We start from the raw sequence: 72,089 nt of genomic DNA, 5'->3' as shown, positions 1-72,089 counted from the left end.
TAAAACTCATGGACCCATGCAATGTAATGTCATAAGAAAAGAAGAAAATGGAAAATGAAACCTCTTCCCTGGGACGTTCCCGTGAACAAATTAAAGAGACCAAGTCTCTCTACAATTTTCTCTCACCATCCATGCAATGTAATGCATAAAATAAATTAAAAACAACCCCAAAAGAAAATGCACACAAGCTACAACTTTTATGGACTTTTCTCTTCCAATTCTCATGCAGAAAGTATAAAATTATACTATATCTCTTAAACCATTCTCTTTCCTCATTAAATGCAAGAAACAAGCAAGAAAAGGAGCTTAAATCCACACACTTCCAGCACCCAAAGTTCACGCACAATGAAGGTTTTTTTTTCACTTTTTCATACCAAAACTCATGCATAAAAATATAAAATAATACTACACATTTACTCCATTCTCTTTCTTCATTTAATGCATGATACACACAAGGAAAATAGCAACCAAATTCATTCATGGCTTCACATAGTGATTTACGTTAAAATCACAGACTCAAGATCTAGTGAATTTCAAATCCATCTTTCTTACCTCATTATGGGACCCACATGTGTTAAGATGGAAATACAAAAAGTTAGGAATCTTTTTAATCTAGGATTATGTATAAACACAACAACCACTGAACCAAGCTCCATTCATTAATATAATAACATAAATAATTATATTTAACTACTCTTTCTACTCTTTTCGTAAATTAACATTAAAACAATTATTAATTTTATTTTATTCACTTTTTTTTTCAACACCATTTCACAAAATAATTTATTATTTAACATTCTAAAATAAAATAATTAAATTAAAACATCATTTTATTTATACGGATCTTACAGGTGGACCCTCTCGGTCTTTGAGAAGTATGGTAGTCCTACTAACCCTAACAAACATCTTAAGATGTTCATGAACTAGATGACGCTCTACACCTCAAGTGATCCTGTTTGGTGTAGAGCATTCTTTATCTCTCTAAAAGGAGAAGCATTGGCCTGGTTCAATTCCCTGCCACTCAACTCTAGTGATAGCTTCGCAATCATTCACTCAAGGTTCGGGGCACAATTCGCCACCAGTCAATCACATCATTTTACATCTTTTGCTTTGGTGAACATTAGGCAAGAGAAGGAAGAGTCACTCTACCCATTCATGGAGCGGTTCAAGAGGACGACAAGGCAGATTAGGAACCTCAGTTACGAGGTGGCCTTGCATCACATGATCATGGCCTTATGGCCTGGACCTTTCGTTGACAACCTTTGTATGAGGCTGACAGAGAATATGGATGAACTAAGGAAACAAGTTGCAGAGTTTATGCGGGTTGAAGATATAGGAGATTTTGTATGACAAATGATCCAAGAGGCCTCAATGAGTGAAAAGAAAAGGGAAAAGGAACTAAATTGGAAAGGGGCGACTCTCGCCTCAACTAGTTGCCCAAGGGAACACAATTTCACTAATACACTCCTCTTAATGCACTTAGGCTTTGTTCTTTTGTAGGGATTTGGGGGAGATGATTTGAATGGATTTGAGTGGATTTTAGGATAATTTTGTTGTTGTTGTTTTTAGTAGATTTGTGGGTAATTGAGAGTGGATTTGGAAGTAAAGTTTGTGAAAATTAGTGTAAGATTTGATTGATGTGACAGATTTAAAAAATTAGTTTAATTGGTAGAAATTAAAGATTACCAAAATGCCCCTAGTTATTAAAGTAATATAAAATGTTATTTATTAATGTTATATTTAATTGTAAAAATGTTTATAAAGAGACAAAAATTATAAATAATTTTGAAAATTAATTTTTAAAAATTAGGTTTAATACCTATTTTGGTCCCTCTTTTCGTAGGGTCTGTTCAAAGTGGTCCTCCTTTTTTTCAAAAGTTCACTAAGATCCTACTTCTCGCAAAAACGATGCACGTTAGTCCTTTTTGGTTACGGCGTTAAAAAAACTAACGGCACAGCTGCCAGCTGGCACAAAAGTGATGAGTTGTACAGTTATGGTTGAGGTGGCACTGTGAATTGCTGATATGTGTTAAAATAAAATAATTTAAAATAATTTAAAATGATTTAAAATGATTTAAAATAATTTAAAATAATTTAAAATGATTTAAATTAATTTAAAAGATAGGGTTAAAAATAATTTTAGGATTAATTACATTTGGGGTAAAATCTCGTCACGATTTCGGGGCGATTTAGGGTTCAAGAATCACCTTTCCAAGAGTGGAGATTTTGATTTTTGGTGAAATCAAGTTGGAGGTTCGTCCAAGAACGTGATTCGTTCATCAGTGCTAGTGAGGTTAGTGATCGCATTACTGTTCTTTTGTTGTTGTTGTAGTCACTGATCGCATTACTGTTGTTACTTATGTTGTTGTCTTTAATGGGTGGATTTTGTATTTGTTTGTCTTTAATGGGTGGATTATATATTTCTTGTGTTTAAAATATGATTATATTTGTGGTCTGGTGGGGGGTTTATGGAAAAAGTACTGGCGTTGGGTGTTGAAATTGGTCCCATGGTGTGTTATTTTAAGTTAATAAGTGGTCCCCCTTTTCCATTTGCAGTGTAGTGATGTCTAACGATAGGTTTGAGGTAGTGGTCCACCACGGTGGGACCTTGATAAAGGAAGTGCCCTTTAATTATATAGGTGGGGAGATATGTTATTGGGACATTGACCCCGATACATGGAGCTATTTTGGAGTAGTGGGTTCACTCAAAGATTTGGGTTACATTGAAGTACATGAGTTATATTACGATATTGAACATGTTTTATATAAGCTATATGATGATAAAGGAGCTTTGAACATGATGAATGTGGGAAAATTGTTGGGGAAAGTCAACTTGTATGTTGTACATAAAGTGAGCGAAGCAGTGGTTGTAGAAAATGAGGATGAAATTCTTTACCTTTGCCAAGGACCTGCAGAGAGTGGTGAGGGTAGTGGTGTTGAGGTTGGTGTAGAAGGTCCTGTTGAAGTGCAACAGGAGGTTGAGGAAGATCCTCTTGATTGTGGTGGTGACTTGGAGAGAGACGATGGAGTGGAGGAAGAAGTAGAAGTGCATAGTGAGGAAGAAGTGGAAGTGCACAGTGAGGAAGAAGTAGAAGTGCACGGTGAGGAAGAAGTAGAGTGCACACTGAGGAAGAAGTAGAGTTGCACACTGAGGAAGAAGTGGAAGTGGACAGTGAGGAAGAAGTGGAAGTGGATACTGAGGATGAAGCACATATTACTGTTGAAGAGAATTTGGAGGAGGTAGGTGATTTGGGTATTGCTTTGGACAATAGTGATTCAGAGTACAGGATGGAAGACAGTGATATAGAAGCAGAAGGAAATGGTAGGGGGTTGTCAGATGATGAATGGGAGTCAGATGTGCTCATAACTCCAGATAATAGTGGAAGTGAGGAGGATGAAACTGAGGACAGACCAAGTAGAGGTCCCTTTCCTACATTTGGGAAAAAGAAGTCAATGTCAGATTACAAATGGGAACTTGGTACTATATTTAGCGACAAGGATGAGTTTAAGGAAGCCATTAGAAGCTATGCTATTCATGCTGGGAGGGCTCTTAAGTTTGTAAAAAATGATAACCGTAGGATAAGGGTGAGATGCATGGGTGGGCAAAAAAAGTGTCCATGGGTAGCTTACTGTGGGTATTTGCCATCACGCAAGATTTGGCAGTTAAGGAAGATTGTTGATGTTCATTCTTGCAGCAGGCAACTGAACATTAAAATGATGAATAATAAGTGGTTGAGTCATGAAATAGATAAGTCTTTACATGAGAATCCTAGTATAAGGGTCCAAGACATACGTACCAAAGCATTAAGGAAATGGAACACCAATGTATCAATTTCTAAAGCAAGAAGGGCGAAGTTAATGGCTTCAAGTCAACGTGAAGGGGATTTTAAAGAACAATTTCGAAGGATTTATGACTACGCACATGAGCTATTGAGAAGTAACCCAGGGTCAACGGTTAAGGTTAAAGTGAACAGTGATAATGGTCAGTCCATATTCGAGAGATGTTATGTTTGTCTTAAAGCATGTAAGGACAGTTGTATTAGTTGTAGGCCCATCATCTATTTAGATGGGTGTTTTGAAAGGTCTTTATAAGGGAGAGCTGCTTACTGCTGTTGGGAGGGATCCAAATGAGCAAATGCTACCCCTTGCATATGCAGTAGTTGAAGTCGAAAATAAAGATAGTTGGTCCTGGTTTTTGCAATTATTGGTTGAAGACCTTGGGGGCAATGAAGTTTGTGGGGCGTACACGTGGATGTCTTACCAGCAAAAGGTACATGCAGTACTTCAATGTTTTTTTATGCATACTTTATTAATCATGTGTGTTTGATTAAAAAATTGATGTTGGCAAGGGTTGGTGCCAGCTATCCAAGAGCTTTTGCCTACGGCAGAACAAAGATTCTGCATCAGGCACCTTTATGCTAACTTTAGGAAAAGATTTTCTGGTCAGATATTGAAGAATTTGATGTGGAGGGCTGCCACAAGCACATACCCCCAAGCTTGGGAGAGAGAGATGTTGAATATCAGAGCAGTGAATGAAGAAGCATATAAATACCTCATAGCCATTCCCCCAAGGTACATTCTTTCCATTACATGCACAAATATTCTGCATTTCTCATGTTTGGTAACCCATTTTCTTCATTCTTGTGCAATAGGTATTGGTCAAGAAGTAGGTTCAGAACTCAACCAATGTGTGATACTCTGGATAACAACATCAGTGAAGGATTCAACAGTGTTCTTGTTCAGTCCAGAGGAAAACCCATTATAACCATGCTGGAGGATATTAGAATGTATTTGATGAAAAGATGGGCCACGAACAGAACGAAGGTGGCATCTATGAATTTCAATGTCTGTCCAAAGATCAAAAAGAGACTTATGAAGGAATGTAATTTGTCAAGATATTGGATCCCAAGGTAATATTGTTGTTGTGCCTTATTTATGATCATATCAAGTTGTTCTTGTGCCTTATTTATGTTCATATCCAACTGTTCATGTGCCTTATTTATGTTCATTTATTCAGTTGGTCTGCGAGAAGGATTTTTGAGGTTAGGCATGTTTCAGTCATTGGGAACAAGTTCACAGTGGACCTGGACAATGAAAAATGTAGCTGCAGGAAGTGGATGATTAGTGGCATCCCATGTTGTCATGCAGTTGCATCAATGAACTATTCAAATGTAGATCCAGAAACTTTTATACCAATTTGGTTCAGGAAATCCACATATGAAGAGGCATATGCGTCCATCATCTATCTTGTGAATGGCCACCTCCTATGGGAAAAAACTAGTTATCCTGATGTACTGCCACCACTTAAGAGGAACATGCCTGGCAGACCAAAGAAAAAAGGAAGAATGGAGCCATGGGAGCTAACGAAAGATGGGACCCAAATGAGAGTTGGTGGGCAGCGAAAGAAATGTAGCATCTGCCGTGAACTGGGGCACAACAAAAAAGTGTGCCCTTTACGTGTCCAGCCATCATCGAACCAACAGAACCAGCACAGGCACAAAGTTCACAACCCCTTGCACCTTCACAGCCATCAAGTCCACAATCTCCTCACCCACCACAACCAAGTCAAGATTCCATCCGAGATTTAAGTCAGCCAATACGAAGACAAAAGTTAAATATTAGAAGAAAAGATCCATAGATTTAGATGAAAATTTGGATGTATTTGGAAGTATTTTGTACTCTTATTAAGTACTTTAAGTGTCTATTTTGTACTCTTATTAAGCACTTTAATTGTCTATGTTGAATTCTTATTAAGCACTTTAATTGTCTATGTTGAATTCTTATTAAGCACTTTAATTGTCTATGTTGAATTCTTATTAAGCACTTTAATTAAATATGTTATTATAGTTGTAGTGATATTTGGAAGTAGTGATATTATGTAATTATATCTGTTTTTTGCCAGGTATCCTTAATATGTATTACAGTCATATACGTAAGGGACCACCTTGAACAATTTTTAAAGGAAAGAGGGACCACCGTGAACAATTTTTAAAGCAAAGGGGGACCACATTTAACATTTTTAAAGCAAAGGGGGGACTAAAACGAACTTCATTGCACGAACTCAGATTGTTCACTCATATTACAATAACTGATATTACATCAACAAAACATGATGCTAAACACCTAAGCCATTACATGAACGAAACATAAATTGCACATTGCACACCTAAGATCAAGCTAAACACACCCACAATGTCATAATGTTCAACACAATAACAGCAAACACAACTCCAACTAAGAACTTTATCCTTCTCTGCAACTCTTTCACATTATTTTCCAGATCAAATATCCTTTTGCTTTGTCTCACAATTGTACCATCTCTATCATCAACGTTGTCCTCAGAACACCACTTGAAAAAATTACATGACATCCCAGTTGAAAATCCACCCTATTATTCACCAAGAACACAAAAATGTTAAAACACATAAAATCCAATACACTTAAAAGTCACTACGGTATTCAAAACACTTTGTAATGACGACATCCCCAAAATTTCCTCCCAGCATTCCTTGAAGTTCTGGCAACTTTCATTACAGCAATATCACCACAGTGGCAAATAGGGGTTATCCCAACTCCCCGAGAAACAGCACCGTGGGAGGATTGCGAAAATCCTTTGGACGTTGCCTTCGAACAGGAAGAACAACTTTGTGATGAACTCATCCCTAACCCTAAACCTTTGCTTTTAAATTTCAAAACAACAGTAGCACGAATCTCCAACAACCCTAACCTTTGCTTTTAGATTTCAGAACAAATGTAGCACGAATCACCAACAACCCTAACTTTGCTTTTTAATTTGGGAAAAACAACCATGAATCCCTTTGCTTCAGGATGAATCAGCAATTCACAGTGCCACCTCAACCATAACTGTACAACTCATCACTTTTGTGCCAGCTGGGCAGCTGTGCCGTTAGTTTTTTTAACGCCGTAACCAAAAAGGACTAACGTGCATCGTTTTTGCGAGAAGTAGGATCTTAGTGAACTTTTGAAAAAAAGGAGGACCACTTTGAACAGACCCTACGAAAAGAGGGACCAAAATAGGTATTAAACCTAAAAATTATAAAAATTATAATGTAGTAAAATGAATTTATTTTTAAATGTAGTATTTGTTTGTAATATAATTTACTACCAAGTGGTATAAATGTATTTATTACGGAAGTGAGATTGATTAATTTTAAACAAACAAATAATTAAACGAAGTTATAATATTACATGACCTAAAAAAAAGTGGCAACATAATAACATACAAATATATTTGTAATAGTTCATGATGACGTTGCTTCAGTAAGGTATCATTGCAATGTATTGAAACGATATTGTATTGGCATCCCTATTAGACGTCTTGTATGGGATGGATGCGAAGATAAAAAGTTGAAGCACTGTCTAAATAAATTATGATCTTCAATGTTCATAGTTCGTAATAAGTTTTCAATTTCTTCTGTAGTTGGATTGGATGATTGAATCCTAGCATTTACCAGGGATATTCGACGCTCCATGGCCTGTGTATGTCGGTCAAGAGCAACACATAGTCTTCTTGATTGAATAATTTGTTTTTGCAATTCATCAATGATTCGAGAATCCATCTAATTTGCATATCATTAAGTGACAATAAATAAAACTAGCAAAGCTGATGTGAAAGATAATAACTTAGAAAAATAGGTAATGTAATATTTCAAACACATAAGTCAATTTAAGAAAAAAAAAGTCATGTAAAACATTATCGGAATAATAATGAACTTAATCATCTAAATGGTGAAGAATCAAGTTAACATTCTAATTGAGGTGAGCAAACTAGCGGTTCATGTCGAGGGAAGGTTAGCCAAGTTATCTTCAATACGTTGAACCCGCACCTATATTTGTTCCATACCCTGCATTCTGTGTTGGAAGTCTTGTACCCCTTCCCACATTTGAGTCATCATATTAGGATTTGAAAGAGGTGGAGGAGGTTGCACAGGGTTGTCATGATGGTCTGGTTGATCTTCTTCTTCATCATCACCGACACCGTGTTGTCAAACACCGTTGACATTAACAATATTCAACCTCTTCAAAGAATTAATTGAAAAATGATGTCGGGTCCCAATTTGAGTGTTGACATCGGCATCAACATGAACTCCACAATATTGCATGATTTGTGTGATAAAGACACCATATGGTAGGGGTGTGTCACCGGCCTTGCATTTAAGCATATGTTGCATGATGTGATGAAGCCAATTGATAGCTATATTATTTTTAAGCACCCATAACATAAAGATATCCTTCTGCAATAACCTTGGAAAATTTCCAAGTCGTGGAGTCAACATGTGAACAATAACATAATGCAGAAGTCTATCATTAATATTCAAACATCCAACTTTTTTAAGACGTTGACCCTGCATTTCTGGTCTGACCATAGTAGCTAATGCCATCTCCCGATCATACAGAAACTCGTCTGGGATATTTGATAAAGGCAATTTTTGACCCTCATACTTCATATTAGCAACATTTAGCCAATCAGTAGATTTCAATCTAATTTTTCTTTTGTTGACCTTAGTGGCCAAATATCCATTTCCAGATATCTTTAGATTTGAATAAAAAACTTTGATTAAATCCGGATAGAAGGGTCCCTGCAATGTCAGAAATTCGATGACTCCTTAAAATAGAAGATGATGTTGGAAAAATAACCCCGAACCGACAAATGATTCGAAATTCATTATTTTTGGAACAATATTCCTTGTGTAGAAATCAGCTGCATAGTTTTCCATCTGATGGCTGTGATTGAAGAAACGACGCTGATCTAATTGTTCTGTAACAGATGGTCTAACAGAGGCTGCATCTTCTTGCTCAGTTACGGTTTCTTTTCCCTTACGAATTTTTCTAGGCCTTTTAGTTGATGATGAGGCCATTTCGCAATTTCTTAAACAAAGCCATAAATGAAAACATTAACTACATTAATTCAAACAAATTACAAAATATTAAGGTGATATACAACCAAAGACAAACCATTACATCATAAACATAACCATAACTTCAAAGTATAAGATGAGTGAAAAGTAGTAAGTCATTAATTCAAAACACGTACATCTAATAATATAATTAAAATCCAAGTAATCATATAAGACATCCTAACAGTCACCACCCGATATCATTTTACATAACTTATTACACCTCTTGTGTGGTGGAAGTCCCATCAACCTCTTTGTACATGTGGGGTTTCCACATAAGAAATCATAACATTGCTCTAGCAAATTTTCATCAGCAATGTTCATAGCACTCAACATTTCATAAATGTTCGCCTCTGTATACGTGTAATTTGGGGTGCGACGAAGGATCTTGGTTTGGGAACGTAGTATTTGAATTCTATCTTCCATTGCTAAGACTTGACGCACGGCTGCATCAGAAATTACACAAAAATGAACAGTTGATGAGCTAAGGACATTTGCGAAACCATCCAGGCTGGTCGTCAACTTATCAAATTGAGAATCAATGACATCGACCATAGGTGCTTCCTTTTGGAACCTCGTGAGGATGAAGTACCACCGGATGGGACGGAAGGCACAGATTGAGTCTGCCCTGGACTATATTCATCCATAGATGGAGGAGGTGATGGTGGAGTTGGGCCTCTATACCCCGTCCACTCATGTTGTTCTGCAATGTACTCAATATTTTGATTCAGATCAACACTCACACGAGGCCCAACCCACTATCGATGTGCTTGACGAGCGGTCTGAACACCACTCCCAGTAGCTCGATCAGTCGCCCATAATTCCACCATTAAATCGTAGTGTTTGATACTGTTAACTCTCCACTTTGCCGCACTTGGCCTCGACTGAAACAACAAACATTACAAAGACAGTGGTTCATATTATGTATTACAAGGATCCACAACATCTTAGTATTTATTTTAAAATGCTTGAATCAGGTCCATCCAAACTTCGTCCTCAGCTTGAAATGTCATACTAACCGGGTTCCAGGCAAATCCACTCAATCTAGAAAACAATACCTCACACCATTTATCTTTCAAGACTTTCTGACGATTTTTCACATTATTTTTTGTAATTGCGACATACCTAGAGCTATGAAGATGATCAACTATGTTACTATATGCTTGGGATGTCTAGCTTTCGTCAACCCTATTACCGATTCGTGACTCCTCAATCATAGAGTGTAGACGTGTGTTCATGTCCTCTATCCACTTCATGAACTCTCTAATAGGACCAGAGGACTCATTGGCTACTGTCTTACCTCTGCTCATTTTATACCTATTTCATAAACAAAATGGTAAGAAGTTAAGATTAAACATCCATAATATAATATTCTTGTCATACCCATAACATCATATACTCATACAACACAATAAAATACAATAACTACGAGTTTTTATCATCTCGCCAGATATGATCGGCTATAGAATCCCTGATACTACTACCAATCCTATGGTCCTCTTCTCTAACTTGAGATGATGAAACATTATGCTTTTCCCTTTCATTTAACTCATTATCAACTTCATCAAGCAATGAGTCATCGTTATCCACGTCACGAAGGAAGTTGTGTAAGATACAACAAGCTAATATAATGTTTGTCATTGTCTCCAATCCATAGTGTGGTTCAGTGCCACTTGCAATGATAGGGAATCGTTTTTTCAACACACCTAAAGTTCTTTCAATAACATTTCTCAACGATGAATTTCTATGATTAAACAACTCCCGTGGATTTTATGGTCCTCTACGTGTATATTCTTTAAGGTGATATCTTACGCCTCTATATGGAGTCAAAACTGTGTTTTTCAACATAAATTCAGCATCACCGAGGTAGTATTTCCCTACAATTTTGCACATATACATGTAATTAGTGACTACTAAATAAAATCTTCAACATCGCAATGTAGACACTGACCTTGGGGGATAACCAACGGATCATCTCTATCAAGAGCATTTTTTAAAATTCTTGAATCAGATGCAGTGCCTTCCCACCCAGCAAGAATGTATGTGAATTTCATGTCAAAATCACATGCTGCAAACACATTTTGAGTTGGCCAATCTTTTCTTCCCCGAAATCTCTGAGCATCACATCTTGTCACCTTTAAACGAACATGAGTATCGTCTATGGCCCCTAAACAATCCTAAACATTACAAATAACAAGTCTTCATAAAAGTAAAAATTTGTTAGCATCCTTTCATCATAGAACAACTACAAATATGATGAAATGAGTACCTTAAAGTACGGGTAAAATCGATTGTTGTTCAAGACATATGGATGAACCTCATTTCCTAAGGGTTGAATTAGAAATTCAGATTCCAAAGTTAAGATAGCATCCAAGACATTGTGAAAGTGTCTACTAACCGTCGAACCGGATCGATGAAAGAAAAATGCAACACTTTGATTCTTAAGATTATGGCCAATTATATGAAGAAATTGAGCAACTTGTTGCTCCACTGTCGACTGAATGGCGTCCTTAACTAACCCAGTTGATCTTAGTCTCTCACAAAGATTAATAAATGCCTTTGGACCCATCCTAATAATGTCGCGGCACCGATTAGTATCCACAAGATATGACATTAATTGCTCCCTATGACGGTCTCTATCTGGTAGGTAATTGCTCACACTACTCGAATCACTCGAGTGCATATTCAAGATACTCAAGGCGTGTGCAACAATGCATAACATTGTTAGTGCAGCCAATGAAGTGGTTATTTGTAAATGTTGACGTATCATTGCGATAATATTGAAGTCTACACCAATCACATCATCATTTATATCTTCACGGTCCAAAAATGATAAATCTATTTCTTCTTCCATCTATCTTTACTTAAACAAATATACATACTATAATTAAAATCATGCATTCATATATTCATTTAACTTAAACTTCATATATACATTATACATTCGACTAATCATTAGAATTAAACAAAAATAGATAACCTAACAGAATCACACCATTTCATACATATATTATGAACTACGTACATATATATATATAACAAATCAAATTGTTCATTATAATATTAATACCTAATATATTCAACATCATAAAGCTACATATAAGCACCACTCATTCCAGATTCATATATTTATTGTACCCAACTTATGATTAACACTTACCTCTTCAAGACGTTCAAGACCTATAAAGAGTTGAAGCTGGATTGACCAATGATGATTTCAGAAATGCCAGGCAGTAGGATTTGTTCTCCAATCAGATTACCAATTTGTGAGTTTGTAGATGGTAAGTTCAAATCTCAACTTACAAAGGTTTCACTCTAAAACAAACAAAACCTACAAACATAAATATATGAGTTTAGTATATAACAAAATGGTTGTTCAATGCACAGAAAGCTTGAAAACAAGTTTGAATGTTACATAAGAAGGAACCACTTCACTGCCCTCATGCACCACAATCCCCCACTTTCACCTCTTTCCTACCAATGCAACACACAACCACCTCTTTCGTACCAATGCAACACACAGCCACCTCTTTAGTACCAATGGAAGTGAATAGAAACTACTTAACATACGAAACAGTGGAACTCATAATAATTTCCTTTCATTATGAACAAACAAAACAAAAGACCAATTTACAGATATACAACACAACAATCACCTACTCGAATCTCAATAAACAAGGATATCTTTGCAAAGAGTCCACAATATTCACGAATGCATCAAACTCCTCTCAATCTCCAACTCCACTACATGTCATAACCTGGAACATTATAATCACTTGTTAGATCATTTTTCAAAAACAACAATTACGTTCATGGTGACCTCATCAATGTCCACCACCTTAACACCGTCGTCTTCTCTGAGAAAGCTCCACCAACGACCACCGTCGTCTTCAACAACTTCACCAACTATCCAAGCCTCCAGTTTTGCTTCGTACAACCTGCAACACAATGAAAACGTTAGGGGTGATGACATACACCGAACTCCTTCCACTGCCATGGCCGAATCAGTTCTCCGCCTCCTTCATTAACTACTTCATGGACCTGTAGATGTCCATCAAGGTTCTGACCAGAGGACTCAACACCAACCATGTTATATATCAGATCACCCAATGGACGAAGCATGGAAGAACGATCAAGCTTGGTGGAGCACAATAACGCAGCCCGTAACCGAATTCACCTCTGGACCACGCTCACCCAAAAACCTGTAACCGAATACAACCTTCAAGAACCAAATACACCACCCACCATTCGTATAACTTTGCAGCGTAACCGAATACGCAGTCCCCGTAACCGAATACACTCATTCCAATTTTTTTTTCTGATAAATGGAACCGGATACAACGTCTACAAACGGATCTTCAATCTTCGTCTTCAACCTTTGCTTCTCCATCTTCATCTGCTCTTCGTGCTTCAACCTTTCGTTGCCTATCTTCAATGCATCTTCACCTTCTTCTAATGGCAGCAACCAAGGTCCACGATCACCACACACCACTCTTCATTCGTGGTCTATATCAAAACGCTACATCCGTGCCTCCAACCTGCAAAAATTGAACAAACCTTACAACTACATTTACTAACCTAAACATCGTCCACCTCATTGATAAAAAGTCAAGGATTATGCCACATATCACATTCACGTATATCCTAACTAGGATTACCCGATGGTGATCATTACTAGATAGCCCACTATGGGTGAGCAAAGTCTTTATCGACCGAGGGAGTTCAGTCAACATCTTATACTGGAAGACATTCTTAAAAATGGACCATTTCGAGGACTTTATTGTCCCATACAATGAGCAAATCCTTAGGTTCTTTAGAGAACAAGTGGACACCCTGGGTTATCTAGATCTCTGGCGTCATAGTCTTCACACCTCATTTGGTGATGAAGTTCTCTTCTGATAAGGAACGATATGCACGATGCATGTAGATCAAAAATTTATATGAGAGTGTTATGCAACAAGACTCAAGGTGATGTCATACATTCTATTGCACAAGGCCCAACAATATGAAGTGGTCATGGCTGACCTGGACCCTCGTTCCAACACGAAGGAAAAAATAGAGTCACAAGGAGAAGTTAAGAAGTTGAATCTAGGGAAACAAGATGATCTAACAAGCAATATGGGTAGCAACCTAAGTTATGAGCAAGAGTAAGTCGTGGCAAGAGTGCTAAAGTCCAACAGTGACCTATTTGCATGGACAGGTGTTGATATGTCAGGCATTCACCTTAGCGTGATCTCCAATAAGTTGACTCTTTTCAGAAAATGTTTGATTAGTTGCACATAAGAAGCACCGCAAGGGTGAGGAGAGGAGAATGGTCGTTGAAGCTAAGGTCAAGTAGTTGGAAGAGGTTGACTTCATTCGAAAAGTTAGATACACAACATGGCTTGCATATGTGGTGATGGTAAAAAAAACCAAGTGGTTAGTGGATGATGTGCACTAACTTCATTAACCTAAAAAAAGTGTGCCTAAAGGACGTTTATCCTTTCTCAAGCATTGATGGATTGATTGATGGCACGTCGAGCTATGAAATCCTAAATTTTCTATATGCTTACTTCGAATATAATCAAATACCCATGTATCATCTAAACAAGGATTAAACAATTTTCATCACCGAGCGGGCAAACTATTGTTCGATGTTATGTTGTTCGGTCTAAAGAATGTCAATGCCACATACCAACGCCTCATGGACAAGATCTTCTATTGTCAAATAAGTTGTTATATGGAGGTCTATGTTGATGGTGAGATCTCAATCCATTGAGGAGCATGTCAAAGACTTGAAATAGGTATTTAACCAAGTTAGGCACTACAACATGTGGTGGAACCCCTTCAAATGTACTTTTCATGTTAGAGTGAGCAAGTTTAGGTTTCATGCTAATTGCACGAGGTATTAAGGAGAATTTGGACAAGTGCACCGTCATCATGGAGATGAGGAGCCTGCAAAAATTGAAAGAGGTGTAGAGGCTAGTGGGATACATGACTTCTCTCTTAAGGTTTATAGTTGGAAGAGAAAATAAATCTCATCTCGAAGGTGATGAAGAAAACCATAGTAGTCAGCTTGCCCGTCATGGCCCAACCAATCGCGGGAGACTAATTGTAGTTATACAAGGTCATCATTGTTGAAGCCATAAGTGTTGCTTTGGTACAAGAGGCCCTTGAGTAGAAACTGGCCTATTGTATCGATAGGGTATTGTAGGATGCTGAAATGGACTATTGGTAGATTGAAAAGGTAGTGTTAGCTCTATGCACGATAACTTAGTGGTTGAGATCGTACTTCTAGAGCCATTAGGTGGTCGTCTAAATCGAACACCCCATGACAAAGATTTTCACGAAGCACGATCTGGTCAGCAGAATGGTAAGCTAATCAGTCAAATTATCAGAGTTCGACCTCCAATATAAATCACACGACTTAGTTCATGGTCAACACTTGGTAGAGTTTGTTGTTAACCTCCAAAGTCAAGTTGACCGTCTATATCAAATATAGAAGCTTTATGTTGTTGGATCATCCGACAAAAAGAGTGGAGGAGATGACATTGTGCTCGAAGGGCCAAAAAGTATAATATATAATATAACACACTTTCGTGTTCAAATTTAAAATTTCTAACAACTAAGCCGAGTTTGAGGCCTTGATTTCATCTCCTATCTTGGTAAAAGACCTTGGGGCGTGCAAAGTAGATTGTCGAATGGACTCTCAGCTCATGGTCAGGCAGACAAATGGGATATTCTAAATTAAGAATGATTAGCTTCTTCAATGCTTTCACAAAGCTACTAAATTTATGAAGGGCCTTGAAGCTGTGGACATCAAGCACATACCTCTGGCAAAAAATGCGAGGGTGGACAACTATTGAAGATTTGTACATTAGAGGGAGTTCCACACCCCTATTGAAGTGCCTCTCTAAGGAGGAAGCCCAATATGTCCTGAATGAGCTGCAAAACGGTGTATGCAGCCTCCGCACCAAGTGGAGGACTCTTAAAGGACAAACCCTACGAGCAAGGTACTTTTTGCTGACCATTGAAGAAGACTGCAAAATCTTCGCACAAAAATGCATTCATCCATGTGTTGCATAACACATCCTCCCCATTGTCATTCGCTCAATGGGTGATAGACATTGTCGGACCTTTCCCGATTGGTCGAACTCAAAATAAATTCACGTTAGTCGCCATTGACTACTTCACCAAATGGGTGGAGGAAGAGCTTTGGTCTACCTTGCACAGTCATAAATGATAATGACGGGAAGTTCATTTGTAACACCTCGACAACTTACAGGGAATATTGACTGCCCCCACGCATCATCACGAGGCTTTCCAATGTGCTTTGTCCTTACTCGCACACTTTCTGGGAAAACTTACCCGAAGGTCACCCATCCCTAAATTACTCCAGGCTAAGCACGCTTAACCATGGAGTTCTTATGGGTTAGGCTACCGAAAAACAAATGCATTTTGGTGATATGAGTAGCCTTATCAATCTCTTTAAGTTATCCTTCAACTGTATACTCCCATACCTATACAGTCTCTAGATCGCTCTTATTCCGGTGTATGTTCGATTCATCCATGTGTCCCTTCAACTAGAAGCCTACCAGGAGCCGCTCTTTGTTTGTTTGTGCCTCTTGCACCGGCGATCACTCCCCGCCTCGTTAGTGCCCGGGTGTCACATACCCAACAGCTTTCGCATGGTTCGTCCTCGAACCACACCGTACTAGGAGAGGCTAGGCTCTGATACCACTTGTAACGCCCCCGCAACTTACAGGGAATATTGACTGCCCCCACACATCAACACGAGGTTTTCCAATGTGTTTTGTCCTCACTCGCACACTTTCCGGGAAAACTTCCCGAAAGATCATCCATCCCTAAATTACTCCATGGTTAAGCGTGCTTAGCCTCGAGTAATTTAGGGATGGGTGACCTTCTGGGAAGTTTTCCCGAAAAGTGTGCGAGTGAGGACAAAGCACATTGGAAAGCCTCGTGTTGATGTGTGGGGGCAATCAATATTCCCTGTAAGTTGTCGGGGCGTTACATCATTGACAAGATATTGATTGAGTTTTGTAAGAACTTAGGCATCAATCATGTTACCAACGTAGTCGAGCATCCTCAAATGAAGGGCCAAGTAGAAGAGGTCGGCAAAACAATAGTGGCCGAGTTAAACGATGTTTAGGATAAGCAAAAGGAGCTTAGGTGAACGAGTTTCCCGAAGTATTGTAGGTGTGTCGTTGCTCACCGCACGACACCACTAGGGAGGCACCCTTCAATCTAACATAAGGTATTGATGCCTTGTTGCTTGTAGAGGTCGGTGAACCTTCACTTGCTGAATTTGGTAAAGTAGGTAGGATTGAAATCTTATCTATGAAAGAAATAAGTTTGAATTCCTCTAAGGATGTTAATGTTGAGACAAAACTAGAATGTCCAACAACCAGAGTTTTGAAGTTTATCAAATAACAATCAATGACATATTACCCATAAAGAAAATCGTCTAAGGAAAGAAAATATTTTTCGAACTTATGTAATAGAACGTCTAAGAAGAATGTCTAAAATATTACTCATGATAGTGTCAAATGTTAGGAAACATCGTTCAAGAGTATCCTAACATCTATGAATGGTTAAAAGTGAAAAGTTGTTTAAAGTAGTAGAGTTTAATGAAGAAATATTTTATAACGTCTGAAGTCAAGATTATAAATAGCATTTTTTAGACAAAACTATTTAAATGAAACAAAAAATCATAGACAACGTATGAATGAATGTATCTCATTGAATTTATCTAACATATTATATGAGCAGAACAAACTAACGTCTTATAAAAATAAAAGTTTATCTCTTGTATAACACTAAGGTTAAACAAAGTCTTTATTCAATATAATGTTATATCAAGTAAAACTTTCTAAAAGAAAACATCGTTTGGTAAGTGACGGTAAACGCTATAGCCTTAGAAAAACCATCTTATGCTTATACTGTCTGATGATTATACATGTTGCATGTCTAACAAAATGATGCATTTATTAATAAAATGACAAATGATAAAATGTCTTGAACTGTCTAATGTTTATTAACGTTCAAAAGATTTAATGTATGTACGAAAAAGTACTTTGATGCTTGTATACTTTGTTTTTGGTATTTATGCAGATCAATAAAGTAGAAAGATATGATCATAATCATGATACTCAAGAAAAAGAGATTGTGAGAGAAAAAGAACATTCTAGGAATCTTTCCCTTGAATACCTCTGCTCAGTCACATTGTACAAGCTCAAGTTTCGCTTAAGACTATAAGAAAAGCTCTTAACTTTACAGCATAAACCTGAATTTGACCAAGCTACTAGAAAAGCCTATAAAGCCTATTGGAATTTCAACTTAGTATCTATCGGTCATTTCTCAAGAAAGCCTATATAAAGAAGATCAATTGAAGAAAAAAGAGGTTGTTAGAGTAGAAAAGAGAAGAGGTAAAAGATGAAGAGAAAGAATATCCAAGAAAGGTTTTAGAATAACATCTTTATCTCAATTCCATATCATCTAAATGCTCCTCAATCTAATAGAGGTTGTTGAAGAAGAAATGAAAAGAAGTAAGAGATGAGAAAGAAAGAAATAAAGTATGCTCAAGAGAGATCTTAAAATATCAATAATATTCTATCCTAAAACTCTTATACCGTTTGATGATCTTCAATCCAAAGGAAGATGATGAAAGCAAGCTCGAGCAAGGGAAAATATGAAGAAAAAGCTATCATTATTATATCTCACCTTCTACTACATTACCAAGCTTACAAATTTGAAGCTTTCAGAATGAAAGAAAGGGTAGAAGTAGAAGAGAAAAGTGAAAAGAAGAAAAAAGAGAAAGAACTTCATGAGCTCATATTGTATAATGGTCTTTAACCTAAGAGAAGAAATCTCTTGAGTTCACAGATTGATTTGTATCTTTGTAATCCTCTTTATGAGAGTTTATAGAATTTGTATTTGTAAGCAAACACTAAGTGTGTTTGTATTAAAAACAATCATTTTTGTACTAGTCAGGATAGACTAGGGAACCACAAGTGGTTGAAAATACTTGTAACTAGGAGTGGTCATAATACTCAACAACCAGAAGTGGGTTATACTTGAATGCCAGAAGTGGTGGATAATACTTATAACTAGGAGTGGGAAAACTCGGACTAGTCGTGTTGACTAAGGGAACTAAGAATGATTTATAGTACTCGAACTAGTCAGGATTAACTAGGGGATCAATAGTGGTAATAATACTTCTAAACCAAGAGTGGTGAGAATACTCACTTAGATCCTAAAGAGGCAAAACTTGTGTAATTTGGAAAAGATTAGTGAGATCCCTTAAGAGTTATTAAGAGAGAAGATGTACCTTAAGTTTGAGTGAACTGGTATAAAAATTATGTTTTATTGTTTTCCTTTCTTAAAAACTTTTATTAACATTTTTATAACATTGTTTGAAAAATAACTTTATTCAACAATCCTTTGAAATCTCTTCATATAATTTTTGTGAAAAGTTGTAGAAAATAGAATTCACTTCTTTTCAGTGTTTTTCTATGTATTTCAATTAAAAATTTTGTTGGTGTATACCAATTGATAATGACATTACGAGTGGAAATTAAGGGATTCAAGGGTTTTGAGAATTCAGAAAAGAAAAGAAAAAAAATCGGAAAAAATTAAAAAAAATATATAAAAAACTAATATATTAACATGTCTTCGTTTCAAATAACCAACTCGAGATTCTCTTTAACATCTTTGAAACAAAATAACTGATGAAATTAAATCCATTTTTTTACATCCCAAAAATATAGCTGTAAACTATATTTAAGAGTTCTTACATTTACAATAAAATAGAATAGTTGCAGGAAATAAAATTAACTTATAGTTATCCTAAAATAACCATAAATTTAAAAACTTTTAATAAATAGTTCCGATAGAAAACATATGAACAAATCGAACAGTTATACAACACCCTGTATAAACCGAACGGTTTACAAAAGATATACTAAGTCTGATGACCGAATGGTCCTAACTAGACTGTAGGGTTATCGCCTTTCAAAGCCTGCTCCAACAACCAAGCATCACCTTCTGTTCACATCCACAGGATGATCATTGCAAAAGAAAAGATGACTGAACGGAAAACACAAGACAAGATAGTAAAAGTAGGGTAAGCTAGTGTAATTTAATGAATCATAATAACATAAACAAATACACAATCATATATTCAATCGAACATTTATAAAATCATCAACATACATTTCAGACAAAGACCGAACATAATATACATGCAATGACCGACCACTTTACTTGATCATCCAGATTGTATGAATTAGCTTGGGGTCGTCCTTGCACCCAGGTGGTGTAGTAACTGGAAACCCCTCAACTCCCACCCGAGGTTAGTTTGTCATACCTCGCCCAGATCCCCTCTAGATTAGGACCTCCTGCCATTCTCACATTATGACTTACCCATCTCTACTTGAGAATTGGTAATCATTAGAATTTCAGGATGAACGCCGTGAATTTCATTCTCCATATTCATACTTTACCAATTCAATAACCATACACCGAGACATTCCTCTTTGGAATTCTCTTTCATACCATCTTGAAATATAATACCAACATACTTTTTCATCCATAATATATTGAAGTAAAATTACGCCGAACAGTAAAACAATCACCACCATTGAGTACAATCGAACAGAAAAGCGTAGCATAACCTCTGAACAAGACCAAAAGGGAAACTACTCCCTATATGTGAACATGATCGAATGGTCATGTAAAGAGTAAAACTCAAGCATGAGCATAACGTCTTTGAAACTAAACGCCAGAACAATTTCTTTATTTGATACATCTATCCTCCCTTTCGCATGTCATTTTCAGCGGCTGACACATTTAACATAATGAGAATTGAAAAAAAAATATTAAAATCAAAATGAATCAAATCCAAAATAAAGGATCAAAATAGTAATTAACTATATTATACATTAATTAATAAGATCTCTTATTCTATGTATAACACACCTTTTTTTTCTTTCTTTTCTTTTTTACTGGAGAGAATAATTTTTGCAAAATTCTTTACCAAGAAATTTTTTAGAGTAAAAACTTTTGATTTTGTTTTCTTAAAATTTCTTTTATATGGAGTGCTTTCCATAAATACACCTGTTATCAAATTTATCTAAATTGTAGTGGACAAACATGTTTGACCACAAGTATGATATGATTTTAGCATAATATGGAAACTAAAATTACATAACAAAAATTGAATTAACTTATAGACTTCGAAAAAAAATATAAAGATCAAAATTACTTAAAAAATTAAAAGAAAAAATTACATATTGAAAAAAGAATTGAATAAAAAATATAATCAAGCCTAATAATTTATTCTAACTTCAAATAATTACACTTTCATAAATGCTTATATATTTTTTAATTTATTGCATTTAAAACTGATCTGAAAACATCTCAGTTTGTAATAACTAAATATGGATTTTCACAGCACAATAACATTTCTTAAAATGAGCCTAGATTAATAATGCGACACGTTTTTAGCAAGAATCTGTGAGAGGGTTTCGGACATGATTAGTGCAAAGCCACAAAGCACCTCCCCCTTCTCGTCGAGCTTCCTTTTCTGGTTTCTACATGGGAACGAATCGAGGGCAAAAAGAAATGAAGATTTACGACGATGACGACGATTCAGGTTCGGCTGGTGCCTTTCGATGCACGCGCTCCCAAGCGGCTCCGGATTGGAGCGTCATCGAGTCTCTCATTCTGGTGAACGAAGTCGCTGCGGTGGAAGCCGACTGTTCCGTCGCGCTCTCCTCCTATCAGCAGTGGAACATCATCGCCCAGAACTGCATGGCCTTGGACGTGCAGCGCAACCTCGCGCAGTGCCGCCGCAAGTGGCATGCGTTGCTCTCTGACTACGACCGCTTCAAGGGAACCGCCACCGCTGGAGGCAAGTTACCGCCGAATTTCGATTACGAATTGTTTGAGGCCGTCGAACGCGTTGTTAGGGCGCGTGAGGAGCGGGGCATGGCTGATCCCGAGAGCGATACCGAAGCAGGGAACGAGGCGCGTGACGAGACCGTGGAAATTGGTACGTTCTAATTTTTCTGTGAACTTTGTCATTGTGTTATTAGAAGAATGACTCGCCTACTATTGTTAACCGGTTATTTTCTTTTCTGAAACTGTATATAATTTAAGAATTGTTAGAAGAGTGTTATGATTTTTCAGATGCTCATCCAATCACTAATTGATATGTATGAAAGGATCATTAATTTTTTAATAATTAGTTTAAAGAATTCGTGTGTACTGTGTGGGGGTGATGTTTAATTGGTTGACCAATAAAAATAGTTATACTTACATATTGTACTCAAGTTTTAGTGAAGTGTATGCACTACCATTAAAAGTTTTTACATGGCCATATAAAAATTATCCTTAAACTAAATTATAAAATTCAACTCATTTTTATATTTCATATACTTTATTATACACAATAATTTGTGATTGGATAACAATGTAAAAGATCTTTATGTATTGATTATTCATGTTCTTTGAACTTACCATATATGACAGTTTAAGTTTGGTGTGAATATGATTGCTACAAATAATTTGTGATTGGATAACAGTGTAAAAGATCTTTTATGTATTGATTATTCATGTTCTTTGAACTTACCATATATGACAGTTTAAGTTTGGTGTGAATATGATTGCTACAATCTTTGTTATGGTGATTGGTTGACTAAGTAGTTTGATTCATTGCATTTAAACATGGAGTGTTGAAATACGAAATTTATTCTTTGTATCATGGCTAATAGCAATTGACTGATGGTTCTCGTAGATATGCCTAATTGAGCATGTTCATGTATTTGTGGCCATATGGGTAAGTTGTTTGTGCTGGCATGGAAGGGGGATGTTAGAGGAGGCTTTCGACTAACCAGTCTTACAACTTAATTTGTCTTTATTAATGCATATTTGGTTGGTGGGCTATTTTAAATGCACTCCCGTGCTCTTAAGAAACCTATAATTTCCAGATGGTAGTGTTGTTGACTGGTAATTGTATAAAACTTAATGGAAGCCTATTGTCAATGTTAAATGTTTAGTTTGGTGAAAGTAGGCTTAGGGGCCTTGGTTGATTTAGAGAGCTCATTAATGACTGAAAACTCATTAAGAGATATTGAGGGGATATTTAAGGATAAACTTGTTTTGATCCTAATTTATTTTTTTCCCTTAGTAAAAGGTAATGAACAAACCATGGAATTTAATTAGTCAGTTAATACTTAGTGGTAGAACTGTAAGCTGGATGTTTTTTTATAGGAACTAGGGGTGGCTAAGTATCCACTCCCCACCTATTGATGAATGTGCACTTCAGATCTAGGGTTGGCCAAGCACCCATCCTCGCCTTTTGAAAAAAAACATGATTGGGTGGATTGGCACTATTCTGAAAATGGATTGAGAAGGCCGATTTTCACTCTGTCCCATCATGACAATAAGATGGGGGAAAAAGAATGATTGATGCAGGGTTCGCTGACAGGTTGCACCAACACCTTTAATGGGTCACTGGGTCTCTCAGCAGGAATATTATGATGGAAGATCTTTGCCCTTTCATGGAAGATGCCAGATTGGCCTCAACGGCATGGAGCTTGTTGCATTATTGAACACATTTACATGAAATACTATATCTAGGCTTGGATTGATAGTGGTGACTCAAATTGGGCCATCAATGGAGCTTGTGCATAGTGGTTGTTGAATTAGGCGTTCATCTTAATGAGAAGCTTGGATTTAGAGTTTTAATCCATCATTGGGTAGAGGTTGTCATGCAACCAAAAATTTGGGCCTGGGATGAAATTTGGAATCAACAGAAGGAAATCTGAAAGCATTATGGTCTTTTAGTGTATTGAGCTATCTCTAGGGTGCTGTGTTTGATAGTTGTAATATCGTCTCTTAGTAGGTGGTCAGTCTAATGACTCAATGTTACGTCATTTGGTAAACCATTGGTCTGTTGTATATGTTCAATTATGTCAGGCAGTTGTCTCTGTGTATCACCTTTTTGTTGTTCTATATAAGGGTAACTTGTACTTGTTGCGGTTATACAACAAAGTAACGATTTGTAAAGCTTATTTGGTTGCTAAACAAGATAATTCTTCATCTTTATGTTGTTATGCATGCTCTTTGTTCTGTGTCTCTAGTTGGTTAACCAGTATTGTTTCTTTCATTGTATTCTGGGCTCATTTTGGCACTTGATTCACAAGAGACTGGTATTAGAGCCAACTTTGATCTTGTTTAGTGTTTTTGATAAGTTTTTGTAAGAAGATAAGTATCACATCCAAGAACGAGATAATCAATGGGAAGAACAATTTCTACTGGCGTAGAATTAAGATGTGAATCTTGCTCAAGGAACAAGGGGTGTCTGTGCCACATTTTAAAGCATCTCGCATAGAGAGGCAAGTTCTGGAGTAGATGGAGAAAATTCTTATTCGATGACACTTTTGTCATTTTGAGATAGGTTCTTTATGTTGTTGCAAAAGAGAAGATCTTAACAATGTTGTGGCTAAAGTTGAAGAAGCTCTTTATGACATAGTCCATTTGTGACGAACTTTTGTTGAACAAGAAGTTGTTTGGGATCTGTATGACAGAGCATATGCCATTCAACGTCCATCTTGATGATCTCAATTCAATTTTGATGGAGCTCCAAGCCATTAACGTGAAAGTCGAAGACGAGGATGTAACAATGATTCTATTTACCTTTCTCACACTGTTGTACAAGAACTGGGTGGGTTCTGAGTGTAAGGAAGGACTGCATCACGCTTGTAGAGGTTAAGTTTACCCTCTCTTCTAGTGAGCTTCACCTCAAAGCATCTAAGAGTGTAAAAGATGATCATCCTCTACATTAGTGGTCTTCAAGATTGACAAGATGGTTAAAGGGTCGAAGAAGACAAACGTTGATCCTAAAGATGTTTGCAGATGTTGAAAGCAATCGAGACATTGGAGGAGAGATTATATAAGGTTGGGGAAACAAGATTGTGGTTGTATATTTTAGAAGGTGGAGTTGTATGATGATATCAAGTGTTGACTACTATCTCTAAACAAAAGTCTTCTAAGAGGGTGCTGAATTCTTGGTGCTCCTTTCACATGAGACCTCTAGGAGACTTGTTATCCACCTTTGATGTCCTTGAAGTTGCTTCTTTAGAGCACACAGCTCAGCCACCAAATCCTATTTCTCTTACTTGTATGATGTGCCCAATACCTTGGTGAGGTCTCTTGCAAACAACCTTCTTCCAATGATGAACGGTATCATGCTCCTCCTTGCCATCATTATCTCAGCTAAATCAAAACTTTCATTGGGCTCCATAATAGACACCAGATAGTCTTACTAAATGTGGAGAGTTGTAAGAGATGTTGTGGAACAAATCTCTTTCCCGAGTTGTGGCTACTAAGAAATGAGCTTTGGTGGTAAAATTTGAGCACCAAATGGAGGTTCACTTGTAGAAGACTCTCCGATGCTCAAATAAGGAGAAATACAAAATATTTATGAGTGAAGAGAACTAAATGATACTTCCTTTAGCATATGTTTATATTTATAGTCCTTTGGGCCTCCATATATGGGGCTAAGTAAACAGTAAACCTTTCAGTTTCTTAGTTGCTTTCCTTGCTTTACTCAATTGATCAAGTGGTTGATCTATTTTCATTTTGGTTTTGATTCCAACATCTGTGGTAATCAGAGTGTACTTCTGTTTGGGAGTAGGTTGGTACACATTTTATTGGTACAAAATATAGATATTACTTCGTGGATGGCTAATCACCTTAGAAGTACTTGGTTGCTCCTCTTTAGTAGAGTCTTTCCTATCAATCACATTTTTTACAACTCAGAAGGTGTATGATATATCCGGTTTAAGAAAATTGAGTTTAGTTTCACTTGGACCAAGTACTTGTTCAATAAGTTTGGAGACATAACATTGAATTTTTCGTTGAATGAAAATACAATAAAAGGAAGAATGGCACACATCTCATACGACACAAGAGTCTTTATATGATATTTGATTTGGTTTTTTTCCATTTTTAACACAAAGGCGGAGCAAGTTGAGAGAAGAAAATTGTGATTCCTACAAGTTGCAATTGAGCATAAATTTTTTTATTAATTACGATTGATACATATGGAGAGTTGAGAATATTTTAGCCTTTCATTGGTTGTCTTATGCAGTTTAAATATAAAATGATCATTCTTACTCTTATAGTTAAGTGGTAGTAATTGTCAATATTGGCACCAATTTTTCTTAATTTGTTCTTTTTTTGTGAAAATTAATGTATAGCACGAGGAACTGTTTTGATCAACACCGTAAAATTTCACATGTTTCTTCTTCCTTTTTCCCCACTTTTCTATTTATCCCTTTTGGAGCATTACCTTGTGAGTTTCCAAACTGATGAATTTTTGTGAATTCAATGAATAGGGTCCAAAAGAAAAGGGCAACGAAGTAAGTTCAGACACCGCATTCAAAAGCCCAAACTTGAACAAAGGCACGAGGACAGCCATGAAGAAGAGCATGAGGATGATAATTCAGAAGACGAATATTTGAAAGACTACCTAGAATCAAGACCTAAGTTGAAATGTACTACAGAAAGGCCTCCAAAGCATTCGGGAATATCACCAAAGAGTCTCAAAGTAGAGCTTCATGAAAACCATACTGAAAGGCCAAAGCCAGTCACTGTAGAAAAGATAGCAATTAGCAGGGAAGAAAATCAGGAAACATTGACTCTGAAATTGCAAGACTTGGCAGTGGAGATTGAAGCAATTGCTACTAAATCAGCAACAGACTATAAGGGAGGTGACTCTAAGAATGTAGAGGATTCCTGTACTGACTTTACAAGACGCCAAGGGGACAAACTCATAACAAGCCTTGGAGATTTCTCCAACACCCTCAAGCAACTATGTGATATTGTCCAAGAGTGTAAATGAGCATTACAATGTTCTCTACAACACTATTTTCTGCCCTTGTTAGCAAAAAATATTACTTAGGCATAGGAGAGAATGCTGCTGCCTTATGCTAATGTAGTTGTCTTAACTCATTGCTGTTGCGAAAGTAAAATACAGCTTAACAAGACATTTGTGTACTGTTTTAACCTATATGTAGCATGGATACTAATCCTGACTCCGATACAACATTGACACGGATAGTTTGATACATGGAATCTGTAAAATGTAAGACATGGAGACATGTTATTATGAATTATTTAAATTGACAATCAAGATTTATATATTTAAAATTATTTGTAAATAAGGTTAGTTAAATATAATAATTTAAACATTTTGTCATATAATACAAAAGTAAATTTAATTTATCTATAAAGAGAATATAATTTATTTAAGCTCTCAAATTTCCTTTTTTATTATTATTATCATTGGAAAAAACATTTTAGTTATTATATAAAGATACCGTAGAAAGATGAAATAAAAATGTTGTCAATAATATATATATATATATATATATATATATATATATAGGTTGAACAACATGTAGAAATTGTGGTATTGATGGATTCATTCTTATCTACTTAGGTATGTCTAACATATATAATAACAAACTACTATTGATTTTATCCTAATACTTCCTGGAATGATGAGCACATGTTACTTTGTTAGGACTTTTTTAACTTTATATTCTTTTGAGCTAATTCCATCTACGTTCAAGTGTGTTTTTTTTGATACTTTTGCCATTATTTTTTCTATTAAATGCTTTGTTATTGGTTGGGTTAAAGATAATTTTGCATTTCCCACTTCTGAGATGAAGAGGGTATTAAGTTTTTGCGATTTGAATTGTAAGGTGAGGTTATGCATTTTCAATCCTAAAGGTATTTGTATTTTATAACTATTCAAAACTTTATGCACTTATGTTTTCCTACTTAAGTTAAGGTGTTTGTTAAGTTTTACAAAGCTATTTTGTTAAGTTTTAAACTCTAATAAATGTTAAATTTTTATTTGTGTTGTACTAGTTGTCCAGAAATTACCAATAAATTTGACATGATCAAGGATATCGATAGGAAGATAGTTGAAACTAGTTGTTAGAATAAGAGATTTGTGGTTTGTTCAAAACTAAGATGTGAATTGTCATATGGAATTGGCTCTTTTGGATCATAAGGTAAATGAATTGTATTATTGTTTTGTTTGATGAAATGTGAAAATTTTATATATTTTAATTATTTTGGTTACTATTATTGTGTTAAGGTAATATGATACCAATAATTGTGAAGAAGGAAGATTTGAGTATCTTGGTGGACAAGTTGGTTGAGGGTGATACCTATATAATGCACACTTTCAAAATCTTAAAGATTAGGTTTTACAAAGTTATTTAAAAATGATTTAGATAACATAGATTAATCATCAATAAGCTTATAAACTAATGATTTACTTCCAACCATACCAAACACACTAGACCTTTTCACGTTGCAACTAACCCTAAATGAACCAAATCACTTATAACACCCAACTCGGACCACTCAACGTAATGTATATGCAGCTAAGCGCCATATTGCTTAACTGAACTCTTTGGCGGCTCAACGCCATCATCTAGAGACCTCTGCTTCCTTTTCAGAAGACAGTTGCTCAGCAAAAATTACCCAACGCACGCGTCATGCGTCTAACAACTTCTGGTGTAGCTTTTCCACATGTTTAAAGGGTGATAAACATGAATTGCCACATGTCAAAAGATCTGTGAATCATGGCTGGTGATCAGGATACTAGTTGCATGTAGATTTGAGGTTGAATCTCCTACAATGTTCCTCCCTTTGTACAAACACTTTTGAGATTATTAATGAAATGTTATTGAGATTACTACAACCCTTTCTCGGCTTAAAAGTTACTGGCCAGAAACTTGCTTGTCTCATCTGGCCTTCTTTCCTAGTTAGGTTATCCTATATAGTTCAATCCTATCCTAGCTAGGTTGGCCTTGCTCAACCTCTTATGGAAAATTATATAAAGGGAGCAAGGGACCATCGTTCAAGGAAAGTCCTTTAGTGTCAATAACATCAGCTCCAGATGGTACCATTCTTGTTCTGTGATAGAGGTGGGACAACCAAAGAGCCTTGAATATGGTTAGAATTTGTCTCTACTCAGAAGCATCAAGAAGTTCTTACAAGCTTCTAATTTGAAGAACCCGATGAAGGAAACCCAACCCAACCCCCACCCCACCCCAACTACACCAAACTCTTTCAACCACCTTTCTTTCTAAGCCTTCTCTTTCCCCTATCGATCACTCTTCGCCACCTATCTTTCTTCATTCGTGTCATAATGCCTTTTCTCCATACCATTTTCAATGTTTATCAAATAGGGAGAGAATAATGCTAAACATAGATATGATATTACATTCATGAGGAGAAATGTAATGATAGGTTATTGCATTTAGGTCTCATTTGTTGAAATATAAAAATATCCATGTTTAGTGTATGCTCTAATACATGTATGAATATTTTTTACTCTAATATATGTATGAACATTTATACTTATTTATGCTCTGATACACACAAGTTTTGTTCATGATCTGATACACATGTTTGCATAACACGTTCATGTTTTGCTTTGATAAACATGTTGTGCACAAATGATTTATGACTTATGGAAGTCATATATTATTGATCTTGAATAGTATGATAATCGTCTGATGCTTTGACACTACAAATAACATATGCTTTGATAATGTTAAACGTTATACTTAAAAAAGAAAAACTGATGTTATATTTGAAGACAAATCCTTCTTAATAAGGATGGAATTATGACTTAGGTCCAACCAAACCAAACAAACCAAACCTCTTTATGTTGCAACTGACCTTAAATGAACCAAATCACTTATAGCACCCAACTCGGACTGCTCAGCGTGATGTATATGCAGCTCAATGCCACATCGCTCAATTGAACTCTTAGGCCGCTCAGAGCCATCATCCCGAAAACTTCTGTTGCCTTTTCAGAAGACAATTGCTCAGCGAAAATTACCCAACACCCAGCACACACGTCACGCGTCTAACAACTTCTGGTACAACTTTTCTACATGTTTAAAGGGTGATAAACGTGAGTTGCCACTTGTCAAAAGATTTATGCATTAGGGCTGACGATCAGGATACTAGTTATACGTAGATTTGAGGCTGGATCTCCTATAAATTCAATGCTCTTCCTATTGTACAAGAACTTTTGAGATTATTAGTGAAATGTTGTTGAGACTACTCCAATCCTTTCTCTTTTTAAAAGTCACTAGTTAGAGATTTATTTTGACTCCTCTAGCTTTCTTCCCTAGCTATGTTATTTTATCTAGTTCAATCCATATCATACACACCATAAACAATCTAACCACCCTTCACTGTTATGTTTTTAGTCCCTCTTTGTCTCCATTGTCTAACTCGTGTAGATGTATAACTTTGAATTTTTCTCTTATAAAATGGACTTATAAAAGCTTAATTTTTGTAACAATTATGAAGTAATAACGTAAAAATATAGGTTTATATCATATCCTTTTAAAACCACAATTTCAAACAATAACTATAAATTCTTTCTAATAACTTCAAATTTTAAAAATAAACTTAATATCATAAACATACCTATATTACTATAATTGTAACACTACATTAGTTATAAATAATTTAAAGATATTATACTAAATATGTATTAAACATTAAATTTTAATACTATAAAGTGTCAATTCCAACAACTATAATATTTTTCTTCGCAATATATATCAATATAATGAAAAACAATTACACATATGAATAACTCTAAGCCAATTTCACTATTATACCAAATTTTAATTTACCTACACTTCCAATAAATATAAATCTTAATGTAATTTACATTAAAATTGATTCCCTTTATTAAATTACTATATTAACATTATTAACTATATTCAAATATTATATACAAAATTAATAAAAAGCCTATATAAGATTGTATTGAAAAAATTCTGGCTCATGCTATACATGGTGGTCATTATTATTAATTGCGGTCATTATTATTATTATTATTATTATTATTATTATTATTATTATTATTATTATTATTATTATTATTATTATTTATTATTATTATTATTATTATTCAAAATGTACATAAATATTATTTTACGTTAATATACCAAATCTTCCCGTAAACAGTCAAAATTTAACTCTACATGATCATAACTTCGTTTTTGTCTATTATTACACCAATAATAATTATTTACACCGATAACAATATATTAATTTTCTAATTCAAATTAAAAAAAAATAAAATAAAATAAAATCAACCACCCCGTCAAACTTGTTTCCCCAACTTTAACCACAAGGGAATAACTTGAATTAAGCATTAACCAATAAAAAAACAGTTGATAACGGAAAAAGCAAATTACATAAGAACGCGACTTCACTGGGGATCGAACCCAGAATCTCTGGTTCCGTAGACCAGCGCCTTATCCATTGGGCCATGAAGTCATCTTGTTGACAGTAAATTATTTAAAATATATATTAACCGCTGACACTTTACCTAACATTAACAAAATTTATTCTACGATAATTATGATATGTAGTTAAAACACTATTGAAGTGATTAATCCCCATTTTTAAAACTAATATTAAATACAATTTTAATCTTTTCATTTATTCCTTCAAATCTCACTTGATTATTTATGTTAGACAAAAAGGATTATTATTATTTTTATTTTTTTTATTGAAGTTTATATGTTAAAGTTAAGAAACATATTATTTATAGGTTTAATGTTTTAATAGGTTTCTATTTTCGTCCAGAATCTCAAATAGGTCCTTTGTTTTTTCGACGTCTTAATTGAATCCTTATTTTTATAAAATTGAATCAAATAGGGCTTTCCGTCAAATTGTGATGACGTTGTTAAGAAGGGTATGCTAACGGTGTAGTTTTTTATTACGTGGCATTAAAAACATGACTGAATTGTATTTTTTAATTTTTAAATTAAAAAATGAAATATACAGAGTGGAAAGACCTTTTTAAGTAAGGGCAAAGTTGGAAAATCAAATCAAATCAAATGTTGATCTTCTCTGCAACTACGAAATCCAAATCTAAATGAAACTAGGGGAAGTTGATGTTTAGGGTTCGTGGGAGAAAACAAATTTCATCTGGTGGTTGGTCGATGAAACATGATTTTAACTCTCTCCAGTGGTGGTTGGTCGATGAAACATGATTGAGTAGAGGATTTTAAATACATTTGCCGGATGATTTCTCTGATATCGATGACAAATGAAGTTAAGCTTACAATTCTTGTTTGTGGTATGGGTTGCAGGGATGAAAAAGATTTTTCTGTCGTAGCCCGATTTTGGGGTTTTTCTAGGTGGTGCGATTCTGGGTTTTTTGTTTGCAGGTTGTGCGAAGGAGCAAGCTTCCATGGTTGTGCGAGATTGATGATGGAGGTGCGGCGTCCATGGAGTTTGGATGAGAACGAAGGCAGCGACGCTTTGGTGAAGAGGCTTAAGGTGGAGGTTCAGCGGCGATTTGGGATTGTTCTGTGGAAGAAACGCGATTTGCGATGACGACATTAATCGCAGCGTGAGGCTTCGTGATGGTGCGAACTGCAGCTACATGAGGAAGATGGTGAGGACGAAGGAGAAGGTGGTGGTGCGATGGTGGTCTTTCGCGGTGGCACATGGGATTGATGGTTGTGGCGCGGCATAGCTGATGCTTGAGGGAGAAGATGCTTTGATAGTTGGTGGCCTTGCGGCAGCGTGTGCGTGGTGGCTTCGAATGGAAACACCGTTGTTGATGGCGTGATGAAGACGATCAAGATGCTTGCGCGTGGAAGATGGGTGTTGGCCTGATGCGATGGTGCGGCGACAATGTGATTGCTGGTGGTGCGGCGATGGCTGACGGCGCCCTAGGGTTTGGTTTGGGAATTAGGGTTTCAGATTGTTGGAGAAGATGATGATGATGACGTGTCAAGGTGGTGATGTGGCAGCATGTCATTGGCTGAAATGTTTTTTCTCCCTAAAATTTTTTTTCTTTTTTAATTTTATGTTCACGGATGTGTTGTTGTAGCACCTGACTGTTGAATTTCGCAATGTAAATGAGAATCAGGCTTTCAACACTTAATTTTAGGTTTAATTTCCAACTTTGCCCTTAGTTAAACATCAATTTTCACTCTGTATGCTTCATTTTTTAATTCAAAAATTAAAAAATATAATTCAGTCACGTTTTCAATGTCACGTAATAAAAAAACTACACTGTCAACATACCCTTCTTAACGGTATCATCTCAATTTGACGAAAAGGCCCTATTTGATTCAATTTTACAAAAATAAGAACTCAATCGAGACGTCGAAAAAAATGGGACCTATTTGAGATTCTGAACGAAAATAGGAACTTATTGAAGCATTAAACCTTATTTATACTATTAGTATGTGAAGCCATTAAAGTGTTGACTTGAACTTTCCTATTAAGACTTTCACATATTAAACCAACCTTTTTTTTATATTATATGCTCAAAATAATGGTGTTAGTACCAGGAAAAATATGTTTAGAACAAAAAGTACTATAAAGCATGACAACTTAAGCGTAACGGAGATTGTGTCCGTTAAATGCTATTAACTATTGTTAAATTTTGACATATAGTAAATGTGAAAACAAACCCAAATATATAAGAAAGAGAAGTTGAATTATTTCTTCTTTCCAGTGGTATAAACTTTACTGTATTTTACTTAACAAGTAACAAGAACTTTCACAACATGAAACTGGACACACAAGAGCAAGAAAAAGACTAATGAAGCAGAATGCTATAATCAGACCAAGACAATACTCATTTTGACTAAGAAACAACATCTCTTAACTCATTACAAGAAACACAAAGCAAGAGTAGCACGAGGAAATGGAAACGAGATAGCTTCTTAAGAATTATTACATGCAATTTTTAAATGAAGTTGTGTTGATATTACGGAAGGGAAAAAGTGCTAAGGTCAGTATTGAAGTTTCCTTTAGATACCTAGAATTGTTTCATGTTCTCTTAAGTAATACCTAAAACTAATAGCGAAGGGAAGTAGACAAATAGAAAAACAAGGAACCTTAGATATGCTCTTGTTAAGAGTATTGAAGTCTTCTTCTTGGTAGCTTCCAATTCCAATCAAATAAGATCTCAAGGAATTGTCTGAAATTTCTGATGTATAGGATGTTATTCCTAACTCAGTGAAATGTACCCATCGTACGTCATTCAAAATTTTTCTCACTTGTTTAATTATTTGAAACTTCGTGCCACATTGCACCTAAACACTTCGAAGATTTAACAGGTTGGTAAGAATCGGTGCTAGGTCACCCAAATCAATTGTTTTGCATATTCATGGAAACTAGAGATGCTGATATGCCACATAACGGAAGAGTACTAGACAGGGGATTCATTATCGGTGACAACCAGCACCAAATAATAGATGGTAAAACATCATGGGATAATCCTTCAAACCCACATGGAAAAAGATATCCAATGCTTTTGGAGCTTACTATTGAAAAGGGAACTTTCATAACAACATTTTCAGCAATTAGAGTTGTTAAGGATTTCATCTCCGCTATATCTTCTTCCAATTTGTCAATCTTCTTACAACCGGATAGGATGAGAGTTTTCAAAGATTTAAACTTATATATCTCTCTTGGAAGACTGCTAAGGCTTGTATAATAATTCAAATTTATCAACACAATATTACAGAGAACATGTCCAAACTTAGAAGCAATTTGTGCACTAATTTCAATTTTTTTTTGTCAAAAACAATGAAGAAAGTGATCATATGTCAATTCCTATACGATAAATGGGACACACTATTCTAAATCTAACAAAACAGAAACCCTCGTCATAACTTAAGCCTACTGGCAATAAAGAATTTGGATAAAGAGCTCAAATTAGCATGCTCAAAACACCTGAAAGGTACCAAAAATGCAGTTATGGAGCGGTGGAAGTTAGAAAACCTGTTAAAGAGCTCGACAACAACCTCTGCAATGGCAGCCCCAACACCAATAAACCAGTACACCTTTTCTAGCACTCAACGCAGCATCCACAACACGTCACCACCGCAATGCCCTCGTCACGCTATCCACGAAGCACGACCCCTGGTGCCACAGCCACAATCCAATATAAAATGACTTGCAAGGAATTGGAAGCAGGAAAACAAAAAGCAATCAATTAAGGACCGAGCGCCAAAGCTAAAATTCACCTGAACAAAACATATTAACCCTTACTACAATCCCTCAACGCAACAAAGCAGCGGCAACACCCTCCCTACTCCACTGCAGCCGCAATAAATGTCCCAATCACCATCCACCAATACCCTTTCAGGAGAATCACTCAACAAAAGCTCCAAGCGTACCGAAAATCGTCCAATGTGTCGCCTCAATCACCAACCCGTCCTCACACCGTCAACGACAACCATTGTACCGCCTCACTACCACGATTGAATGAAGGACGAAAATGCGGGAAGAAAGTATGACACACTTATGCCTGAGAACAATTGCTACAGTGAAGCAATGCGCCTGAGGAAACAATTGGCAGGGGAGAGGGAAATAGGGCTTTTGGTTGACGAGCTCGAAATGGGAGAAGGAAATCAGAAATTTAAGTTTTAATCTATCGTGGTACTTACCGACGGCCTAGGCTCGTCAGTAATTAAAATCATCACTGAATTACCCACGGCCTAAGGACCATCTGTAATGGGCCGCTGGTAATTTCCCCTTTTTTTGTAGTGACTCTTTATGGTACACTAAATCCATCCCAATACCTAGAGACTAGTATATTGTCTATTCTTGTTGTGGTATGAGTCCATTGTAGGACATATTGAGTTGTGCTACATCATTAAATTCGTGATTAGGAAATTTCTTCAACTAGACTTTATATCTCTCTCTTGCTTCACAAAAATGTTCATTAATTCCTTGGGAGAAAGTTGCAATAACAACTTTGACACTGAATATTTAGATGGTGGGAAAAATAGTAGAACCTATTTTTTGTCATTTTATATCTCTCCCTTGTGTTTGTCTTTTGTTCTTGTTGTTGAGATCAAATAGTAGAACCTATTTTTTGTCTTTTCCTTTGCATACACAACAACTCAAACAGTGGTGAGCAGTACAACTCATACAAAAAGTTTATGCAAAAAGTTTAGTCAAAGATCAATGTAGCAATAAAAATAAAATATGTCAAGTTAGCTACTATTAATTTATACAGAAACTTGTTGGATGCCATGCATCAACCAAATATACCAACAAGTATATTGGGTCGTTTGTAGTATAACAAGTATATCCATGAGATTTGGCAAAAAATACAATGTTTTAACTAGTTTGATAATTGATAAAACCTTGAAATGATTGTAATATGTTCAAAATAGATTTGGTTCATAAAAATAGAGTAAAAAAAACATGATAAAAATTGTTTGGATTAAAAGCAAGTGACTTTCACATGGTTAAAATATGTTGAAGTTTGACTATACCACTTTGTCCCTCTCTTGTAATGGATCTATGTTAAATATGACACTGCGATTAATCAAGTCCTTGGAGTTCTCTTTGAAAGTAACTCTAAGTTCATTCTTGAGATCTAGAGCCTAGGATCTCTAAACTTCAATATGATCCCTCAATGACTGCTTGAATGGATCACTTACATTAAGATTAGGACTTTATATCCAGCTACAACCTTAGATTTATTTCTAGCATCTAAAAGCATACATGATAATTGATTGGACCACAACTTGAATCTATTTTCCACTCAATCTTAAGTCAATGAAATAAGATGAGTTATCAGTTCATCCAATAACAAGTATAAATCAATTCACAAACTTATAATCAAAAGCAAGCATTAATAAATAAAATAGTCCCATATATAAAATGGTTCAAAGTGGTTTACATCTCATTTCAACACCTAAGAGATTTAGCTCCTCATAATGGATGGGAACAATTTAATACAAAGAAGGAACTTCATCTCCTAGTCCTTTAATGATGTTTTTTAAAGTACAAAGGAAATAGGTAAGAAAAATCTCTAAAGTCTCTCTCTAAAACTGTCTAGAAAGCCCAGTGAGAAGTCTCCAAAAAGGTTCTCCAAAAGCTCTCGAAAATAGAAAGTAAATTATGTTTTTATAGAAACTAATTGTGTGGCTTCAGCGATAGCTTTCGTGGCTTCATCCGCGAGGTTTCTTCTGTGGCTTAAGCTTTGTGATTTTATGCTGGAGCCTCCTGAGATTACTTCTAGGTGAAGGATTCTTCATGGCTTTATCCTCAAGTCAAGGCTTGAGGTTTCCCTCCAACGTGAGTTTTCTTCGTGTGACTCAAGCCTCAAATTCCACACTACAGTTGTGTTAAAGTTAGTTTATCGTATTTTGCTTAAAGTTCTCTATTTTCTTCATATTTCATCTTTAACTCTCTAATTTCATAAAAACCTGGAAAACAAGTAAAATTAGGGTGATTAACACAAATATTTACAAAATCAAAACAAGATAAGTGTCAAATTAATATCAAAACTAACTTATATTGGAAACTTATCACCTACCTTGTCAGCCTCAATTAGTCAAATCTCATGTGTCGCCTACCTTGTCGGCCTTGGTTGAACAACTCTCATGTGTCGTTTACCACTCTAGTCACAGTTGAAAATCTCTTAGATTTGTATGTTGCCTACCTTATCAAGCCCTAAATGAGTAAAAGTGATTTTTTTCCAACAACCATTAAGGGAATTGTACAAAATTAGCCTTATGCTAGACTACATATATATATATATATATATATATATATATATATATATATATCGGTCAAAAAATACAAGTTATAAAAGGTAAAAGGAAGGACACGAGTACTGAAAGAAAGAGAACTTCCTAGAAACTATTCACCACTCACATCTAGTAAGACCTTACATCCCATCATTCAAACCTCTTTGTCGTTACACTCCTCGAGGCTAGGGGGCTACTAAACCCGTAAGGTTATAACCAAAGATATAAATTTTCTTTGCAAAACTCCACAAGACAAGTACTGAATACCAACATCATGGTTTTACACTAAGTACCATTTACCATTGTTTTACTGAAGCTCTTTACATGCCTTCAACTCATGAAAAGGCTGGGGGCTAGTGTATTGTACATGGTCGATTACCTTTTGGCCTTATCAACATTGACATCTTCCTATGATAACTTAATGCAAAGCACACACTGTGTGTTGCATGTCAAGGATCGAGTGCTACTTGTCGAAGGTTAAATGTTGTCCATTGAGGCCGAATGTCGAGGGTCGAGTACTACTTATCAAAGGTTATGTGCTGCCCTCTGAATGTCATGTGCTGCTTGTTAAAGATTGTGTGTTGCCAACCAGGATTATGTGTCATTTGCTGATAACTAGGTGTCGCTTGTCGAGGACGATGTGCCTTCTACCAGTACCATATGTTGTCTGCCGAAGGTAATGGTGTTCTACCCAACCACGGTTTGTTTAACTACTTCTACCCAGCCACACAAGTCGACCTTGTAAGAAAAATGTTTGATTGTTTCTAGCCGACCACAAGTCGGCCTGTTTAACCACCACTACCTGATCATAAGTCGGGATCAAACAATTGACTCATGAGGTAAATGAGCCAAAGGGTCCACTCAAACTTATAAATAGTACATTTACTGATGTAATAATTTACGTTTATTATTACAACATTAATTATTTTCTGACGCATATAACTAACTTGAGAATTAGAATGTTTTTTTATAGATCCCTCCCGGTCTTTAAGAGTAAAATATCTTTACTAAAAAAAAGTTGGAAGAATCTTTAATGTATAAGAACAAAATTACATAAACTCATATATTTTCGGTCTAAAACTAAGTTTTAAACCATTGATCATAAAATTCATTTTAATTATAAACTTTATAATCGGTGGATAAACCCTTTCAAATTTTTAAATTATCTAGAAAATATTTTATCATTAAATTTTTATGATAATCTAGATTAACACTTCGTGTGGTCTCTTAAACCATATAAGGTGATACTTGCTGTTGACACTTAATGTTTTTATATGTCCTTCCACTATCACAAAAAAAACATGATAAAATGTTCAAATAAATAATTTGCACTCAAACTAGAACGTCACTTATGATCAATATTCATAAATAGTCTACTAATAGTAGACTTTCATTTAGTTTAAAGATTATAGATATTTTTTATCCCAACAAAATTATTCATAAATGATATTGTTTCGGATGTGAAGGGTTGTGTTCGTCCAACGTCTCCACGTCTTCATCTGCTCGTGCTTCGTACGTCGAACTCTCCATACTCGCTCCTCAATCTTCTCTTCAGTCCGCGGGTGGGAGACCTGCGAAAGATTCTCCGATGCCAAAGTCAGTTGAGAGCTATGGCGTTTTTCTCAGACAGTAATAAATATGCAGTAAATGCAACCTATCTACCACTCACCCTGGATCTGTATTTATAGTTTTCGCTATGGGCTTGGGATTAGTGAAAAGTTAATCACGGCCCAATTCAGCCCAATAGCTTTGAACCCCTACTTACCTTAAGCTAAGTTGATTAGTGACGCGGCCGGCCGTCCTGTGGGACTTATCCTCCTGACCGGCCGGCTCTGACGGGTCCACGACCTGGGCAGCCAGCTTCGGGCGAGTCTTGATTTTGGGCACATGGGCGTCCGTCCTGCCTAACCCTTCCCAACAATAAGTAGAAGGGTAGTTTCCCGGGTCCCATATGATGATGTGGGCGGCCGGTCCGTCTGGTGGTCCGATGACGTGGATGTCCTTTCGTACGACGTCCGGTCCTTGCTGGTATATATATATATATATATATATATATATATATATATATATATATATATATATATATATATATATATATATATATATATATATATATATACACACACACACACACTATTGACCCCTTTGCACCCATCATCTCCTCAAGTTTTTGAGGATTTCCTTATGATTTCAGTTCTTCATTACTTACAAACAAACACACAACATAGGTGAAAAATTTCAAGTCTAATTAATTTAAGAAAATCAATTTATATTGAGATTTGAATTCATAAAAGGAAAATCTCTTATTATCAATATGCTTATACATCTGTCTTTAGTATCAAATATCAATGTAAAACAATATCAACATTAAAGGACTAATCATAATTTGGAAGAGTATTTTAGTTTAGTTTATAATAATTTGAATTCATTGCTATAATAATTTATAATTTCTTACTATTAAAATTTTACTTCAGTTTGGTCATTATTACACAATTAGATTACCCTGCTATTCTTTCTTCTATCCGAACAATTTCATTTATAAATTGTTTTTAGATATTAATTATAAAATATGCTATACTGTTTAAGATCTTACATTTTTAATTATACACTTTATTATTTTAAGTTATTATACTAAATTATGTATAACAAAAATCTAATTATTCCATTAAACTAAAATTCGCGTACAGCAAGTTTCACTCAATAGTTTTTAAATTAAAAACAGAAAAATGTAAGTGGTGCCCAGTGCCAGCCAAACGTGTGTAGAGCTTATTACTCTTCAACTCCATTCATGCCTCCAAACTTTCCTCTTTCCGTCCCCAATGATTTGTACAGACGCGGTTATCATCGGGGAATATGCGCTACATTTTCGGTTGTTTTGCTTTCTCCACTGAAATTTCTCAGTAACAAAGAACCCCTTGAGGCCAATCTATGTAAGATTTTCTCTTATTCATTGTTTTCTAATTGATGAAACCAATTTTTTGTATGTCCTTTTTCCTTCCCCCCTTTCAAGATCAAAGGAAGAAAACATCGAAAATACTGCGAGTCATATTAAGCACCGCAAGTTGAGTGTTAATTCATAACTATTTGTGAGTTTTAGGAAAGTAAACTAAAAAAAATTATGAGAAAAAATATTTCTTTATATAAGTTAAAAGTAAGTTTTTCTAAAATTATTTGAGAATTATAGGAATTGCGTACAATAAATTAAAGATTAGATTATTTTTCTTATTTTTTACCATCACTGGTTGAAAAAAATTAGTTCCAATGTATGCTTGCTTGCTGGGGTATCTTAATATATTTATTCTCTTTCTTACAGTTTCAATGGATGTAGATATTATTTGATTTATGCATCTAATTTGTACAGTGCCAACAGTGAGCAAGAAAACCTTTCCTAATAAACAATGTGGAACATTGGTCGGTCATTAACGGTAGGTAATGAAGAGGAGGGAGAGAGTTTGTTGTGTGAGGATTCAGGTGGCCTCTGCTCCCTCTCAACAACACAGGTGCTGCCAAAACTTTTTACGTTAATCTTGCTGTTTCAGATTTATGTAACAGTAACGGCTATATGTTTTATAACTTTTGGTTGTTACTATGCAGAGAATTTATGGATTTGCCGCTTCTTTTGTTGCTGGTGTTGTCTGCATGCTACTGGTGAGCGACATTTGTCTCCTCTTTCTTCTGTATTTAGAGTACGATTGTGATATATTTGTGATCTTGTGTTTAATTTAGATTTCGGCTAGAAATTTAGAACAGAAAAAGAGAACCTGAATGAATCCCTCATAATTAGTAATAAAATAGTTAGATTAGTGGCAAATGTTTAGTGTAACGGAATGAAGCTCTTGTCTACATATGGGCCATTGGTGTTGCAATGTGGCAAGTTAATGGTGTTTATTAGGAATCTGTTATGTTCCGTGCTTCATCAGATGGCAAATGACTAAGTTTAAAATCAGATTTCTTTTGTAAGCATAAGAGTAGTTTTAAACTTTAATTTTCCTGTTGCGTTTCTCATCTTGGGTTCACAAAAAGATGCCATATCTTGCAAGAGTGTTCAAGAAGGCTTTACCTTGCCATGTAATGGGAAATCATAATTGGGCCTTGTCAATTTGGTGGATAAGGTACTACTGGCAGAATTTGTTGCATGAAATAACTGAAATTCATTTGGTGGAAAGATTTGAGTATGTTTGTCATTGTTAAAATTTCAGAAAGGGTGGAAAAGAGAGAACTATTGTGTTCAATGATAATTAGATGTAGTGTTAATGCAAAAAGGTTAACCTAAGGCTCTTATCGATACTTATAATCTAGGTATGCATCTAGTGCAAGCCCAGTACAATAACACTGATTAACCAAGATTCCTAGCAAACAACTAAAAATTGAGCAACTTCTCCGATCATCTAGATGATTAGCTATGATTGGAAGACAAGATAATGAACTATACACTCCAACCTATTTTTTGGCATATGTTAATGTTATACCCTTATTTTTTTTTTCTTCAGGTTGCTTTGAGCATTGTCTATATACTTACTGCCCTATAATTATTTTGATTTCCGCTTTTGCTTACACCCAGAAAGAAAGGGATGCGTGTCTAAACAGGGTTTTTTGTTCTTTCAAAAGTTAAGTTTCAACAAGGCTATTTAGATCTTGTCGGTGTATCTGTTTTTCTTTATCTGTAGTTACTGGGTGTTCTTAGTTCCCATTAACTCTTCTGACCGGTTTTCTATTGGTCTTCTCTTCATATTTTCAAACCATTACAGGCAATATTCTATCAGCTTTTCCTCAATAGGTGTTACTCTTACCTTTTCTTTGATACATTTATTAAAACACTTAGTTTGTGCTCTTTTTGGTCCTTTACAGCTCAAGTTTTTGGTTTTCTTTAGTTACTTCTTATTTAAAGATTCATTTATTTAGAAGTAACATTTTTAAAGACTTCATTTTAGCAACTATTCTAGGTTCAGGTTCCTTACGTTTTTAGAAAATGTTAAAAGAGAAAAGAAAACGGACATAGATCTCTAACTGTGCATTTAAATAGAACACAGGTCAAGGGGCTTAGTGAATATGTCTGTCAAATGCTCACTAGAGTAGATAAAGCTTGTAACAATATCTCCATATTTAAGTTTCTCATGTGATGAGATGACAATCAACTTAAATCAACTTAAATGTGCTTAGTCCTCTTATATAAGAGTGACGTAATTTCAATCTTCTCCTGTAACTTACCTATTATTTAAAACTCACGCCATTTTCTTTTCTTCTTGCAATCTCAGTAACTTGGCTCACATAAATGTATTGATCTCTGAAAATTTTTTAATATCATATATTGTGTAACAGATAATACATGGTGCAAAAGTATTGATAGTTTGTTCTCTATTAATTCTGAAATTTGCAAAACCTCAAGTAAATTGTCTTGTTAACTTAAACATACTTTGTTTATTTACCCTCTTCTTTCTACTTTGCAGTCAATGATTGTTTTTGTGAAACCCATAAAGTTTGCGGTGTTGTTCACCTTTGGCAACCTGTTAGCCGTTGGAAGGTAGATTTAATTTGCTCCTTGTTCATATGTGAGATTTAAAACTAACTTCTCCTAAACTATGTCCAGAGGAAAAATAACATTCGAGTTTATAGGAGTTACTAGAATTGTGTGTTAGGAGCACACATAATTGTCTATTTATAAAGGATAAAATGATATAATAAAAAGAAAAGTTGACACCACCTCTTTAACCTAAAGTCTTAACATAATCGGTTTGTGAGTCTTGTTGACATATATGTTGCTCAACTTGTTCATTTTTATGAGATGTGAGACTCCAACTCATACTTAAACTTCAACAATCTCCCCTTCAAGTATTAATTCTTTCCTTATTAGTACCATTAACTTTGATATCACTTGTTGATCAATCCTAAGAAGAGAAACACCAAAGAGATCTTCACCAATGGGCCACAAGTTAACAATGCTAGAGAACTTAACCAGTCTTAAATCCAAAACTTTAAGACAATATGTTTGTAAGCTTTATCACATGTTGCTCAACTTAATTTTTACACAATAAGACTCCAATTCATACTTCAACTTCAACACAATCTTGGTGTCACTTTTATCTACATATAAAAGTCTGCTACTTGGTGCATTCTTGACATATCTAATGATAAACATGAAAACATCTCATTGACTACCACAAAGGGTGTTGAGGAATTCATTTACCACACTGGCTGCAAAGCTAATATCTATGATGTTCAAGTTTGACACTGGACTCCATTGGAGTTTTAATTAGGCAATAATCAAGCATACTGCCAGAAAGGGATTGACAGTGGTTTGTGATGATAATCATGTGAAGAGGCCACACAACAACCAAAAAGAAAAACAGAGGGAAGGGAAAGAGAATATTAGTTTTCATACCATATGGAAAGATTTACAAGGAATTGTGTTATAAGCACAAACATGATTCCCTATTTATAAGAATTTGAATGATACAACAAAAGAAAATTAAAGAAATATAAAATGTAATCCCTAATCTATACAATATCATGAGGGATTGAATTCTCTTAATTTGGGACAAAGATACCTGCTTAGTAAAGGATAGATAGAGAATTAATATTGTATTTTGTATTTTGAATAAAGGAAATTGCAAAAATATATAGCAAATCTAGGTCATATGCTCATTCTAACAAAATACCTTCTAACCAATCTAACAAATTACTACATCAGCACTAACAGAATCAAACAGCCAATTCTACAACCTAGTATTTCTCTTTTCTTTGTAATAAACATTATGATTTTGTTTTCCGCTTTGCAATCCTTTTGGGCCTACTTGTTTGGCTCTATTCTTCTTGCATGTTTTCGTTAGTGTTCTCTGTTTTCTTATTTAAACTATTATAATTTTTCATCAACACGTAAGGGTATATTTAATAGAGTTGGTATTGTTGGTTGGTCTAGCTTGATGTCAATAGAATGATTCACAAATTTTAATTATTTTCATGCATGTAACAATCCCCAACATCTAAACAATATGAAGACAGATAAGCTACCTCAAGTCATTTACGTTCTTGCTCATAAAACATTTTGTGTCTTTTTTCCTCATCATTGATGGACACTTGTCATAATTAACTCCCAAAGAGAGTCTAGATCTCTTCATTAACGCTATAAATACCTCATTGTACTTGACATTTTAGAGGAAGGAATTGAGTTCTTTCTTCTACTTCTCACCTCTTCCTCTAGCAAAGTGGTATCAAGAGCTAGATTTGATATAGAGTTTGAGAGAAAAAAGATAGAGTTGAGAGATGACAAGCAGTGGGTATACTACCTTCCAATTTCCTCGTCTTGCAAAAGAAAATTATGAAAAATGGTGTCCATGCATGAAAGTGCTACTTGGCTTTCAAGGTGCTTGGGAGATTATACAAAAAGGCTATGAGGAGCCACAAGATGAAGATAGATTATCTCCAGATGAAATGGTTTGTTGAAAATAAGGAAAAAGGAACAATAAGCCTTTACTCTCATCCAACAATATTTGGATGACTCGATGTTCGAGAAGGTTGCCTACGCTACTACGTCGAAGGAAGCTTGGGAGATCTTGAAAAAATCCCTCCTAAGTGTTGACAAAGTGAAGACGATAAGGCTTCAATCACTAAGAAATGACTTTGAAGCTCTGAAGATGAAGGAATCCAAATCAATATCAGGTTAATGCTCAAGAGTAAAGGCGATTGTTAATCAATTGAAGAAATATGGAGATAAAATAGAAGATGTTCATGTGATAGAAAATATCCTTCGTTGTTTGACTCCAAATTTGAAGAGTAGTATGTGGTATGCGCGATTGAAGAGTCAAAAGATCTTGACTCCAAGAGTCTTCAAGAATTGGAAGGTTCTTTGCAAGCTCATGAAGAAAGAATGAAAAGAAAACAAGAAGAGTCATTAGAGCAAGCCCTCAAAGTTGAAGCTTCTTTGAAGAATAATGAAGCATTTAGGAGTCAACGAGGACACAGATGTGGACAAGGAGGAAGAGGACATGCTCATGCATAGGGAGAAAGAGGAAATGGTATCAATGATTCAAACAGTGGAGAAAGAAGCTACTCATCATTAAGAGCATGTGGAAGAGCAAGAGGAAGAGGTCGTGATTATTTTCAAAATGAAATGAGTTATGAGAAATCTAAAGTTGAATGTTACGATTGCCATAAGGTTGGTCATTTTTCTTGGGAATGTCGTCCCAATGATATGGAGGAAAAAGCTAATCTTGTTAATGAAAAAGAAGAGCCAACCTTGTTACTAACACTAAAAGGTGAGTGTAAGGACATTTCTTTGACGCATTTGTAGGTTTGTACTTTCCTTTACTCCTCTTCAGAAAGAGCACACATTAGAGAATTCCAAGCTTTAGAGTTTAGGAGATACCTCTGTTTTTGCTCGTCTAACCATCTGCTTCTAGCCTGGGGCTCACCCTCTTCATCAAAGGGTATATAGTTACCATTTTCAACTACGTCCCACATGTCAATGTGGCAAGATTCAAAGAATGTGAGCATTCTTTGTTTCCATTAAAAGCGTTAGACGTTCCCAAGCATTTAGGCATGATACATGTATTAGCGTTTAGGCAAAGTCTAATTGGAGTAATGATTGTAATTAGAGTAAAATCTTCCTAATTAGAGAAAATATTTGTAGAATCTAATTAGAGATTGGTAGGAAAATTGATTTATCTATCACACACAAGACCAGACATTGCTTATGTAGTTAGTGTAGTGAGCCAATTTATGCATGATCCAAGAGAGAGACACATGCAAGTAGTTGACAAAATTCTCCAGTATTTGAAGTCAAGTCCAGGAAAGGGGCTATTGTTCAAAATGGAAGACACATTAACTATGAAAATATACACTGATGTTGACTATGCAGGTTTTATTACTGACAGAAACTCTACTTCTGGATATTGTATACTTCTTGAAGATAGTCTAGTAATGTGGAGGAGCAAAACACAAGATCGAGTATCTCGTTCTAGTGCAAAAGTTGAATTCCGAGCTCTTGCTCAAGGAATGTGAAAAGGACTCTGGATGAAAATCATTTTTGATGATCTTAAAGTCAAGGTGGACAACCCTGTGCAACTATACTATGACAATAAGTCTTCCATGAGCATTGCCCATAATCCAGTACAACATGACAACCAAACTCGTTGAGATTAACAAACATTTCGTCAAAGATAATCTAGTCAGAGGCTTGTGATTACAACTCATGTTCCTACATAACTTCAGATACCATATATTTTTACAAAATGGCTCCCTCAGGGTAGATTTCAAGATCTTGTAGGCAAGTTGGGAATGATTGATATTCATTTACCAACTTGAGGAAGAGTGTTGTAATAGAGGAAAATCTTCTTAATTAGAGAAAATATCTATAGAATCTTTCTAATTAGAGAAAATATCTGTAGAATCTTCTAGTTTATTTTTCAATATTATTTTTCCCTTATTTCCTTATTTTGGAAGATTAGATTGTTACAAATAGGTGTAAGGAATGTGTAATAGACATGAATGATAATATTAAAATCATTCTCTTTTCCAAGTGTAACGTTTAGCGTTTAGGATAACGTTTACACATATAGCGTTTAGCGTGTTTATCCTAGACGGTTCATTTGATAGATGCTATCGTTAGACGATTATGTTAAACTTCAAAAAAAGGTTTTAGACAATCTTGCCTTAACAGTTGAAAGATTCAAAGCATGACTAATTGTAAAAGGCTACAAGCAAAAGCATGGAGTAGACAATGATTAAGTTTATGCATCTGTCACTTGCATGGATACAATCCGTTTGTTGATTTATTTGGTGACTCAAATGAAGTGGAAGATCTATCAAAATGATGTGAAGTCTGCATTCCTAAATGGCTATCTAGAAGAAGCCTATATTGAGCAATCTTCGGACTTTGTGGTTGAAGGACATAAAGATAAGGTTTTAAAATTGAAGAGAGCTTTGTATGGATTAAAGCAAGAACCAAGAGCATGGAATAGTCGCATTGACAAGTGATCATGGGGGGTATTTTATTCTTTTTCTAATAATTTCAAGCTTTATGGATTTTGTGATAGTGGTTATGCGGGAGATATTGATGATAGAAATAACACTAGTGGCTTTATATTTTTCATGGGAGGATGTGCTTTTTCATGGAGTTCAAAGAAACAACCCATTGCCACACTTTCAACATATGAGTCAGAATATTTGGCAGCAACTTCATGCACTTGTCGTGCGATTTGGGTAAGGAGATTATTGGAAGAACTTCATTTACCAAAAGTGGAAACTATAAAGATTTGCATAGATAACAAGTCTGCACAAGCACTAGCAAAGAATCTGGATTTCATGATCAAAGCAAGCATATAGACATGAGATATCATTTAACTAGAGAATCCATTTCTAAAAGGGAAGTGGAGATCAAGTATGTTAAGACTCAAGATCAAGTTCTAGATATTTTCACGAAGCCACTAAAGTTTGAAGAGTTTCAAAGGTTCAGAGCAAAGATTGGTGTGAAGAAGAAAATTTCAAATTAAGGGGGAGAAATGTTATGTAATTTTAAATATAGAAATATCTAGAATGACTCTAACAATTTCTACATCTCATGTGGAGATAATCTATCTTCCTCATAGCCTTTTTGTACAATCTCCCAAGTACCTTGAAAGCCAAATCGGGCAAAGACAAATTTTTTTTTTTTTAATTTTCTTTTGTAAGACGGGAAATTGGAAGGTTATATATCCATTGCTTGCCATCTCTCAACTCTCTAGATTAAACTTAGCTCTTGATACTACTTTGTTAGAGGAAGAGGTGAGAAGTACAAGAGAGAACTCAAATTTCCTTGCTTGAAAATGCCAAATACAATGAGATATTTATAGGTGTTAATAGTGAGATCTAGACTTCTATTATGTACTTCCGTTTATTTTTGAATATTTGTGCTGTTATGCAATATGCAAGACTGACTCACTTTTATTTTATTTCAATTTACAGGATTTAGTTCAAGAAACCTTCTAACTTCGGTTTGTGTGTCTAACAGTACAGGCTTTCTTCTTGGACCTGCACAGCAATTGGGAATGATGTTTGACCCTGTTCGGGTTTTTGCTACAGCCATATACCTTGGATGCGTGGTTATAGCACTTATCTGTGCTCTTTGGGTAATCCCTACTCCTTTGATCGCTACAAGCTCCATATAGCAAGTACCTATTGTTTGGAATACAAATTACTTGCATTTTTTTAATGCTCTCTTGAGTTGCTAATCTTAAAAAGTAATATTAGTGAGGACATTTGAATAATAATCTTTTCCACCTTTTTTTTACTTACCTAGTCTGATAAAACACGCTTACTAATTCTTGGTACACTATGAATCTTGTTTCTTTAATCAAGGAAGCGATCTCACTTTGTTCAATAACTTTGTGGCCTGTCACTTTTCTTACAATCTGTTACGATGAATTTTCTTTAAGAGAAGACAGATAAAATAAGTTTTTGCATAAGTTAAAACTATAATGTATATAAGCTAATTTGTAAAATCTGTCGTTTTACTTCTCTAAAATTAGATTTTTAACTTATACATAAGCTAGTTTTAATTTATAAAAAACTTGTACACATTTTTTATGTTCTTTTTCTAGAGAAGTTCTGACGATGAAAATACCCAAATATGCCTTTAGTTGAATGGAAAACTGATTAATTTTTCATGTTTTGTAGATTCATAGCAAAGTGCTGACCATAGTTGCTGTCATAATTGAGATTGGTGCCCTTATTTGGTGAGTTTGCTTTCAACAGCGCTGTTTCCTGACATGAATAGTGAAAACCATTTCTACAGAAGAATTTGACACAGTACTCCTTTCCATAACATGTTTGTTTTTTATTTTTATGTAGTTCATTAATAGTTCCACGTTGTTACAGGTATAGCCTCAGTTATATACCTTTTGCTCGAAGAATGGTTTCTGAGTTGATGATCAGATTATGTGATACAGAACTTTGAAAACCAAATAGAATAAAGCAAATCAAGGATGCTAGCTTTCTGATTCTGTTGGGCTGAGTTGGAATTACTCATTGATTATGAACTTCAGATATTAATTGTGTTCAAATTTTTTCCTTCCACATACGACACAACTAATGAATTAAAAAATAGTTTCCACAGATTTTGAAAAAGTTTCAAGTTATTCAGTACTTCATATACTTAGTATTCACCCGAATTTTCTTAACATTCTATTTTCTGTTGAAAGTACAAAATATTGATCTCTGATATGGAAGTGTTTTGAATTTGATGTAAAAGTTCAAATATTAAAAGAAAACTTAACCTTTCCAAATGTGGCATACTTGTTCAATAACGGTTCTGTTGAAGCACAGGAACTTAGTTGTTATTAAGTCGGTTTTTCATTTAAGAAAGAAAATACTCGAACGAGTTTAATTAATATTCTATATAAGTAGATGGATATCAATGCCTTAAGAGTTAAATAATGAGTTAAATTAGAAATATTAAAAATGAGTTAGATATGATATAGTATGTTTATGAATTATTTGAAGAAATTTTGTTCTATTAAAGTGGAAGTTGTTGATTGATCTGAAAGTGATATGTTGGCACAGGCAAAAGGACTTGGAAAAGAAGTGGATATTAATAGATGGGGATGTTGTAATATAGGCAAATTCTTCTTGTACCTTCATATTTTCATCTTGCACTCCATCAATATAAAAATTTCCATTTTGTTCTTTTTTAGATTGTACAATTCTGATTTGTTGATTGTAGGAATTTAAAAATAATTTTTGGATTGTAAATTCTAAAATGTTTTTCAATTTTTTTTAAATGACACTTTCAAATATCATGTTTGGAAACTATTGTTTTCTTAAATAAAGGTTTTAGGATTGCATAATTTAAAACCAAAATAATTCTGCATCTGTAATTTGGAAGTAAAAAATAACTTTTGAAATTGAAGAGTTAAGAAAAAAAAGTTTTTGGATTGTACACTTTCAAAGTCATTTCTGAATTTGGGATTACAATTTATTTTTTGTCTTGATTTTATAATCTGATTATTTTTTTCTAGATTTCAATCTGAGAGTCTTTTTCAAAAAGAAAAATATGACTTTAGGTTGTTTAATTTAAAAGTCATTTTTACTTCCGAATTGTTAAGTCTAAAAATAATTTTAGTTTTTGAATTATAAAATCAAAACATTATTTTTGGTTTTCATATTACACAATCTAAAATGATATCTTTTACTTCCAAACTACCCATAAAAATGGGATTTTTTATATTTGTGTGCAATGCGAAGATATTATTAACAGAGAAGGTGAAACTACTTAACGGACTTACATAATATATGATAAAAGTTATTGTATTGATGCTCTCTACGTGTTAAGCTGAAAAGTACAAAATAAAAATGAGTTCTTTTTGTTCCCGTATTTCTTTACATATTAAATTCGGTCTTTTAATTTATTTATTTTCTTAATTAAGTTCTCAAATTTGTAAAAATATCTAATCAAGTCATTTACATTATATTGAGGCAATGTTACATTAATACATGTCACATTAGTTCGTGACGTTATTTATTATTTTAATCTTTTTTAAAAATTAATTAAAAATATTATAAGTTATTATTGTGTCACGTGGTAATATTAGTGTCACGTGTCTATATCAATTAATGTCACGTCACAATATCTTCTATTCAATTTAATTTTTATATTTAAAACTTTTATTTAATTAAAATAAAACAATTTATATATACATGTTGAAATGATTTTTCAAAATTTACATATCAAATCACTCTACCTAAATGTTTAAATTAATTATATTCTTTACGTTTTAAATTTCAATAAAAAAATCTCTATTTAAACTTATACTTTTTTAAAAAATATTAAAAATGTAAATTTAAAGTGACACTTAACATATTAAAAATATTAAAATTTAAAAGTTACAAGCGTTATTATACATTTTTAAAATAGATATTTTTTTTTAATTTTAATTGAAAAATAAAATTGAGACTTCCTTGAATCAAAATTTTAAATATAAAGACTAAATTGAATACAAAACACTAGTATGTAACAATCACACTAAAACATGACACTGACACACATAACACTAGCATTGTCACATGACACGACACTAACCTAACACATCACAATTTATTTATTTAAAAAAAATTAAAAGAAAATAAAAATACTAAAAATTAACATATGATATGTAAGAAACTATGTTAAGGTGAATCTAACATAAAAGACTTAATTAGATCATTTTAACAAATACAAAAACTTAATGAAACAAAACAACAAATTATAGAACCAAATTGGATCACGTAAAAGGGAATACAAAAACCAAAAGACTAATGAAGCCAAATAGAAAATATACTTAACCTTTATTTACCAATTTCCTCAATTTATTACTTATATTTATTTTTATTTTTTCATAATTTATTTGTGTTTTTGTCTGGTCCTATGTTTTTAATTGTTCATTTATAACTTGTGAATCATTCATATTTCTTTCGTTTGATTTCAAATGCTACATTTTTGTTCATTCATTAGAGTAATTCAATAACTTTAATTATTTTTCTTGGTTGAGTTTCCATTGATTTCCAGTTATTTTTCTTGGTCTATTTCTGTTTCTATTGCATGTGAGTCTTCTTCCACTTGCATGCAACTTTTTAATCATCAATATAAATCTTTGTTGATTAGTAATCATAACCATATGTCTTTATCGTTATTGCATTGTTCTTAGGTATACACAGCAATACGTGAGTTAAAATGTTTTGAATATCTTAAAGTTTATTGAGCAATTTTAACAAGGAAAGATAATCTTGAATTGTATGGTGTGAGTTTTATCAATTTGATGTGTTATGTGTTGCTCTAATGCATTTAGGAATGAAATTGGATTGATTCTAATGAATATGGTGTAATGTGTATATTTGATGTAATATGGTATGTTTTTTATTATTGATTCATGTTTGAGTGATTTTGCTTGAATTTTGTGTTGTTGGAAAATTTAGAATATAAGCAATTAAGCAAATGAATACAATAGAGTGCAATGATGGTTTATGGATATTGGAACGAAAAAGTGATGGTGGTAATGGAGATGAGAATGCTTTCGTATGAATGATCTTTTAATCTTTTTCTAATATTGTAGAGATGCCGTAAGTAATTGTAAGAGTGCAAGAAGTAATAGCCTAACCACGTTGGCGTAAGTGAATATGAGGACATTGCAAGGCAAAACCGTGACCATTCCATTTCATGCCACAAGTACAATGAAGAAATAAAATAATTATTAAAATTAGTTTTTACATAGGATGCCCTAAGTCAAACATGTAAGGACAATGTTTATGTTGGTTTATGTTGGATCACGATATACCTTGTATACTTGTAGCCTTTTACGGCCGACACGTGGCATTCAATGTAAAAAAATAAAAAAAATATCACTTCATATATTTAACATAAAGTTTTCCTGAACTAACATGAACTCAATGAAAGATAAGATACATTAATCACTTATTTTTTACTCTTAAATTATATGTTAATATAATATACGTTATTTTCAAAAGTAGAAAATAAAATATATAACGTGTACAATATAAATACCAAAATGTGTTTTTTTTCACATATTAATTTACCTTTATAATGATGTACGCAAACTCATCAACTCGGATGGTAGATGAAATGCTTCATTCTTATGTTATCACGTGATAAAGTAGTTTTGCTTCCTTTCTACATTTAATAAATAATTCTCCGTTGAAGAGTAAAAGGTTGGTGAACTTTTTCTCATTTCTTTTCATTTTTCTGTTCACCAAACGTATAAGTGGTTGTCATTCATTTCAACGATTATTTTTTACAGCAATTTGCATTTCCTCTTAGGAAAGTAATATATCTCAACCTTTCATAATAAGATCCCATTTTTTTGTATTTTTAGAAATAAAACTTTATATAAAAATTTAAAGGTTTTGGTAATCATAAAATAATTTTTATATTTTTGTATCATTGTCACTATTTTAGCTCCTTTTAGTCTTTATCATTACTTGTGATTAGATTAACAATGAAGATAGAAAATATTAATTGAGATCATGAAAGTAATAAAAAAAGCAGTTTAAATTATGGTACTAAATTGTTTAAGAGAATTATTCAATTAAGTAATATATTGGTTATTTTATTACATTATTACATATATTTTATTCTAATATGTAATCTTTACGAAAAGTGAATTAAAAAGAATAACTATTACAATTTTATATTATATTTTAATTTTAACATATTATGATAAGAAATTTTAAAAGTATAAAAAAAAAATTTAGATAAAATTACTTATTGTTGTGTATTAATTAAATAAACGGATAAATATGTATTTAGTATGTTTATTTAGTCTCTAAACTTTATTGTAAAATTAAAATTTGTCCTTATTTAAAATTTTAATATATTTTAGTTTTCAGATTAAAAATAAATGAATATAGTCCTCTTAATCTAAATGTATTTTTTAAAGAACTTTATTTGAGCTAGAATTTGTCAAATATTATAAATAATTCAAATGATAAGTTTAAATGTCACTTGACACTTTAAAAATGTAACTTAATTGCATTAGAAGGAATATATCCATTTATTTTTAAACTGTGAAAACCAAATTGTATCAAAATTTTGAATATGTACAAATTTCAATTTTACATTAAAGTTTAGAAACTAAAACACATATTTAATTCAAAAATAAATATACCAAACTAATAAACAATTATATTTATAATATAAAAAGCAAATTATAAAGTAATTTAATATTTTGTTAAACATTATGAAGTTGTAAATTAAATTATTGCAGAAAAATTGAAAACAATATAAAAATAATAAATATTTTAAAAGGTTTAAAATAAAATTTAAAAATTAACTTATATGTAATAACCATATTTATTTAAAATATTGAATTGAATTACGTATTTAAAAATTTTTTTTATTTCAAAAATAATTTATAATTTTTTTTAATTTTAAATTGGTTACAAATAATAATAAAGATAAAAAGATTAGAAATTTATGATGTGAAACTAAAAGAGAATAGATATTTATGATGAAAGTTGATTATCTTGGTAATATTTAATTATTTTAAAAGTTTGAATTATAAAAGAAAAACTTAGTCATTAAGTTTCATTTTACAAATTTTAATATTTCTAAAACACACTTTTGTCTTCTTTCTCTTACTTCTCTTTAGAAATATTATGTTGTTCTCTTACTTCTCTTTAGAAATATTATGTTGTTGCTTTATTGGTTGAAGATATTAAGACATGAAAGAGCTTTGTGTTAAAAGTTATATTTTGAACTAACTAGAAGTTGAAACTGAGTAAGTTCATCTTTATCATTCCTTTTGAGTTAGTTTGGGTGATGTCTTTGTATGTGGTGAATCATGCTTGCATGTTACTCTTTCGTCTTTAAGATAAGTCTTTGTAAGTCAAGATCTCTATTCATTTATGTTCAAATTATTGATCTAAAACTTCTTTCGTGTGGAATTGAGTACCTAAAAATAGTGCTACTAGTAGAACTTGAAAGAGATAAGGCTTTAAGAATAAGAAACACAAGCTAACTAGTTATTATTATTTCCGAGTTGATGATGACATAGTGGTATGAACGGACAAGTTGATGATAAACTGTAACGTTATTGTTTGCTTGTTAGTTTAAATGCACTTGAGTATTTTGATGATATTTTTGCTGAATTTATGAATGATTTATTGATATATTATGTTTTGAGGTAATTAATAATGATATATGGTTTGAGTATCTTTTTATGACACTAGTAAAAAAACGGGAAACTAACGCGTTATATACGCTTCGGTTACGCAAAACCCGAAGCGTAAAAGACTATATGTCTCGGTTACAGCTTAACCCGAGGTCGAATGGTAATATTGTCTCGGTTAGAAACAGACCCGAAGCCTATACATCTGTCTCGAGGATAAAACTTTTTTAAAAAATGCTATTGCCTCGGGTTTCGCAGACGACCGCTGCCTATACACTTACTACCTATACTCTTGAACCTTTTCATTTTCACACTCGAACAACTTCTTATTTCTCGGTGCTCTCCCTTCCCCTCTGTGCTCTCCCATTCTTCCCATTGTCGTGCACAGTCCACACGACCGCCGCTGCCTCCAGACGACCGCCGCTGCCTCCAGACAACCGCCGCTGCCTCTAGACGCCGCTGCCTCCAGACGACCGCAGCTGCAGATCCGCCGCTCCAGATCCGCCGCCTCTGCTGCCGCTCTAGATCCGTCGCTCCATATCCGTCGCCGCTCCAGATCTGCCGATGCCGCTGCTGCCTCAGCCATTCTTCCCCTCCGCGAGTGACGCTGTCGCTGTTGCTCCAGATCTGTCGCTGCCGCCGCTGCTGCCTCAGCCATTCTTCCCCTCCGCGAGTGACGCTGCCGCTGCTACTGCTCCAGATCTGCCGTTGCCGCCGCTGCCTCAGCCATTCTTCCCCTCTGCGAGTGACGCTACCACTGCTGCTGCTCCAGATCTGCCGCTCCAGATCTGCCGCTACCGCTGCTGCCTCAGCCGCTGTTGCCTCAGCCATTCTTCCCCTCCGCGAGTGACGTTGTCGCTGCTGCTGCTCCAGATCTGCCGTTGTCGCCGCTGCCTCAGCCATTCTTCCCCTCCGCGAGTGACGCTGCCGCTGCTGCTGCTCCAGATCTGCCGCTGCCGCTGTTGCCTCAGCCATTCTTCCCCTCCGCGAGTGACGTTGTCGCTGCTGTTGCTCCAGATCTACTCTTGTTCTTCTGCTTCTTCTTCATATCTGGTTTTGGATTTTCAGTTTTGGGATTTTCTGGTTTTGGATTTTCTGGTTTTGAGATTTTCTTGTTGCTGAAAAACAATTTCACTTGCACCACTCAGCCATCAGAGCCACTTCTCGGGTTGAAGGTTTACACATGATCAATCAACGGCAATGGGAATTCTCTGTGACATGAAAATTGATTTTTGGATCTGAAGAGCACGGTTCCATTGTGTAATAAAATCTGAGAAAAAAAAATATACCGCCTTGGTTCTTAGATAACCGAGGCATAATTCTATACTGTTTTATCTCGATGTCTGACCGAGGCATAAAACGTGTCCTTTTTACCTCGTTCATGTATGCATCGGTTGTAGAACCGATGCATATAAAGAAAACTAACCGGTGTCTTTTTTTATTATTGTACTGGTGTGATGTTATCTATTGATTGTATGGTTGATTCATAATACTATGTTATGTGATTATTGGGGGGTGGGAATTGGAGTTGAATGGTTCTTATTAAAATTTGAGGTTTTGAGAGGAACGAAAAAAGTTAGATAAGTATGTTGATTGAGTCAAGTGGTTATATTGTAGGTATAAATTTTGAACTTAAGAAAATGAATATAAATACCTAATAGGAGTCAACTAAGGTAGTTAAGGGTGATCTACTATTGAATAAAGGAGACTCTAGACTACAGGATGAGTGAGTGAGTTTGGGATTATTTAGCTAAAGTAGTTCTTTTAAGACTAGATGATTTTATTTTACAAACTTAAGAAAAGTAGAGGTTGATAATGATAAAATGATGCATTCATTAGTTGTCAAGAGTTTAGTAAACAAATACTTTCTAGATGAGTACTTATTGAACAAGTTCTTGCTTGAGGATGAACTCATTAGACGATGTACTTATTAGACGGTGTACTTGATAAACGATGTACTTTTAGTTGATTTCACTTTATAGATGTACCTATGCAAAAATTAATATTTTAAAGTAATTTCAAGAATTATCAATTGATTCCTTCATTGAATGAATGAACTCGTTGGATGAGCCTATTGTTAAAATAGATGAGCCCTTTAAGCTAATAAAGTTTTGATGATAACAAATCACTCACTCTACCAGAGAAGGAAGTCTTTGGCTAGATGTGAAAAACCATAAGAAAAATAAAAGAAAGCATTTAATTGGTTTATATTTGAAAGCCTAATGAATGTGTTTTACAAATAAAAATACATATTTTGTCAATGTGTTTGCAAATGTTTAACTATTGATATTCAAGCTTTATAAGTATTAACGTTAGGTTGTATGCATGATAAGGGTAATGCAGCACATGGTATTTGGGGTGTTACATTGTCAATCCTGAATTTCAAAAGCATGAGCAACAAGATCAACTTCTCACTTGACTCCTTATGTCAATGCCTTCTACCATTTTGGCCAAGATTATTGGTCTTACTATTGCTACACAAGTTTGGGCAAATCTCAAGACCTATTATGCCTCTCAAACTCATACACATGTCAAGAAGTTCAAGATTCAAATTCAATCTCCAAAGAAAGATTGGTCAATTGCTACCTACCTTTTTGATATTAAGAAGTGTGAAAATTGCTTGCCACTATTTACTCTCCATCTCCACCGATGATCATATCGAAGCCATTCTAGATGGTTTATTAGAAGAATATGATTGTTTCATTACCGCTATTCTGCCTCACTTGGATCAATACATTGTCGAGGAAGTTGAAGCTTTGCTCCTTTCACAAGAAGAGAGTATTGAAAAACATCACCTTTCAGTCACCTTTTATGTTGAAAAAAAAAATCATGCTTCTTGCTTGTGGGCCTCTCAATCTAGTTCTTCAAACAAATCTCAATTTAATTCTGCCAACCCAAAAATATTTACTCACCATTCTTCTTGGTTTAAATCCCAGTTTAATAAATCTTCACGTTTTTCTCAATCTAGACCAAATCACAAGAGTAGTTTGTCTAATTCAAATTCTTTCTCTGAACAGAAACCACAATGTGAAAATTGTGGAAAATTTTTTCACATTTCTACCAATTTTGGCACTAATATGATATTGACAACAATTGTAATCCTTTAGCTAATCTTTTTCAATTTTTAACACAAACAATGTTGATACTGTTTCATCCATTTTTGGAACACCCTTTATCATAAGTGACCCCTTGTGGTATCATCATAGTGGAGCAATGCATGACAACACCAATGATTCCAACAATTTCTCCAAGAAAGCCCTTTATACTAGTTCCAACACTATTATATGGTGTAGGTGTGCATATTTACCAATTGGTTATGCTTCTTGAATTGTTTCAAATAATCACGTTCCTCTCATTATGAAAGATTTATTATAGTAACCAAAAATCTAATGAGTGTTTCCACGTTTGCTCAAGATATTAATTTTTGCTTTGGATTTTATGCTAACTCTTGCTATGTTAATAACCAAGATACAGAGGAGATAATTCTTAAAGGTGTTAAGATGGGCTCTTTTTTTTTCCTTAGTTTGCTACTTCATCTACTCATTCTGTTAATTTGGAACCATTGATTCTTTATTTTCACACTTTGAATGAACCAAAACTTAATTTTCTACATCAACAAGCATTAAAATATTCAAAGATATTTATGCAACAAAAAATTTATTTTAATACATTTTTATGTGACAAGCTCAATAAGTCCAATAATCACAAATCTTAATTAAATCAATCTTTTAAGACAAAAATTTAATTAAAAATATAAAATTAAACATGAAATGAGTGCAATAATATGTACCTATCACACCTCCGTACTTATCCTTTTGCACTCTTGGCAAAAAAAGAACAATTTTAAAACTTTGTTATGAATTAATTTTATTCCAAATCTACCCTGGATCAAAGGAATTAACATCACTAGAAACAAATCAATCTTCTAGAAATCAACATGTTCATACAAACGGAAAAATTCTATTTTTTATACATGAGCTAATCTTTTGAAAAAATCAAATATGAAAGAGATTACTCTTGTTAAAATTTATATTTCTCACTAAAATTCATTTAAGTGTTTCGGCTTGTGTTTTCAATCAAAATACACATGTAAGTAAACACTCTTCATATTTAATAAGACTCTAATATTCACATACTTTAAAAAAAAACATGTAATTGATGATGATGAGGACTTTTCACATATTGTAATGAGGCCAAGGCAAAGTTAAAAACTAGCTGATAATCTAACAACAATATGAAACCTAACTCTACAAACTAGTTGATAATCTAACAACAATTATGAACTCAAATATGCAAAGAAAAATCACTCAAAGGTACTCAAATGAAACAATTTTGAAAATTGCTCAAACATGTATTTTGGTGATTTTTCAAAGGTTAAACTTGAAAATAGAGACATATGAAGGACTAAACATGACTCTAGACAACATTGATGGATTCAAAAATCAAAATGATACTAAATAAGCATATAAGACTGAACAAAATGGCCAGAAATGACTCAGAAACAGAAAAGTCACATAAACAACATAAAAAGATGAGAAACCTAGTGGAGAAGATGAATAGTTCCAAGAGAAGAACAAAGTAGAACCATAAAATCAACAAAATTTATAACAAGACTATGAAAAGTAAGAAAAACACATAAAACACATAAAAAATAATAAATATAGGTAGGGAACTAGGGAAACTTAGCTCTTGAAGAACTAAAGCTCTTGATACCACATGATAGCAACCTCCTTATGCTAGGTTAGGTCAAAGCTAAAATATGTGTATGGAGGGGTGTTTCCTTCGATGATGGTATGGAAAGGAGGGTGCAAATGTTTCAAGGATGACGAGCGATGGCGGGAAAAGGGTAGAAGCTCACGACCTCTAGGAGTTATAGTGGTGGTGGTGGTGGTGTAATGTTTGATGGGTCAAAGAGAGGTTGGACTAACTCAAGGAGGAAGGTGACTAAAGGGACCTCTAGGGTTGCTCTAGTCTTGATCTAGGAAATGTATGGCCAAATTTGGGCAGCATAACATTAATAAACATCCAAGATGATTACAAGGGTGGAGACACCTCAATATATAAGCAATAATGTCTCCTAACAAACCCTAAAAGCATCCTAGCCACTTTGCATGCATTTGGCTGAGAATTCCACTCCTCTAGGATGGAGACAAGTGTCACAAATCCTCTTCAATGGTGGAGGGACATGTGGCCACTAGCAAAAAAAAATTCTTTCCAATCTTAGAGTGTCATGTGACCACTATTAAAGGTAAATTCTCTCCGATGAAAGCATGACACATGACACACACCTCCTTTGGTTTGGATGTTCCATATTAAGAAAAACCCTAAGCTAATTAGGTCTTAATACAAGCCTTAAGCAAACCTACACTACATGGCCGAATATAATGGCCTAAACAACCTACACTACTCCTTCATCTTCCATGATGGCCTAAGTGAAGTAAAACTTTGTTTCTCCTCCTAAAGATGATTCTTCTTGTAGGAACTTGGCCATACTCCTAGTGATAGGACCCTTGGCTATGATTTTGCCATCACTACCAAAGTTGGAGATACATCAATATGATGGTCTATTAAAGAACAAAATACACATCCCTTTGCAACTTGTGGAGTGGAAGTTGTTAACGGTTGAAAATATCGTTATTTGTGATGTAATTTTGATACTAAATACACCCTTTTTCACTTAGAAACTTGCTTGAAGTCATACTTTTCATTAAGTTGTGTGAATAAGAGAGTTGAGGTTGAATTTGATGATTTTATGACTAATTCCCTTTGTTTTGATATAAAATGAGTTAATATAGGAAGCAAAGATGAAGTGCTAAGGAGATGGAGCTCAGATGGGATGAGGGCATGATTACTTGGTCCTCTTAAGCTCTTGATCTTCGGACTTAATTTTCTAGGATCGCTAGGAATTGCACGAACTAGAAATTAAGGCAGGCTTATTGCGCCGAAGGATCGGGTTCTAAGTAATTTAGTGAGTGACGTTAATATTAATGTAAAAAGAAGAATTTTTATATACGTGAGAGTAAACTTGGTGAAATCAAACCCTAACAACATATTCATCTCATTTTATAAACAACCTCCGTTCATCTTTGTGTTACTCTACTATTGATCAATTTGCATTCATATTTAATTTTATGTCTTTGCATTTGAAACCAAAAATCTCTTAATTAATTGAGTTATCACACAACTGTTTAGTGCCGAGAGTCCTCTGGTATACGATACTTGGTCTTACCATTTTATATTACTTATGCAATTCGGTACACTTGCCGATCCATCAACAAGTTTTTGGTTTCGTTTCTGGAGATCAAAAATATTGTTAACAGAAGTCTTGAACAAGTTTACAAGATCATTTATCTTATTCTCTAGCCCATCTATTCTATCATTTATCTTTTTTCCATTTTATTGCACAAGTCTCCATTTTGTGAACTCCCTTTAACAAGGTCATTGAATTTTGCTCTTTTTTCAAATTGTTGGCTATCTAATGCCCTTCATTCTATTAGGTATCTAGCATCTTGTGGTAATTTATCCAGGAAAGATCATCCGCTTGCAATATCTACCCATTGCCTATTCGACAAATTCAAGCCTTCATAAAAGTATTGAATAAGGACGCCTTCTTGTATTTGATGTTGAGAACAAGGTGCACAAAGTTTATTGAATGTCTTCTAATACTCACTAAGGGTTTCCTTATCTCGTTGCTTAATTCCAAGAAGCTCTCTACGACCAAAAGCCACTCAGGATGTAGGGAAATTTTTCTTTAGGAAAATTATTTCCATAGTTTCTTAATTGATAATTCTTGTTGAGAGGTAGTACCACCAATCCTAAGTTGCTCCTCAAAGAGGAAAATGGAAAGCTCTCATTTTTATATTTTATAATGAGATTCTAAGAGATCTAAAGTTTTCATATAATATATGGAATTGTCTCATGTGTTTATGTTGATTTTCCACTAGTAACCTATTAAATTTTGGCAAGGCATTTAGTAGGTCAATTTTGAGCTTATACTCCTCATTTGGGTATTGTATGTTTGTGTTTATGATGGTATTATTAGAGGTAGTTAATTTGCTGATGGTTGTTTGATTCATATGTCTGGGTTTAGGTTAGGTGAAGGATCATAAGATATGTTTATGAATGAAGGGGATGAAGGTGGTATGACTTTAGTAGTGGCTTCAAATGTTTAAGATGTTCTCTTAATAGTACACCCAAAATGCATTACCTAGTCCACATGAAAGTTTCATGTGCTTTTGACTTCTTTTTTCTTGATCTTGCTTTGGAGAAAGATGTAACAAGAAAAGAAGTTAAGATGTTATTGGATTCACTTCCAGGAAAGAGAGGTGCATCATAACAGACAACTTAAATATCATAACAATAAATGAAATATCAAATTAATAAAAGGCCCCTAAAACAATTATATTAAAAAAAGTTGATTTCACTACTCTTTCAAAATAAATTCTTCATTGATTAGCTAAAGATTATTGTTAAATTTTGTTATTTTTTTATATTTTCAAATCAATCAATGCAAAGTCTCAATTGATTTGTTTGCATTATCACTTTTAACCAAAGTACAATTTCAATTAGAAGTGAGAACTTTTAGATGATCTATAGTAAATTCAACCAAAATACAATTTGAATAGAAATTTACTATACTTAATCATGTTTGTCCCTTTTCCTATTCAGCAAGTAAAAAGTTAGTTAATCAAAGTAAAGTCTTGACTTATTCAGTTAAAATGATTACCTCTAATCAAAATAAAGTCTCAATTATTGGCAAAATGTCATTTAATCACATGAAACTTTCTAAATAAAATTTATGGTCTCAATTAAATTTGAAAACCTCAATTATTGGTAAAACTTTATTTAATCATAAACTGAATATTAGTCTCAATTAGATTTAAAAACCTCATTATTGACAAAAATTAATTTAATCACATAAAAAAATTTAAATTAAATCAAAGTATAGTCTCAGTTAAATTTGAAAATCCTTAAATTCATATGATTAACATGGATATAGATTAAAAACACCTCACTAATTAACTACAATATAAAAATTATTACTTTTTATAAATAGTAAACGAAAACCACATCGATAATAACAAAAGCAAAGAAATTAATTATTTTTAACCTTAGAATCTATTATGAAACTACACGAATCAACTTAAAAGCTCAACATTCTATTGATGTGGTGGTGATATACATAATGAATGATAGAAAAAATGAAAAAAGGAAGTGAAAGAAAGTGAGAGATGTGATGAACGATATCTATCAAAATCAAAGTTATACTAAGACTCTTTTTTCTGCTTCTCTTAGGTATCTTATATAAAACTTGGTATGAGCTTTGGGTCTGATTTTTCTGTTACTATAACTTCAAGGATAGTTGTTAATAAAATCTACACAAATTATCTTTTAAATACTTTGATTTTCTTCCATTACTGGTTTTTCTGATATTGATTGGAAATCAAGACCTTGATGATAGGAAAACAACCACTGGCTTCTATTTATACATCGGGAAGAATGTTGCCTTTTGGATCTCTCAAAATAGCGTGTCGTGATCAAAAGCATCACTGAGACTAAAAACAGAAGCGTAAGTGCTGTCCTTACTGAAATTTTTTGGATCTCTTGTCTTCTGCATGAGCTGCACATTACCTTAGACGTTCTCACTATCTATTCTAACAATTTAGGAGTTGTTTTACTTTCATCATTCTCATTCTAAACACTGAGTTAGACATGTGATCATGTTCAGAAAAAGCTTCATCATTCAATGCATCTTCCTCACAAACTTTAAATTACTGATCTTCTCATCAAACCTTTATCTGATCTTCTTTCAAATGTTTTCGAGATAAACTTATGATGCTTGCCAAAACCATCATAAGTTTAAGAAAGATCGTTAATGTATACAGTAATACACTAAATAAACCCACTTAGGTTTTCACTCCTATAGCTAGCTTGTATCACAAACTTTCTGTAATAATAATAATAATAATAATCTTCTATTATCTGTTTCCCTTTCTTAACAACCACGTTTTAAACTTTATTCAAACTACTCTTAAAGCTAACATTTCATTTAAATTTTTTCAAATTTGTTTAATACAAATTGATATCAACTTAGGCAGAAGTCAATTATTTTTCTTTTAATTTTTAAATTCTAATTCTTACAGAGAAATATATTTAAACAGATAAAAAATGTTTTATAAAATAAAATAATCAAGAATCATACAACAAAAAAGATTTTATAGTAAATAATTTGTTTTTTCTACAACGTGCCCATCAATTTTGTTTAAAATACTCACAAATATACTGGCATAATAATCACCGGTTAGGTTCAGGAAAAAAAATTAAACATTTTTCTAAAGGTTGTAGCCACATGAAATGACCTAATCATTTTTTTCTATGGCAGACCCAAATATTTCGTAATCATTAACTCAACACGAAAGTTAAAAGGAATTAAAGTCAAATTTGGTTTTTGACAAACCAGTTGTGCAAATTGAAGGTACATTCAATGATCGTTGTATTCCATTTGAACCTGATTCCGTCTGTGAGTAGCTTTTGCTTAAATTTGGATTGGAAAGTGCGCTTTAAATAAAAAGGTAAAAGAGTCTTTGAATTCTTTTTTTTATATATTTTGGAATAGATTTTAGAACACTCAAATTATGTAGTTAATTTTAGAGCATTGTATTCCTACTTTATTGTACAGTGATACCAGTTAAAGAATTTTATATATACAGATTAAAAACACACAAAAAATGTGGCACCTATTAAAATAACCATATTCTTCCAATAAATTCTGCAAATACAGATATTAAATTAATTTATTCAGGAGTAAATTAGAAACAATATAGTTAATTAATAGATCATTAAAACCGAGTTAATTTAGATTTTTTTTAAATATAAAAGCTACGATAATTTTGAAACAGTATAATGAAAACATATGTGATAGATATTTATAAAGATAGCCCTTAATTATATTCATTAACAGTTTGTGTCTGTTCATTGCAATATGGTTTGGTAATAAGGTTCGTATGATACGATTATAGTTATCATAACAAAATCGGTTGGTGATCAATGTGACATGTCAAGAATACATTGTCCCACTTCTTCAATGTATTGTTGTGTAGGGCCTTATTATTTACTTTATAAATATAAATTGTTTTTATTTTGTGTAAAATAATAATTAACTTTATCATGGTGAATTAATTCTGAGTGCATGTTAGAAAATGGAAGGTTCATGTTGGAAAATTTAAGTTAGATTTTGATGTTTCAGGTATACTTATGTGATTCATATAATACATGATATTTGTTGTATTTGTTATTAACGACACATGATGATTTTGTCAACAAGTTAACTTTAATTAATTATAATTGATGATGTTTGGTTGTTTAGATATTATACTATTGTTATAACATTATTATTATTATTATTAATGTGTTAAAAGTTTTATATCAACTAAATATAAAACTAATTTAGAGTATATATGTACAAGTTTCATCTTACAAGTTAGTTTATAAGGTTGATTTAAGTTCTTAACATGGTATTAGAGGTATGAATTTCAGTTTATTTGAACAAAACTTGTTAGATTTATTATTTCATTCGTTATCAGACTATTATTAATGTCTAATTGAAGCCTCGAGATATTGTCTTGGTAGGAGAGAGTGTGTTGAAAGTCTCACATTGATTAGAAATAAAACTACTTTTAACATATATAAGTAGGTGTAAATCACACTTTATAAATCAATTTTTTAAGGTTAAATCAGACTTAAAGTTCACTTTTTAAACATAATAACGTAATGTGATAGACTCTATGAATTCGTCTTTTAAAACAACAAAGTAAATTATAAACAATTAAAAGATTGAGATGAAATTGAAAAAAAAAGTCTTAATAATAAGAAATGAAATATTAAACCTTAAATAATAATAGGTAATGAGTTGGGTTGGTGAAATAGTTTAAACTTTTTGCTGAAGAGTGGGACACTCTTTTAATACAAAGGTTTTATAATGAAAAGAATGTTAACTTCACTATCTTACTGATTCAAACTTTCCCAGCTATGAGCGATAGTGAAGGGTCCGACACCTACTAATAAGCAACCTACCACACCATCCACTTGGCTACTCTTCATTGAGTTTTTGACCTTTATATTCTAATAACATCACGAGTTATAGCAACAGTTAACACACATAATTATATCTACAGTACACTAAGATTCCACAAAAGAAAAATTGTTAGGATTCCATTTTTGTTTTAAAAGGTAATTGTCTGAGGGAATCATGAGACAATGTGGCGTGCATTCATATTTTACTTATTCTTTTGTCCATCTTGAATTGTTTAAAGGGTTGTTAGTACATGCATGTTTAGTTGTTTAATTCCACTACGAATCAAAAGAGCACTTTAAGAAATTTAACATAGTCAAATAAAGTCATGAATTTGCTTTTCGATGGGATCTCGATTAATTTGCACCACCCATGATTTGACGAAATCTGATTATTCTGAGGAAAAATCCATGCTTTGATATATTAAATTTGTAGAGCCATCTCCAATCGTGCCAATACAATATCATATATCCACCATTTTCTTTTGTCGAATTTTACTTCTCTTTTGAGCACTTTGACATTGAAATAATGCTAGATACCATTTTTTATTGGAGAATTTATAGAATAGTTACATTGATAATGCGTAGAGATTCGTTTTGTCTGTTTTCTCTCCTTTTCTATTTTAAACGAGAGATACCAAGAGCTTTGAATATTATACCCTACTTGCTTTACTTTTTAAACCAGTGCTAAATGAGTTTTTTTCCGTCATACTAACAGTCCCCATAACAAGGAATCATGGAAAACCAACCCACTCTTTGTTCTAGAAGTGCAACCAACATTATGTCAATACACATATACACATGCATTTGTTTCATGCTTCTACTTTATGTGGAAATTGTTCTTAACTTTAGTATACTAGTAGAGTGTTTTTACAAATACACAGTACTGATATTTTCACCATTTTTTATCATCTTCGCTTTCTATTCCAAACATCAGTGTACACATACCACTCTCTGTTCCAAACACCAGGTTACATATAATGTTATAAGCATGCTTCTTTTTTAGTTCCAAGAGAAATCTCTTTAAGAAGATTATAAGAAGGGAATTTGATTTATTGGCTCTAAATCATAATTATCTAATGAAGAAAATAGAAGTGTCAATACTGAATTTCGTCCGGATCGGTTTTTGGACTTTACCGTAGACTGTTCTCTTTTGTTTTATTATTTCCCCTTTTTATTATTATTTTTATTATTTTATTATTTTCGTTTTATTGTTTATTTATTTATTTTCTTATTAGTTTATTTGTGTCTTTAGTTTTTGTTTTTTTTAGTTTTTTTACCTGTTTATTTTATTAAAAAACAAAAAAAGGATTTAGGAAAAGAGGGGCGTTTTGTCTTTAGTAAAGTATACGAGAAAAAGAAAAGTGTTTTGGTTGGGTGTACGACGTGTACGTGTGTTGGAGGGGGAGGATGCACAAAACCGTTTCTGCAGAGTGCGCGGGGGTGGCAGAGACGTTTTGGAGCCATGGCACATACCCGATTTGGTACGGAATGGCAGGGTGGCACAGAAAGCAGAGAAAAGCGTAGAGAAAGGGGAATTTTGAGGAGGAGCGAGGGGAGCCCCTTCAAAAAAGGAGAGAAATCCATTTTGCTGGGGTACTGGACAGAAAGGAGAGGAGAGTTTGGAGGAAGAAAGAAAAAAGGAGGATTGGGCACTGCTTCTGAGGTCCACCATTGTTGGCACCTGAAAAGACGAAGGTTAGCTTAAACGAAGGAGGAGGAGGCATTGGGTTAGCGGAGCTAACGACAACCAGCGGATCTCCGAGAGGTAAGTATTGCCTTGCACTCCATCTTGCACATAGCTCTGTTGAATCTGCCATGCTTGCATGTGATCGTCGTTGAGTACATGTTCACTGTTGCATCGCCCTCCCCGCGTCCACTTCTATGATCCTATTTTCCTCTTCCAAACAAGCTCAAAGCAAATCCATCTACTATGCCCCTCACGCCTCTGTCCATCCCCAATCATCAGCATTGAAGTTGAAATTGAAACAATAAACAGGATCCTCACAAAATCATGTAACTGAAATATTAGAACAGTGTCTTCACCCTCTTAAAAGAATCTCCACTTCCATTCATTCTCTGTTTCACCACGCTCTCTCTCTCCTCCCTAACTCTCACACTCACGGCTATTCCCAACAATCAAACCCCGTTCCCCCAATTCAAACACAACACCATCTTCAACCTGCAATCAATCAAAACTCAGAAACAGAAATCAAAACAAAACCCATACTTCACTCTTCACTCATTCTCGCCCAATCTAGGAAGCAGGGTTTCCAGCCTCTCAAGCTTACTGAGAGCTAGTGTCCCGTTCAAACTGTACAGAGTATCAGGCTAGAAGATTAGAAATTCGATATGGTCAGAAAAAGAGCAACGAGCAGATGAAGCAATATGTCCATTTGTTGCACTCTACTCTCACGGCTACTGAGAGGACCATTTGCTGCATACTAGAAAACTACCAGAATGAAGATGAGGTGGAAGGCCGTCGTTCGGTGGCGTCTGAGACGAAGGTAGCGAAAGATTTGGGGTTCAGAGGGAGTGTTACATGGAGAAGAAGACGAGCTCGACAGGGAACAAGGGATCCGTAGGCGTTGCGGCCAATGGTAGTTCCGGTGGCTGGTTTGGTTCAGAGGTGGCGGTGGCCGGTTCCAGCCGAGGTGGCGGCGGCGTGCCTCCCAGCCCTAGGTTTTCCTGGTCAGAGAGAAAGAGATCTGGGTCTCGATGGAGGGAGGCAGCTTTGAGCGTAGAGTGAGAGAACCCCTAGACGAATTCTAGGTTAGAAGCCACCCGGGTGGGCCAAGCCCAGAACGAACGCACGTTTTGGCCTTTTTCGAACGTTCGGCATCTAATTGCCTAACGAACGCCCATCTTCCCAACGAACGCTCGTCCATAACGAGCGTTCGTCATCCACCCATTGCCCCAACGAACGCTCGTCCATAACGAGCGTTCGTCATCCGCCCATCTTCCCAACGAACGCTCGTCCATAACGAGCGTTCGTCATCCGCCCATATTCCCAACGAACGCTCGTCCGTAACGAGCGTTCGTCATCCACCCATTGCCCCAACGAACGCTCGTCCATAACGAGCGTTCGTCATCCGCCCATCTTCCCAACGAACGCTCGTCCATAACGAGCGTTCGTCATCCGCCCATATTCCCAACGAACGCTCGTCCGTAACGAGCGTTCGTCATCCGCCCATCTTCCCAACGAACGCTCGTCCATAATGAGCGTTCGTCATCCAGCCTCATCTTCACAACGAACGCTCGTCCATAGCCAGCGTTCGTCATCCAGCCGCAGCTTCCCAACCAACGCTGATCCCAACGAGCGCTCGTCATTCATTGCCCAGCGTCCGTTCTTCAATTCCCCAACGAACGCTTGTCATCCAGATTCCCCCCAACGCCCGTTCGTCCTCTTCATTCACAACGAACGTTCATTAATCCACCGAGAGAACGCTCGACCTTTCTCCTCATCTTCCCAACGAGCGCTCTTCCAAAACGAGCGCTCGTCAGCCTCCTCCTCATTCTCAACGAACGTTCGTTAAATCCCCGCAACGAACGCTCGTTATTTCACTTCATTCCCAACGTCCGTCCAGATTCCCCCAACGCTCGTTATTTTTTAATTGTTTGTTTTTTCTTATTTTATTTTATTCTATTTTGTCTATCTTACTTCATTTGTTTTATTTATTTCTTTTATTTTTATTTATTATTTTATTTTGTTCTATCTACTTATTCTACATATTTACTTATCCTAAAATATATATTTAATAATGCAATATTTACAATTTAAATAAAGGAATTTATAAAAATATGTTGTAAGGGTTTAGGCACATGTGTGATCGCACGCATCGTCCTTGTGCTGAAAACATTTTCTCTTTCTTAAATAAAATTACAAAGATATGTTTTGAAGGTTTAGGCACATGTGTGATCGCACGCATCGTCCTTGTGCTGAAAACCTTTTCTCTTTCTTAATTAAAATTACAAAAAATATGTTTTGAAGGTTTAGGCACATGTGTGATCGCACGCATCGTCCTTGTGCTAAAAACCTTTTCGCTTTCTTAATTAAAATTACAAAAAATATGTTTTAAAGGTTTAGGCACATGTGTGATCGCACGCATCGTCCTTGTGCTAAAAACCTTTTCTTTTCCTTAAGTAAAATTAACCAAAAAATATGTTTTAAAGGTTTATGCACATGTGTGATCGCACGCATCGTCCTTGTGCTAACAACCTTTTCTCTTTCTTAAACAAAATACAAAAAAAAGGTATAAAATCTTCAAAAAACCCGAAAACATCAACAATTTTAAACAACAAATAGTCTTGCTACCCAGAACTACGTGATCCTTGATTCTCCATCAAAAGTGGAGATACGTAGGAGCAAGGCTAGCCCTTGTCAGGTTCACTTTCCCAAAAATCCAAATTTATCCATAATCATTTTCCAAACAAAATTTTCTAAACAATTTTCAAACAAATTTTCAAGCAGTTTTCTAAAAGAACTACGTAACCCTGATTTCTCATTTTGAATGAGAATACGTAGGAGCAAGGTCAATCCTTGTCGGGCCCAAAAAACTAAAAAAATATGTTTTGTTTATTTTAGAATTTTATTTTAGGGGATAGTTAAACATTTTGAAAATCACATCATATTTGTGCATTTAGTTAAAGGTACTGCTTTAGGACAGGCGTTGTGGGGTGCTAACACCTTCCCCACGCGTAACCGACTCCGGAACCCAATCTTTGGTTTTCGTGGACCGTGCTTTATCGTTTTATGGTTTTTCCGTAGTTTTCCAGAATAAACTATGGTGGCGACTCCAAAATCTCTTTTCAAAACGCGTTTTTCTTTTTGGATCGTCGTCCCGTCGCGATTCCGGTTGCGACAGATGGCGACTCCACTGGGGACTTGAGAGTCAGGCCATTTAATTAGATGCGCGAATTTGACATGATTTTTCTTTGTGTTTTTCTTCCCCTGTTTTTTTTTTCTTTTGTGTTTGATAGTTGGAATAACTGCATGTGAATTGTTGAATATGGAACCCTAGGGTAGAAAACATGTTTATATCTGCCTGGGAATTTTTTCTGGTTGTTTTGCAGGTGAGGGTTTGGGTATGCATTGCATTCTCCCTTCACACACACACTTTGTGCATATCATGAGTGGGGCCCTATACCCGGGTCTGAGCGTAACTTAGAATTAGAGGAGTTGTGTAGCGGTGTCATTCTGGGATGTACTTCCTGTCTGGCTATCGTGAGAACTCCAGCTAGAGTCTGTTCTCTTCACTTGTGTCTCCTCATCTAGTTGATTACTCGACTGTTGTGGAGACGCTATGAAGGGGGCCATAGCTCTAGTGACCATTGACCTCTAGGTTCAGGAGACCATCCTTGTGAGATTGCATATACTTGACCTCGAATCCAAGCCATTGAACCTTTATTAGGGCATAAAGGGAGAAACGTGTATTCTTGTAATCCTCACGCTGTTCGTTCTCTTTCGAAAATTATGTTATCGCATTTTCATGCCATGCATGCATTTGATTCATCGTGTTGTTTTATTATCATGCATCATATTCATGCATCATTTAGTAACATGTTGGTTTTAGGGGAAATCACAGGTATACACTTGACTTCACACGAGATGGATGTTGACACCAGATCTGATGCTACACTGCATACCAACTCCGCCATTTTAAGAAAGAAGTCTAGCCTAAGGACACATGTTGGAAATTTGACCGGGTTGATAAATTTAGGCCGAAGACTCAAGACCATACAGAGAGAAGCCTTCGGGAGGAAATATGGGAATTTGTTGAGTTTAATGGAGGTGAAAGTACAGTTGCCCGCTATTACAGCTCTAGCTC

General features: G+C 34.5%; 3 protein-coding genes, 2 non-coding genes and 1 pseudogene across 6 annotated transcripts; 4 read left to right on the top strand and 2 right to left on the bottom strand.

Annotated features, from left to right (window-relative positions):
- Positions 1 to 927: 927 nt before the first annotated feature.
- On the top strand, positions 928 to 1,350 carry LOC148201667 (uncharacterized). Its single transcript, XM_088109459.1, has one exon. It carries the CDS (start codon positions 928 to 930, stop codon positions 1,348 to 1,350), a length of 423 nt encoding a protein of 140 aa, XP_087965585.1.
- Positions 1,351 to 21,399: 20,049 nt separating this feature from the next.
- On the top strand, positions 21,400 to 27,117 carry LOC148201666 (uncharacterized). Its single transcript, XM_088110916.1, has 2 exons — positions 21,400 to 21,969; positions 26,321 to 27,117. The coding sequence occupies exons 1-2, from the start codon at positions 21,513 to 21,515 to the stop codon at positions 26,824 to 26,826; spliced, it is 963 nt and encodes a 320-aa protein (XP_087967042.1). The 5' UTR covers positions 21,400 to 21,512; the 3' UTR covers positions 26,827 to 27,117.
- Positions 27,118 to 31,243: 4,126 nt separating this feature from the next.
- On the bottom strand, positions 31,244 to 31,316 carry TRNAR-ACG (transfer RNA arginine (anticodon ACG)). The gene has a single exon. It is a non-coding gene; the product is annotated as a tRNA-Arg (tRNA).
- A 2,228-nt stretch (positions 31,317 to 33,544) lies between these two features.
- On the bottom strand, positions 33,545 to 34,682 carry LOC148201664 (uncharacterized; annotated as a pseudogene).
- Positions 34,683 to 35,673: 991 nt separating this feature from the next.
- Positions 35,674 to 35,780, top strand: LOC148201663 (small nucleolar RNA R71). The gene has a single exon (XR_015785371.1). It is a non-coding gene; the product is annotated as a small nucleolar RNA R71 (small nucleolar RNA).
- A 4,517-nt stretch (positions 35,781 to 40,297) lies between these two features.
- On the top strand, positions 40,298 to 49,648 carry LOC148201662 (uncharacterized). Of its 2 annotated transcripts, none has more exons than XM_088110787.1 (7): positions 40,298 to 40,491; positions 40,932 to 41,061; positions 41,156 to 41,209; positions 43,009 to 43,082; positions 48,546 to 48,663; positions 49,211 to 49,269; positions 49,412 to 49,648. In XM_088110787.1, exons 2-7 carry the CDS (start codon positions 40,960 to 40,962, stop codon positions 49,488 to 49,490), a joined length of 486 nt encoding a protein of 161 aa, XP_087966913.1. In that variant the 5' UTR covers positions 40,298 to 40,491; positions 40,932 to 40,959; the 3' UTR covers positions 49,491 to 49,648. The 2 variants fall into 2 exon arrangements, with proteins under 2 accessions (XP_087966913.1, XP_087966912.1); XM_088110786.1 differs by having other exon boundaries at positions 40,299 to 40,491; positions 40,923 to 41,061.
- The last annotated feature ends 22,441 nt before the right edge of the window (positions 49,649 to 72,089 follow it).

Source organism: Vigna umbellata, chromosome 3 (assembly GCF_029865625.1).
Source record: "Vigna umbellata cultivar VRB3 chromosome 3, Vumbellata_1.0, whole genome shotgun sequence".
Taxonomy (NCBI): domain Eukaryota; kingdom Viridiplantae; phylum Streptophyta; class Magnoliopsida; order Fabales; family Fabaceae; genus Vigna; species Vigna umbellata.
This window is presented reverse-complemented; position numbering and strand designations above follow the sequence as displayed.

Bases quoted from the DNA above. Each gene is read 5' to 3' on its own strand.
- LOC148201667 (XM_088109459.1), top strand. From the start codon at position 928: ATGACGCTCTACACCTCAAGTGATCCTGTTTGGTGTAGAGCATTCTTT.
- LOC148201666 (XM_088110916.1), top strand. From the start codon at position 21,513: ATGGGAACGAATCGAGGGCAAAAAGAAATGAAGATTTACGACGATGAC. The intron at 21,970-26,320 runs GTACGTTCTAAT...TTCAATGAATAG, and splicing joins TGACGAGACCGTGGAAATTG to GGTCCAAAAGAAAAGGGCAA.
- LOC148201662 (XM_088110787.1), top strand. From the start codon at position 40,960: ATGTGGAACATTGGTCGGTCATTAACGGTAGGTAATGAAGAGGAGGGA. The intron at 41,210-43,008 runs GTGAGCGACATT...TCTACTTTGCAG, and splicing joins GTGTTGTCTGCATGCTACTG to TCAATGATTGTTTTTGTGAA. The intron at 48,664-49,210 runs GTAATCCCTACT...CATGTTTTGTAG, and splicing joins CACTTATCTGTGCTCTTTGG to ATTCATAGCAAAGTGCTGAC.